The sequence below is a fragment of the Brachyhypopomus gauderio genome, chromosome 11 (assembly GCF_052324685.1).
Source record: "Brachyhypopomus gauderio isolate BG-103 chromosome 11, BGAUD_0.2, whole genome shotgun sequence".
Taxonomy (NCBI): domain Eukaryota; kingdom Metazoa; phylum Chordata; class Actinopteri; order Gymnotiformes; family Hypopomidae; genus Brachyhypopomus; species Brachyhypopomus gauderio.
Genome location: NC_135221.1, coordinates 2,685,029 through 2,755,435, shown reverse-complemented (window position 1 = coordinate 2,755,435; position 70,407 = coordinate 2,685,029). Strand labels below are relative to the sequence as shown.

Below are 70,407 nucleotides of genomic sequence, written 5' to 3'. Positions count from 1 at the left end.
TCCAATGTCACTAACGACGATGAAGGCATGTACTTCTGTGGAATTTATGTAGTGGATGTGATTACGTTTTCCACTGGAACTTTCTTAGCTGTGACAGGTAATATCTGCTCTTTCAACTGTTCAAATACAATACAGATGCTGTAAGTTCTAACATTATTAGGTTTATCCCGTACCAATTTAAAGTGTTGTTTCTATAATCATGCACTATTCACTGTAAAGACTGAATTTATCTGTTTGTGATTTGTTGCCCAAAATAATTTAGGGATACCAAGAATTTATGATCACTAAATTTTTCCAAGTAGGACATGCAGAATTAAACATATCAGTGGTCCAAAGTCCAGATGTGGGGAGGGTTCCTCCAGGAGAGTCCGTGTCTCTGCAGTGTAGCGTCCTCTCTGAGAGGAGAACAGCAGAACTCCAAGTGTTCTGGTTCAGATCTTCTGCAGGAGACTCCCATCCTGAAATCATCTCCACTCACCACAACAGCAGCCGTCAGTGTGAGATCAGCTCTTCTCCACACAGCTGTGTGTACAACCTCTCCAAGAGTGTCCTCAGCGTCTCTGATACTGGCACTTACTACTGCGCTGTGCTCACCTGTGGGAAGATCCTTCTTGGAAACGGAACAACAGTAGGTCTGAGTAAGTGTTTAAAAATATTACTAAGTGGTAGTGAGTCATATTTATAACTTACTTGTTAATGTGATCTATATCAGGATTTGGTAGCAGGATTTGCAATGTTTATGTTAAAAACAGCTACAGATGTACCCAGATATTATAAACACTATCCAGACATAAACACAATTCAGACATCATAAACACAATCAAAACATTATGAACTCAATCCAGACATCATAAACACAATCCAGACATTAAAAAACACAATTCAGACAATATTAACACAATCCAGACAATATTAACACAATCCAGACATCATACACACAATCACAACATTATCAACACAATCCTGACATTATAAACACAATCCAGACATAATAAAATGTGCGGGAAATTAAACAGGTAATCCCCGTTATTCTGTTGCATTACTGTATAATAAAGTGATGTTCACTAAGCCTTAAATTAAAATTGATGCTTATTTGTAAGTTAAAGTTTGTTTATTAAAGTTATTTATTCCATGTGCAAGTGCACTACATATGATATTAGTATTTTCAGAATTTTGCCCAGAATCCAGTAAGAATCCCTCTTATTTTTCTTAATATTTTGTGAATAATCTGTTAAAAGTTATTTATTACACACACAAAAATTGTTATCACATTATGACCAAATTGTGATGACTTATCACACACACAAATATTTGTAATATTAAGAGAGACTGCAGAGTTCAAAGATATTCCGACAAAATGACCAGACAGATTAAAACTGCATTTTTCGTAATATTTTTTATACATTTTTAATCTTATTACACATGCATGTGATGTATTTAAAAAAAAAAGCCTGGTTGTTGGTGACTGGTTTTGGTGGGTGATTGAGATGCTGAAGTTGTTCATTTGTAAACCACAGCCAGTCGTGTGGATGCTGTGCTGATGATGGTGGGAGCAGCTCTGGGAGTGTGTGTGCTCGTCATTTCTGCTCAGGCAGTTTTAATCTGTAGAAGGAGAAACTGTGAACACTGCAGTGGTGAGTATCTGTTAAAGCTGTTACAAAGCTGTACAAGACCTGAACGCAGAAATATTAATGGAGAAAGTGCATCTCCTGTGTGTCGTGTATTTACTAAAAGAGACTGGAAAGACGGATGTGGGAGTCACGTAATTGGTCTTTGTCCCACTACAGTGAGACTTCAACAGGGTGCTATGGAAACAAAGATTACCAGTCAGGTAATGTGCACACAGGTGCATATATGAATTGGTGCACCTGACATAATTTTGCATTTTAAGAGTAGGAATCTTGCAACAGCAGTCGGGTGGTACAAATGTTTCATGTCTTTTGTATGTGTTCCCTCAGGACCACGACCCTGTGGAGCTGAATTACGCTGCCTTCCAATTCAGTAAGAGAAAACCCAAAAGAGGACAGGAGAAGAGAGGACAGGAGAAGAGAGGACAGGAGAAGAGAGGACAGCTGGACTACAGCGTCTACTCTGAAGTGCTGTACTCTACTGCTACTGATTAATTCATGATGCCTAAGTCAGTCATTTCATTAGGTGTGTTTGGTTTGGGAAAAACTCTCTGTTCAGTACTCAGTACATTATTATCACAATGTTCAGCACTGCTGACTGCAGACTGAAACCTTTCTGACGGAGAACCATAATGATGACTCCCTGGGGGACTTCCTGGGGTTCATTTGCCTGTGGTTCTTCAGCAGCTGCTCAGCTTCCTGTTAGCATTGCTGACTGTGTTTTCCTCACTGTTACGCTCACTGTGTTCTGCTGTGTGTAGGGTTCTCCATTCTTTGTATTGGTTTCCCCTTTGTGTTTTTGAAGTTGAGTTTGTTCTTATAACAAATATCTCCTCTTGTATCTGGATTGTGTTCTCTTAATGAATGAATGAATGTTCGATTTATATAGCGCCTTTCCGAATTCCCAAGGCGCTTTACAATGTAACACAGGTACAAGTCACAGACAACCAATCACACACACCGACGAGAAGCCACAGCCCCCTGGGGGACTTAATGGGGTGCAGGAAGGGGAGAGAGGACAGACCCTAGTGGCAGAACACCATCCACCACTGGGCATACAAGCAAACACACAGACACTACTTTTTATTGAACATAGAGACACAGACACACACTCAGGGAGAATTTGTCAGGGACTGCCAATTTACCTAACCTCCATGTCTTTGGACTGTGGGAGGAAACCGGAGATCCCGGAGGAAACCCACGCAGACACAGGGAGAACATGGAAACTTCACTCAGATAAAGACTTGAACCCAAGACCCCAGTGCTGAGAGGCAAACGTGCTAACCACCAAGCCACCGTGTGGCCCAAGTGTATGTCCAGTATTATCATATAAACCTTTATTATTCTGTCTTCTGTGAAACACTTTGAATATTCAGTGTGTGTGAAACATTTTAAGCAAATAATCCTCCCTTTTATTATATTTCCAGTGGATCAAATGGTTATATATTCAAAAGATTCAGAAACAGACGTCATGAAGTTGTAATGAGAGCCAGACGCCAAGGTTCAGTTAGCATGTAGAGCACAACTTTTATTACAGAAGTGAAATAACGCAGTTAGTGCTTAAGCAAACACATATGCTATGCTGTCAACAACTGACAATATTCTGACAAGTCAGACATAAATACACAGACATTTAATACACAAACACTTAAATACACACACTTCTAAACACATAAACCTAAATACACAGACAACAACAAGCAAAAGGTGCAAACCATAATATCAATAGGACAAGAGACACGTGATACGAATAACACACACATACATACACCCACACACACACACACACTCACTAAAACAACAGTAGCAAAGCCCCAGCGCCACGCGCCCCGGAAAACCACCCCCCACCCGGCAGGGCCCCCCTCCCGCCAAGGAGCCCTGAGCCACCCCGGACCACAACCGCCCAGGGGAGCGGGCCAACCACCCCCATGCCGGAGCACCAGGCCGGGCCCTGGAACCCCAAGGCACCCCCCTCTGGAGCGGAGCAGTAATCACAGGGGAGCAGCCGGGAGAGGACCAGGCACGACCAGCCCCCAACACGGAACCAGCTGTCCTCATACATACACTCAACCTCTTACTTACATTCACCCCCATATATACAGTACCTGCATACTACCCCTTATATACATCCTTACCATGTATACACCTACACCCATCCTTAAACACATACGTATACACACATACACCCCCAAACTTACCCTCATATGTAGACCCTCACATATATACACCTACACACACATGTACATTCACCTCCACATACATTCCCACACACGTTCACCCACACCCATATACACTCTTGCGGACATATATACCCCCACACATGTACACTGCTAAAAAAAATTAAGGGAACAGTCAAATAACACATCCCTGAATGAATGAAATATTCTCATTGAATACTTTGTTCTGTACAAAGTTGAATGTGCTGACAACAAAATCACACAAAAATCATCAATGGAAATCAAATTTATTAACCAATGGAGGCTTGGATTTGGAGCCACACACAAAATTAAAGTGGAAAAACACACTACAGACTGATCCAACTTTGATGTAATGTTCTTAAAACAAGTCAAAATGAGGCTCAGTATTGTGTGTGGCCTCCACGTGCCTGTATGACCTCCCTACAACGCCTGGGCATGCTCCTGATGAGGTGGCGGATGGTCTCCTGAGGGATCTCCTCCCAGACCTGGACCAAAGCATCCGCCAACTCCTGGACAGTCTGTGGTGCAACGTGACGTTGGTGGATGGAGCGAGACATGATGTCCCAGATGTGCTCAATCGGATTCAGGTCTGGGGAACGGGCGGGCCAGTCCATAGCTTCAATGCCTTCATCTTGCAGGTAATGCTGACACACTCCAGCCACATGAGGTCTAGCATTGTCCTGCATTAGGAGGAACCCAGGGCCAACCGCACCAGCATATGATCTCACAAGGGGTCTGAGGATCTCATCTCGGTACCTAATGGCAGTCAGGCTACCTCTGGTGAGCACATGGAGGGCTGTGCGGCCCTCCAAAGAAAAGCCACCCCACACTATTACTGACCCACTGCCAAACCGGTCATGCTGAAGGATGTTGCAGGCAGCAGATCGCTCTCCATGGCGTCTCCAGACTCTGTCACGTCTGTCACATGTGCTCAGTGTGAACCTGCTTTCATCTGTGAAGAGCACAAGGTGCCAGTGGCGAATTTGCCAATCCTGGTGTTCTCTGGCAAATACCAAGCGTCCTGCACGGTGTTGGGCTGTGAGCACAACCCCCATGTGTGGACGTCGGGCCCTCATACCATCCTCATGGAGTCGGTTTCTAACCGTTTGTGCAGACACATGCACATTTGTGGCCTGCTGGACATCATTTTGCAGGGCTCTGGCAGTGCTCCTCCTGTTCCTTCTTGCACAAAGGCAGAGGTAGCGGTCCTGCTGCTGGGTTGTTGCCCTCCTACGGCCTCCTCCACGTCTCCTGGTATACTGGCCTGTCTCCTGGTAGCGCCTCCAGCCTCTGGACACTACGCTGACAGACACAGCAAACCTTCTCATATTGATGTGCCATCCTGGATGAGCTGCACTACCTGAGCCACTTGTGTGGGTTGTAGAGTCCGTCTCATGCTACCACGAGTGTGAAAGGACCACCAACATTCAAAAGTGACCAAAACATCAGCCAGAAAGCATAGGTACTGAGAAGTGGTCTGTGGTCCCCACCTGCAGAACCACTCCTTTATAGGGGGGGTCTTGATAATTGCCTCTCATTTCTACCTGTTGTCAATCCATTTGCATAACAGCAGGTGAAATTGATTCACAATCAGTGTTGCTTCCTAACTGAACAGGTTTCACAGACGTGTGGTTGACTTGGAGTTATATTGTGTTGTTTAAGTGTTCCCTTTATTTTTTTGAGCAGTGTACTTACATATTCACCCCAATATATACACACCAGAGATGGGGACTCGAGTTTGGGACTCGGACTCGAGTCGCACTTAAGTCGCATATACAGTGACTTCAGACTCGACTTAGACTTGCATTCAAAAGACTTGCGACTCGACTTGGACTCGTGATTTGAGACTCGTGAACAATCTTTTATTTGTAATGTTCTTTTGTGTTTCATTTGACAACTTTTTCTCCGCCTGTCTGTATGCTTTTTACTTCCCGCTGATGTAACATTCTCGGAGCGCGGACCCTCGCGCCGGTCGCGACGCGTCAAGTATTTCGCAAGCGACCGTTGCGCGCGACTCCGCACACGCGAACCTGGCGCTGTGCGCGCTGCAAAACATCGCGATCATGGCGGCGCTGGTGAGGACGCTTGCTTCTGTTCCACCATTCATAATAAGTTTTGGGTACAAAACAAGTACAAGTATCAAATAGAAGAGCAGCAAACTGCAGCGTGTGTGGCATAAAAATACAGGACGCTGGTTCCACCACATCTAATTTTATTCGCCACCTGAAAACCCACCCGGAAAGGTTAGTCACTGCCTGAAAGGTTATTAGCAATATTGCAATATTGGTATTGACTTGCCACCAGTGCACCAGTAGAGAGGGTGTTCAGTCATGGAGGCCTCATAATGCGCCCTCACCAAGCCAGGCTAAGTGCAAGTACCCTGTCAATCCTGATCTTTTAAAAATGTAATGCGTTAGTTGCATAAACATTTTCCTTGTATTGGAAACTGAAAGACACCTTGAAATTCAAATAGATTGAGTTTGATCCCGTTCATTAGGAGACAAATAGTTGTTTCTGCAGGGCTTTTTATGTCAGAATCATTATTATTGTAAAATTTGAATTCTGTTTTTAATTTTTATTTTATAATGACTAATTTGGTTGCTATTTTCCTTATATGCAGACCTTTCATATATATATATAGTTAAAAATGTGATTTTTTTTTTTCTTCACAGCCCTCCTTTATTTTTTAAAACAAAATATAGCAGATGTTCTACTGAAAGAAGAGATTATTGTATCCAGAAAAATGTTTTGTAAGAAAAATACTTTTTGGAGAAAAATACGGATACAAAATGTATCTGGAAAACATTTGTGTGTGCGTGCGCACTGTTAAAAATTGTATTTCTTTATTTACCAGTTTAAGCTATTATACATCAGAAGTGTCATAACAGACCATTACAACTATACAGTGATTTGCGACTACAGTGTCACTCAAATATTTGGGACTTGACTTGGACTTGAGGTCAAAGACTTGAGACTTGACTTGGACTTGAGGTCAAAGACTTGAGACTTGACTTGGACTTGAGGTCAAAGACTTGAGACTTGACTTGGACTTGCAAAAAATGACTTGTGAGCATCTCTGATACACACATACCCATATATCCGCCCCCCCAACACATACTCATTCATCTCCCTATACAAAAAGAGACAAGGACAAATACACACATTCATCTAAACTAACACACCCTCCGCGGCGGGGGCAAATGGCTGGACCAGCAAGGACCGGTAGCAGTTCCAGGACGCCCCCAGCCCAGCCCCGCGCTAGCGACCCACCCCCGCCCCGGCAGGGAGCAGAAAATGAGTGAAGGAAGGCCTTCCCACCCCTCCACCCCCAGTGCTGTGTTGTGTGTAGGTGTTGGTGTATATGCATATATGGTAGTGTGTGATACTATGGTGTAGTTAGGAGGGGACAGGTGCTGGGACAAACGTGGGCCACCGGCCAGTGTTTGTCCACACCGTCCCCTCAAAGGCCCTAAATGTCTAAAGTGCAGTAAAAACTGAGGAACAGACAGTGGTGAGGAGACGGGTGAGACAGGCCTCTGGGTAAAATGCCTGCCCCCAGGATCCTAAATGTAAAAGGACTGTGTGTGTGTGTATGTGTGAGGGGTGGTTGGGCAGGAAAGCGTAGGTCCAGAGGAAATGGTCCTCTGGATTGCTTATTTAAAAATTGCTTACTTTCATCATAAACTTCATTTTTGTGACCGCGGCAATGAAATTTATTGTAGGGGTGACCTGCAATAGTCGCTGATTCGACTATAGTCGACTAAACCCCCTAGTCGACTATGAACGTCATAGTTGAATGTACCATTCTAACTGCACAGGGGTGCCCAAAGATGCAGCTAAGCATTAGTTGTTACATGAAATGTCTTTGTTTTCGTTATATATAGCCTTTTGTCAAATAAAATCATCTTAATTTCTGTTAGTTATTTACATATTTAAAAATGATGTTTGCACATTAACAATAGGCATCTTCCTTACTACACATTAATAATTCACACCCTGTAACGCTGGGGTGCAGTGGGAAGGACGAGACACGGATCCTTGCATACGCAGCCAACGTCACTGCTTTATTTAAGTTGTGTTGCGCAATACGCGCACAGAAAACACAAACTCTCACACACACATGCAACGTGCAAACTAAAGACAACGACAAGCACACGACACTGCGTGAACGCACATTAAATAGACAAACTACATGAGCCCCGAGTGATTACGAGACGGGCCACAGGTGGGGCGAATGAACACACGCAGACACAACCACACCCACGAGGAGCCATAGACGCAGACGGCAAGACGCAGACGACGTAGACACACGCCCACAGGGAGGGGTCCGGAGCTGTTCCGTGACAGAACCCGCCACCAGGGGCTCGCTACTCCCGGAGCGTCCGGCGCAGCTGGAATGCCCCGAACCTACACCGACGGGCAGGTCCGGAGCCGCTGGTCTACGAGCCTCCGAGAGCCGTCACCCCCGACGGCAGGACCGCCACGAACCCCCTAAAACACCCTCCCTGGGAAGACGGGGGAAAACACGTTAGACACACTCAACGGGACGTTCACCAACACACAGACTGGCACACTAACACACAGAGGCACGAAAGGGAATAACGGATTGGGCACACATACGGGAAGACTTACGAACACAGGCACACACAAACATGAAACAGGCGCCCAGCTACGCGCCAAGACGAGAGCCCAGAGGAGCGAGAGATTGGGAGCTGCGGGCACCTTTCCACCTCCAGCCGTAGCTGCAGCCCCTCCACTGGGTGCTGCGCGGCCGGCTGACGTGCCGGGTGCTGCGCGGCCGGCTGACGTGCCGGGTGCTGCGCGGCCGGCTGACGTGCCGGGTGCTGCGCGGCCGGCTGACGTGCCGAACGGGCTGTGCGGACGGTCCCCCTCGGTCTCCATGTCCTCCTCCTCTTCTCCTTGGCTCCAGTCCATGGGTCGCTCCGGGCTGCCACCCCGGGCACAGTCCATGTCGCTGTCACTGGAGCGGTCGGAAGAGGGAGTCCACTTCCCCTTCGTGGTCTCGACCGAAAGTTCCGAGGGGGGGAGGCTCTCCTCGTCCTCTCCGCTACCGGAGCCCTCGGACGGAGGGTAGTCTCCACCGTAGCCCACGGTGGAGGCTTCGTCTAATGACGGGGGGTAGTCCTCTCCACCGTAGTCCACGGTGGAGACGTCGTCCAACGACGGAGGGTAGTCCTCTCCACCGTAGTCCACGGTGGAGACGTCGTCCAATGACGGAGGGTAGTCCCCTCCACCGTAGTCCACGGTGGAGACATCGTCCAACGACGGAGGGTAATCCTCTCCACCGTAGTCCGGCTCCGACTCCTCGCCTGGGGAATCCCCCTCCTCCAGCTCGCTCTCGGGGTCCCTCACCAACCCGCAGAGCTCAACGGCGTGTACCCGCAGGGGTGAGGGCTCCCTGGCGGACGAGGGGTGATACACCCTCCATATTCGCACCGCCTCCTGGCGGAGCCCCTCCGCCGCCTCGGGGTTCAGGTGCTTCCGAGCGTGACGCAGCAGGGACGCACATACCGGGTCTCCCTCCAGCTGCGCCAGCGTAGGCATGGTCTTGTCCTGCGAGGGCTGGTGTTCCTCCACTCCACGGCCACCCTCTGGTGGCGTACCCGTCTCGTGCCACTCGAGGACGCCGACCCGTATGGGCGAGCTTCCCCGTGAAGACGAGGGCGAAGTGCGGTGATGCCGCTTGCTGGGTTTCTTCTTCCCCTTCCTGGACTTGGGCTTATAGCCGGGCATTGTCCTGGTGTCTCAACGCGGCTTGTCGTTCTGTAACGCTGGGGTGCAGTGGGAAGGACGAGACACGGATCCTTGCATACGCAGCCAACGTCACTGCTTTATTGAAGTTGCGTTGCGCAATACGCGCACAGAAAACACAAACTCTCACACACACATGCAACGTGCAAACTAAAGACAACGACAAGCACACGACACTGCGCGAACGCACATTAAATAGACAAACTACATGAGCCCCGAGTGATTACGAGACGGGCCACAGGTGGGACGAATGAACACACGCAGACACAACCACACCCACGAGGAGCCATAGACGCAGACGGCAAGACGCAGACGACGTAGACACACGCCCACAGGGAGGGGTCCGGAGCTGTTCCGTGACACCCTGCTGTTGCACAATCCAAACGAGCGGAGCTGAACATGCTACAGAATACGCGCAGCATCTGCCGAGATTATAACGGCTACTAAAAAACTTCAAAAGTATTTTGAAAAACATAAAGATAAATCAAACAAAGTGCAAGTTATGTCATCAACGTCTTTCATTTCGCATGACATCAACCAACATGGCATACCATTTAAAACGCGTAAGGCGGAAGAAACGTTTGTCGTTTCAGTCGTGTCGTCTCGTCGCGGTGCGTCTCGGCAAGGAGGCCTATAAACATTTTGTGTTGTTGTTTGCTTTTAAACCCCGTTACTTGAACCTTTCCTTGTAGTTTTTTGCTGTTGTGTGGCAATTTTTTATATTTTCAGGCAGGCATATTTTATTTAAAATATTTTTGACATTTTGCACAGCGCCTGTCTGACAGTTCGATATGCGCAATGCGCACTGACGGTTAATGTTCTCTAACGTTTCATAAAAAAATTAATAAGTAAATAATTAAAATCTGAATAAAGCCAACCTACCGTGTTTATTCATTTAGCTGAGTGTTTTAGGTTTTTAATTTGAAGAGGAAAAAAGTCCTGAATGAGAACGGAATTCCGTTTAAGGTGCTTTAAATAAAAAAAATAAAAATAAACCCGATTCAACTATTAGTCGACTAAAGGGAAAAGCTGACGAATCAGATTCGACTATGAAAATCCTTAGTTGAATACACCCCTCATTTTTATTATAGAAACAGACAATATACAGTCAGACTAAGAACACTGTAGGCATTGCAAATTTACACAGATTACCAAAAACTGTTCAGAAGTGTGTGGTTTTCCGAGATTTATGACTATACTGCAAATCAATTTCACAAATCAATCCCCAAATATAGTCACCCATCATGTTCTCGTTATATTGCCCTTGGTAACGGCGTTCAAAGGATTTTGAGTGACATCCTGCAGCCCATTGCAGCATAGTTCTTTATCAGAGTCTGAACCAGTTGTATAGTTTTCATCTTTATGATTGCCTAGGAAGCCGTGAACCACTGCGACAAAACTGTTCCAAGCCGCTCTCTCCTTCCTATTCAGCTTCTTGGGAAATTCACTGCACTCTATGATCTTCTTGATTTGTGGTCTGACGAAGACACCAGCTTTGATCTTTGCTTCAGACAGCTTAGGGAAAAGATCTTGGAGGTAATTGAAAGCTCTCGACTCCTTATCTAGAGCCCTGACAAATTGTTTTATGAGCCCCAACTTGTTGTGTAGTGGTGGCATCAGTACCTTGCGTGGGTCCACCAGTGGCTCCCACTTTACATTGTTCTTCCCCACAGTGAACTCTGTCCACTGAGACCAGTCTCACCTGTGGTAGTGCGCTATAGTATCCCAGCTGTCCCAAAGGCAAATAAAGCAAGGATACTTAGTAAAACCACCTTGAAGGCCCATCAGGAATGACACCATTTGACACCAGCAGAGTACTTTTTCACTCTTGTCTTTATAAAATGGCCACATACATAGCAAAATGTGTCTGCTGGAAGTATTCCTGCTCCTCCTGTAATGGGTGTGGGGTGAAGTGTGAATACTGTCGTTATCACAATCTGAATAGATATTGAATTCACACCTGTCTGTCTAGGTCAATTCCCCTTTGTCTGTGATGGCTGTTGCCCACTTACTATCATGTCTCTCTGTCTCTCAGGAAGGGCTATATTGGCCCTATATAACTGTAGTTATACAGCTACCTACAATTCTGTACAGTCCCAGAAAGTTCTAGATAATTCTGGACCGTTCTAGAAACTTCTTGATAGTTCTCACAATTCCAGAAGCTTCTTAAGTATCTTGAAATATGGCGAATATCATTAAAAATAGATCAATTTCAAAATATCATTGTGCTGACCACAAAAGCAAAGTGTACAGGGAACAATAACTTTTTTTCTATTCATTTAGGGTATAAACAATCAGGAAAACACACTTAACTGGGAACAAAATTTTTTTAGAAAATTATTACATGTTGTCTTCATCAGTCTTTGTTTGATTTCGGTCCTGTTTTTCTCTGTTTGTTTACTGTAGTATCTAAAATGTTCAAAGTGGCTGTTCTGAGCTCGGCATACTGATTAATTCTCCGTTCATTACAGAAAGGTTCATCTGAACCTGAACACAACAAGAATGGAACAGGTGTGTTGGACGCCTCAAGTACTAAAGTATCTGTGTCAGACACTAAGAATTCTACATCTCAGTGTCCTGAAAGGTTGTCACCCAAGGGCGTATCTCCCACTACTAAAAAAACAGACATTTACAAACAACTGGATGTCAGCTCAAAATGTTAAATTTAATCAAAATTTATTCCAGTAGGACAGTAATCCTAAGAAATCCTACAACATTGTGAAAAAAAAAATCATTGCAGCAAAGACAACAAAGTAGAGAGGGAGTGCCCCGAATCCTACTGAAGATCTGTGTAATGAATTTAAAAAACATGTCAAATAAAGGAGGTGCACACACTGGAAATTTACACCATTGTTGTGACCAGGCTAGCTTAATACTGCTGATTATAGAAGGCCATTCAGTTTAAGCAATGTAAAGGCTATAGCACCAATTACCAATGAAGCGTATGAAACTTTACAGTTTGGTAGATACAACCTAAATATATCACTTTGCTATAATATAGACATCCTACTTGATGTAACAGAAGAAATGTGTGCTAAAATGAAATCTGTGGATTTGTGAAAAATTGAGATTAAATACTTTTAGCATAGGCATAAACTTGTGTTCTCAACATGTACTCTATGAAAGATGAAAAATACAAACAGCATTTTCAACATTAAACATGGTTACATTTTTTGTGAAATTGTACACAAATGTTTTTCCACTTCATAAGTTTTTCTCTGAAGTAACACTTCCTATAAGATTTCATTGGTTGTTGTAGCACCAATACTGTTGAACCAGTTTTGAAATGGGGTCAGAGAATGTCTTGTGGCCAGATCAAGTAATGTCAAACTGACTGAAAGGATCTCTTAACTTCTCTTCAAACATTTTGCTCCAAATCAAGATCATGCGTCATATGAGGATAACCCAAGTCTGGATTTTCATTATATCTTTGTACAAAACCAGTAAGTTTTTTTTTTTTTACAGAATACCAGTTAATCCAGTTTAACTGTGTATTATCATAAAATAGATTTAACTTCATCTTAATTCACAGGACTCAGCCAGACTGTGGGTCTTTATCAGAAGCCAGCTGTCGTCTCAGCTATGCTTGGTGAAGCCGTGACTCTTACTTGCACTTTTGAAAAGCACCTGAGTAGTGATCGAATGGTTTGGTATAAGCAAAAATCTGGACAGAGATTTCAAGATGTTGGATTAAAGTTAGCAAACAAGGATTACATAATTTCACCTGAGTTCACCAAAAGAGGAATCAAAATGGAGATTTCTGAGAGCAGCATTTCACTCAGTTTTTCCAACGTCAGTAACGATGATGAAGGCATGTATTTCTGTGGAGTTTACCTTGTGGATCTAATTAGGTTTTCCACTGGAACTTTCTTAGCTGTGACAGGTAATATCTGTTGCAACTGTCCTTTCAGATGCTGTAAGTTCTAACATTATTAGATTCTGCACGTGCTATTTTAAAGTGTTGTTTCTGTAGTCATGCACTATGCACTATAAAGTTTGAATTTGGTCTGTATCTTGCCCTAAATTCTTGGCATACAAACAATTTATGATTCCTAATTTTTCCAAGTAGGACATGCAAAATTAAACATATCAGTGGTCCAAAGTCCAGAAGTGGAGAGGGTTCCTCTAGGAGAGTCCGTGTCTCTGCAGTGTAGCGTCCTCTCTGAGAGGAGAACAGCAGAACTCCAAGTGTTCTGGTTCAGATCTTCTGCAGGAGACACCCATCCTGAAATCATCTCCACTCATCACAACAGCAGCCGTCAGTGTGAGATCAGCTCTTCTCCACACAGCTGTGTGTACAACCTCTCCAAGAGTGTCCTCAGCGTCTCTGATACTGGCACTTACTACTGCGCTGTGCTCACCTGTGGGAAGATCCTTCTTGGAAACGGAACAACAGTAGGTCTGAGTAAGCAATGCATTTATTTATTTTTTATTCTACGTTCATATTTGAATAGTTCATACGATTAAGTACAATCACAGTATTGTCAGCATAAGACTAACATTACTGCTGTGTCATGTAAACTAAACTCATTAAAATCAAGCATTCTGTTCATTAAGTTGAGTGTTACCAAAGACAATGTTTGAGATGTACACACAGGTGAAATCACATCTGTGTGTGTTTGTGTGTTTATGGTTTACTTGTGGTTAAATCATTTGAGCTATCTCAGCTTGTTTGCACTGACGTTTCACAGTAGTACAAGAGTAGAAACATTTCACATTGGTCTGAGGTTTCATGAATTCGCGTATTTTTTCCCTTGGAAACTAACATTCAAAATTTGCGGGGCCAGTAGACGTAATCCATAGATAAATGAATGTGCTTGCATGAACGCAGTCAACCAGAATACATCTTTAATCTTTTTTCACTGTGTACATTACTGTACTATATTCTTTATTACCTGAACATTTAATTTATTTGTAATATTTGTACAGTACATACTTGCCTGGGAGAGATACTGAACTGAAAACTGCTGTAAACAAAGACAATGGTAGCATAGGATTCACTGTCTCATAGAAAATGCACTCACGAGAGTTCAGCATCTCAGAGAAGACACACATCATGCAGGCACAAGATGACAGACAGTAGACATACATGTACATACAGTATGTATGGTGTCTTATTGTATGCACTTTATAGTACTGTTTAATTTTACCTGTAAAATCTTAAGTCGTATTGTAAATAATAACACATTTTTTAAATGAACTTTATGTGTTTTGGGTTTAACATGAAAATAGGTCTTCCTAGGTCTTTGATATTTGTCCATCCAAAATTTGCACATTTTCAAAATGTGGGGGTATTTCTGTATTCCTTTCTTACAGCAAGTCCTGTGAATGCTGCCATGATGTGTATGGGAGTGGTTTTGGGTGTTTGTGTAGTGGTCATCTTGGTTCAAGCCATTTTAATTTGTAGATGGAAAAACGTTCGACACCACAGTGGTAAGTGTTCATTAAAATAACTGATTGTTCAAGTTTGAAAAGAAGAAATGTGAAATTTAGAATTATGATATGCATTTCATTTTAGAATTATATGTATTTCAGGATCTGTGTGTTTTAACAGTGAACAATTGTGTTTAAAGTAGGTCAGACATATATTCAGACATACAGTATATTCACACATATATTCATTAAACATTATTCTGTTGATTCTTCATTTCCTCCAGAGAAACAAGACGTTGTTCCACTGAGAAAAACCAAACAGGTACATCTCGCACATTTTAACTTCCTCTTTGAGAAGCTGCGTGCAGATATGCACAGGAGTTCTGATCACTGAACAAATGTATTTGACTGAATTTGATTCCCTGCAGAGACATATTTAGGGTCGTAGATGAGGTCAGAATCTCACAGTCCTCATGTTCTACAGCATTCCTAGAGCTGCAAGAAATTTTTGACGTTTAAGACGTTTTTGAGTCTTTTTGAGTTTAATGAGCTGATAAAATCACCACAGTCTGATCTTTCACTCTGCCCTTTTGGCTGGAGTGCACATGCATGAGTCTGCTTGGATGTGAACCTTCAGAAAGCCTCGCAGATACAGACTCGTGACCATGTGCAAAGGCCCAGATTGGTGACGGCGGAACCTCAGTATCTTGTGTTCATTGCCACAGGACCATGATGGAGCAGAGCTGAGTTACGCTGGCTTACATTTCACTGATAGGAAAACTACAAGAAAACACCAGGAGAAAGGACGGCCCCAAGAAAGTGTGTATTCTGATGTCAGATGTCCCACTGTTACTGACCAAAGCTTACTTGATTAAATGTCTTGTTGACTTGCATAATTTGTTGTATTTTTGTAAATACAGCCTTTACTAGCATATTACGGGCTGCAACACAGTATCAGTTCTGTTTCACAATGAATAAAATGTTTTCATTTCTATTTGGTCAAATATTGACTGCTAATGTCTAAACCCCATGAACCATCCCCATCAATGTCTGTGATCTGGGGCCTCATGTACAAAGACTTGCATGGATTTCTTACTGAAATCCGGTGTACGGACAAATCCAGAAAATGGCGTAAGCAAAAAAAAAAAAAAATCCAGATATATCAAACTGTGCTTACGCCGGAATCCACGCACATTTCTCTTGTACATCCCAATCAACGTGGAATAGAATGCACATGAGAGAGTGGCTGACTCCTCCTGTCACACGCTCCCCCCTATAAATATGCAAATTCATTTAAATTTGCCCTGCACCAGAGGAGTTTCCTCTCTGATCTATAACAAACAATGTCTAAACGGAGAAAGAAGAGGAACATCACCAAATGTGAAGTGGAGACACTTCTGAATAATAATAATAATAATAATAATAATCTTTATTTGTATAGCACCTTTCATACATACATGTAACTCAAAGTGCTTTACAGTATAAATAAAAGAAACATTAAAAGGAGATAAGACAAAGACAAAAAGACAAAAAGAAAATGTTAAAAGAAATTAAAGATAAAAATATTAAAATAACATAAAAAGTAAAAAGTGAAGTAAGATAATAAAAAGTAAAGTAAGTAAGATAAAACTATTAAGATAGAGTTTCTTAACTAAAAGCGGATCTAAACAGGAATGTTTTGAGACTGCTCTTAAAACTATGCAAGGATGAAATGCCTCTGAGCTCTTCAGGAAGAGAATTCCAGAGCTTTGGGCCATAGTGGCTAAAAGCACCCTCGCCAATCTTTAATCGGCTTTTAGGAATCACCAGTAGATTACTGTTTGAAGACCTGAGAGACCTGACTGGAACATATCTAACCATCATTTCACTTAGGTAAAGAGGGGCAAGACCATGAAGACATTTAAAAACCATGACTAGAACCTTAAAATCTATTCTAAAGCTGACAGGTAACCAGTGCAGTGAGTGGAGTGCAGGTGTAATATGATCTCTCTTTCTCCTGCGGGTCAGAACCCTTGCAGCCGCGTTCTGAACTCGCTGAAGGTGCGAAATAGAGCTCTTTGGAAGAGCAGATAGAACAGCGTTACAATAATCTAGCCTTGATGTGATAAATGCATGGACAAGTTTTTCACTGTCAGCAGGAGAGAGCATATCTCGGACCTTAGCGATGTTTCGAAGATGAAAGTAAGCTGTCTTGCATGTAGTCATGATGTGTGATTTGAAGCTGAGCTCATTATCAAAGGTGACGCCCAGGTTCCTAACACATTGTCTAGCTTTCAGATTGATTTGATTTAAATAAGTCTGGACATCATTCCTTTGTGAATCACTGCCAAGAACAAGAACCTCTGTCTTCTGTTTATTTAACTGCAGAAAATTGTCAGACATCCATGTCTGTATATCATCTATGCAGTCAAACAGTGAGCAAATTGATTTTAGGGCTTTAGGTTCTAGCGAAATATAAAGTTGAGTGTCATCAGCATATTGATGATAACTAATACCATGTTTATTAATGATGTGTGGTAACGGAAGCATATATAGGTTGAATAGTAACGGCCCAAGAATTGATCCTTGGGGGACGCCACAAGTTATTTTTTGATGTGTGGAGGAAGAGGTACCTAATGCTACATAGTAATCACGCCCAGTTAGGTACGATCTAAACCAGTCTAAGACTAAGCCACTAAGGCCTACCCAGCTCTGTAGTCGATCAAGAAGTATTTCATGATCAACGGTGTCAAAAGCGGCACTTAAATCTAGCAGAAAAAGGACTGAGAGTTTGCCTGCATCCTTATTCAATCTCAAGTCATTTACTACCTTAACTAGGGCTGTTTCAGTGCTGTGGAGAGCTCTGAAACCAGATTGAAAAGTGTCATTTATTTGATTTACTTTGACATAGTCATTCAACTGGATTGACACTACTTTTTCAATGATTTTGCTAAGAAAGGAAAGGTTAGATATAGGTCGATAATTATTAAGAATTGTGGGATCAAGATTTCTGTTCTTTAATAGTGGTTTAACCATTGCAGTTTTAAAAATTTTAGGGAATTCTCCCAATTGCAGAGACTGATTAACAATCGTTAGAACTTCATTTGCTAATGAGCTCAGAACCTGCTTGAAAAAGCTTGTTGGTAAAGGGTCCAGTTCACAAGTAGAGGATTTTAGTGATGAAATCACATCAAGTAGTGTTACCATGTCAACTTCTTGGAAATAAGACATATTAAAGTTAGGCTGAGTAACTGATATAAGGGTGGATGGTCTATTAGTGCTTGTTGCTATGTTCTGCCTTATACTAGTAATCTTGTCCCTAAAAAATATAGCAAACTCCTCACATTTTTCAACTGAAACAGTCTCAGGGAAGACACAGGAGGTGGGGTTTACTAGCTGATCTATGCTTCTGAACAAGACAGCTGAGTTATTATTGGATGAATTGATTAAGGTAGAGAAATAGTTTTTCCTTGCTGATTTCACTTCACTGTTGTAATTCTGCAATGTTGTTTTATAAATATCAAAATGTACTTGCAATTTTGACTTTTGCCAACGTCTCTCAGCCTGCCTACAATCTTGCCTAAATTTTACAATAGATGGAGTGTTTCTCCAGGGCATCTTAATTTTACCAGAGATTATTTTAGTTACCTTTGGTGCCACAGCATCAATACAGTTCCTAACTCTGTGTGTGAATGTTTCAACTAGCTCATTCCCATTTTCTGAGAGGGGAGGGAGGGACTGTATTATGTCTGTGAAGGCCACGGCACTGCCATCACTGAGATAACGCTTGGTTATTGTGCGCTTTTCACTGAGTGTTCTAGTAGATAATGACATGTTGAAAAATACACCAAAATGGTCAGAGATTGCAACATCAGTAATTTCAGTATTATTAACCTCTATACGTTTAGAAATGACCAAATCTAAGATGTGGCCATGCTTATGAGTCGGGCCTGATACATGCTGTATGAGATCAAAAGAGTTAAGCATCCTCATGAATTCTGAAGTGATTGGATTTGTGGATATATCCATGTGAATATTAAAATCCCCAGCAATTAAAACATAATCAAAATCAATTAAAATCCTTGAAAGCATTTCTTCAAAATCTTCAAGAAAATCTGCATGTAGTCTGGGAGGATGATAGATAACAATCAAAAGAACTGAATAAGTACTGTTGAGTTGTACTGCCAGATATTCAAACGTAGGATGTTCCCCTAATGAGATCTGCTTACAGCGGAATGCTTTATGGTAAAAACATGCAACACCACCACCTCTCTTATTTACCCTGGAGACATTAAAATAGTTAAAGTCGGGAGGTGAAGCTTCATTTAGCACTATTGCTCCATTGCTATCAAGCCAAGTCTCTGTTAGAAAAAGAAAGTCCAGACAGTAATCTTCAATTAATTTAGCTATTACAAAAGACTTGTTTGTGAGTGAGCGGACGTTTAGTAAGGAGACTTTGAAGACTTGATGTGTTTGATCAGCATCGCTTACATCACTTGTGCATTTCACTGGGATCAAATTTTGTTTGTTACAATGTTTTGTACCCTTATGTTTTCTTCTGATTACATTTTTATTTCGATTCTGAGAGCCATGCCACCGGCTATTTAAAATAACTGGAATGTAGCACTGACTAGGAGCATGGGTTCCAGTGTGTCAGACCTGAGAAATCACTGAGTGTGCAGGAGAAGTAGGTGAGTTCCTACAAGACTGCAGACTGTAGTGTTGTGGAACCTCTTCAATCTCCTGGAGTTTACCTCTGAGACTGTGGACAGATTCTCTGACAGGAGATGGGCTCCTTTGACTGACATTACTGACGTTACTGCTGGCGGTTGGGTGCAGATTCCGCATGTGAGTGATTCCATACATTAGATTATCCACAAGCATTTGAGTCCCAGCCCTGTTAGGGTGAAGCTGATCAGGTTTAAAAAGCTCAGGACGCCTCCAAAAGATGTTGAAATTGTCAATGAAGTTTACCTTCCGATGTGCACAGGCTGTAGTGAGCCAGCTGTTTAGAGCCAGCAGTCTGGTAAAGTGACCACTGCCTCGACGTGCAGTTGGTATTGGTCCAGAAATGAACACTTCACACCGGGAAAACTCCAGAATGTCGAGCAGATGGTTAAAATCCTGTTTCAGTATCTCAGACTGTTGTTTGTAAACATCGCTAGAGCCGACATGTACAATCAGTCTTTCCGTGGCTGAGGTAGAGGCGCGGAAAAAATGTTTGTTTGGCACGTTGTGGCATTACGGCAAAGCTCAAAAGGTCTGAGTGGGACAGCATGTGTGAAGCTTTAACTGCTGTGGGGTCAGAACAATGCACACCTTCTCTGGCCGATACAGGAGCATCCCCCGGTCCTGTCCAGCCAGCGCCACCGGCTTTTCAGCTGCCCAATCGCCCTCTCCACGACTGACCGGGTGTGAGAATGGAGAGAATTGTATCTCCGCTCCCGGTCAGTCTGTTGATTGCAAAGGGTCATCAGCCACATCTTGAGCACGTAGCCGCTGTTTCCTAAATAATTTAACAATTAGCCATGTTTTAAATTAATTATTCTAAGATGGAAATGTCAAATGCTTTCATTTAAATGCTTTAAATGTGTTGCTTACCAAGAAGCCACCCGTCACGCACTCTGCTAGCTTGTAATCTTATCCCAACCATGCTGTTTGTAAGGATGTACGAATCATGGCTTGATCCAGGCCAACGTGCCACTACATTAGTAAGGCACGTTGCTCCGATCACATTAGGGAAACCGGCTATCGCTGCAAATAATTAATGTTTGCCTGATCAACCGAGTCATATGGGAACTTTATATACCTAGCTGACATGCAGCTGATCCCATCCAAAACAGCTGGCATGGCCCGGCTCAAAGATGACTGGGATATCCCCGACCGGTCTGCCAGTTCTCTTTGAAACGAGCCAGTCGCTAGGAAGCCGAGCGTTGTCAGACCTGTAAAGGAACTGGCAATGCGCGACTCCTCGCGTTTCTCTCTCCAAAACTGGACCCAACTCAACACAAGAGGGCAGCTCTTGGAAATCTGAAACGGTTTCAGGAAATGGCGTACGCCCAAAAAAATTCAGATTTAAAAAACCGTGTGTACGCACACCTGAACGCTGTTTCCTCTAAATAAATCAACCTGCTTGTAAGTGTGCGCAGGTGACCCAGCCTCGCGTTCCGCCTCCGCACCGCCCACATTTACCCATAAAAGGTCCATGCAAATCACACAGTGAATATTTAAATGTGGGATTCCCCATTCATTCTGAGTGGAATAATTGAGGAACGCAAGCCAAAGAAGCGGAATTTCGGAGCATGTGAAGTAGAGGCCCTTGTTTCAGAGGTAGAGGCAAGGAAGGATGTGTTGTTTGATGGCCTTAGTAGTGGCATTACCAACAAACGCAAGTTTGTTGAGTGGCAACATGAGGCTGCAGCAGTAAATAATGTTAGTTCCACAAGCCGAACTGTTGCAGAGGTAAAGAAAAAGTGGTCAGATTTAAAAGTCAACGCAAAAAAGAGAATCGTAATTATATGCAACTATTACCAGCCCTTAACATCTTTCCTCTCTCTTTATTATATTATAAAGTATAATTTGTTGCAATAATAATAATAATAATAATAATAATGATGAATAACACCTTTACATTTTAAAACTGTGAGACAAAACAGATAATACAAATACATTTTAAATAAACTACAGAGTGAAATACCCAATTTAGTAGAAAGATAATGCTACATATACATATAATGCAGAATAAGATCAATCAATCAATCAAATTTTATTTATATAGCGCTTTTTACAACAGTTGTTGTCACAAAGCAGCTTTACAAGTGCTGAGTCCAAACCCCCAGAGAGCAAGCCAAGGGCGACAGTGGCAAGGAAAAACTCCCTAAGGGCACGAGGAAGAAACCTTGAGAGGAACCAAGACTCAGGGGGGGAACCCATCCTCCTCTGGCTGACAACGGTCACCATGACAACAACAACAATTTAAACAGAAAGAAATAAAGAAAAGGAAAAGATGTAGTAATGTCCATCATGGTGTAGGCTTATCCGGTCAGGCAGTAGGTGGCTGGCACTGGATGAATCGCTTGTCTCTCCTCATCTCATTTTTCCTCGAGCAGGCGGGCAGCCATGTAGAGAAAATGAAACAGGGAAAATTAGCTCTGTATGAGGACATATACAGGACAGATGAAATTAAACACATTTCTGGAGTGTGGCAGCAACTCCGGCAATAAGTTAAACTATTACAGCCTAGCTAAAAAGGCAGAACCAGAAGGTAACATAGGCTTGGGGGCATTCTGAGACAATGGCATCCATCCACTGCACTGTCAACAAACTTGAGTGACCACGAGCAGTGACAGGACGACAGCACCAGCGCCCCAGTCTACCATAAAACCCTTCGTCTATAAACCCCTGGGTCTGTACCTTTATCTAAGGGGGGATGTTAATTATCAAACCCTAAACCAAATAGGTGGGTTTTCAACCTAGACTTAAAGATTGTGACTGTGTCAGAGTCCCGTACGCATTTTGGAAGGTTGTTCCAAAGCTGGGGGGCCTTATAAGAAAAGGCTCTTCCCCCTGCTGTTACCTTATTAATTTGTGGAACTAATAACAGACCAGCACCCTGTGATCTTAGTGGACGTGGGGGTTCATAGTAGGAAATAAGTTCCTGGAGGTATTCAGGAGCAAGCCCGTGCAGTGCTTTATATGTTAATAATAGAATTTTAAAATCAATATGGAATTTAACTGGGAGCCAATGCAGAGCTGATAGGACTGGTCTAATATGCTGAAATTTTCAAGTTCTGGTCAAAACTCTAGCTGTGGCATTTTGAACTATTTGAAGTTTATTTAGATTCCTATTTGAACAACATAGTCTAATCTAGAGCTAACAAAGGCATGCACCAATTTTTCTGCATCATCCTGTGATAATGCATTTCTTAATTTGGCAATGTTGCGGAGATGTAGAAAAGCTATCCTAGTAGTATTATCTATGTATTTATCAAATGATAGGTCGGAGTTGTGTGTGACGCCTAGGTTTTTGGCTACTGTGCCAGGTGTAATGGGATAGTCTGCAAGATTAAGCATTAGATCTGGAATTTTTTGTCTTGCGTCCTTAGGGCCCACAAGGAGAACTTCTGTTTTGTCCTCATTTAGTTGGAGGAAGTTTAGAGACATCCAGCATTTAATATCTCTTACACAGGCCTCAATTTTTCCTAAACTGAGTTTGTCATCAGGTTTGGCTGATATGTAAAGTTGAGTGTCATCTGCATAGCAGTGAAAATTAACACCATGTTTGTTTATAACTGTGCTCAGTGGTAGCATATATAATGTATATAATAGTGGTTCTAAGATGGAGCCTTGCGGGACCCCGTATTTAACTATTGTACGTTTGGATGGAATATTATTGAGCTCTTCAAACTGATAGCGATTTGTCAAGTAAGAGTAAAACCATGAAAGGGCTGTGCCTGAGACTCCAACCAAGCATTCTAACCGCTTTAGTAAGATCCTATGATCAATTGTGTCGAAAGCTGCACTAAGATCGAGAAGCACTAACAGTGATACATAGCCTTGATCTGATGCAAGGAGGAGATCATTTGTTACTTTAACTAATGCTGTTTCAGTACTGTGATGGGGCCTAAAGCTGGATTGGAACTTTTCAAATATGTAATTCCTATGCAGATATAGGCATAATTGCTGGGCAACAGCTTTTTCTATGATCTTAGATATAAATGATGTGTTTGAAATGGGTCTATAATTAGATAGCACAGTCGGATCAAGATTTGGTTTCTTGATCAGAGGTTTACCAACTGCTAATTTACATGATTTGGGCATGTGACCTATTGTAATGGATTAGTTAACTATAGTTAGAAGAGGTTCAGTTACAGCTGGTAATACCTCTTTTAATAACTTTGAGGGAACTGAGTCTAGTGTGCAGGTAGTACAATTTAAGGAAGAAATTATTTTCTCTAATTCTGATTGTGGGAGTGGATGAAAAGCATCAAGTTTTTTCTCCCGGTATGTAATTTAAATCAATATCAACCAAACCAGATGACATACCAGTTGTATTGCTAATAAAAGGTTTTATATTTTGTCTAATATTCTCAATTTTATTATCAAAGAAATCTATAAATACATTACTAGTGAGGTCAACTGGAATCTGAGGTTCTGCGCCTGCTTGGTTTTTTGTAAGTTTAGAAATAGTATTATTTCTAATAGTATCAGTGAGGCTAAGTATGCTGAGCGTGCTTTAGTGAGTGCCCGTTTATATTCAATAATGCTATCCTTCCAGGCACAGTGGAATACTTCCAATTTAGTAGATCGCCATTTCCGCTCTAAATTACATGCTATTTGTTTTAAGTTTCTAGTTTGGTCAGTGTACCACGGGGCGAGCTTTTTGGATCTAGCCTTTTTATATTTTAGTGAAGCTACTATATCTAGAGCTGATCTGCAGGTATTCTCTAAGCAGTCGGTTAGACTATCTAACTTTCCTGGATCGGATGGCGAGTGGGCTAAACCAGTTAAGTCTGGGAGGGTTTCAATAAACTGTGTTGCTGTTGATGAATTTATCGAGCGCTTTATACACTGCCAAGGAGACGGGCGGGTATTTATATTAAGGTGAAGATCGAATTGGACTAAATAGTGATCAGAGATTGCTACGGTTTGCAGAAGTATATTTATATTATCTACGTCGATACCCAGCGTTAAGATACATACATAAACTATACATGCAGACAAAAAACATAATTGAACAAGTGATGCTTAATTTTCCTTAATCTTCTGTCCTTCTCTTGATTTATGCACTATGAACAAATAAGCGGAAAAAATGAAGGCTTGTGCATTTACTTGCAATTCCCTACCTTACCACATGGATATCACTAATTCCCGCTCTCTCCGCAATCTTTTGAAGGGATACGGATGCCTCAAACTTTGCTTAAATATACGCTCATTTTCACGCCAAGTATTTTTTTATAAATCACAGATCTTACGTGAGATGATGCGTACGCACATTTCAGGCCCCTTTTTGTGCATACGCACCCTTTATAAATGAGGCCCTTGGTGATTAAAAATGTGGGCGTTAGCAACATGCTTGTGCGTTCCCTTCCTGTCCCGCAAGTCCTCACTCTCTCCTTTTGTAATCACAACGTTCAACACAATGGTGTGATTAGAGGTTTTTAACTTATGAATTTTTTTTTGCCTTGTTTGATTATTATTCTTGCTTTCCGAATGCCTTCCTTCTTGAGGACATAAGAGAAAGGTTTTAGAGAAAATAACTAGACAATCCAGACTGATATTAAACAGCTAAACTAACTAGCCAGTACCTGCTCAACAAAGTTCTCCCCTTATCCAGTGGTAGATGAAGTAAACAAACCACATACTTAAGTTAAAGTAAAACATCCAGTCCAAGTTCTCTTTTAGTTCTCTACTTGAGTAAAAGTACAAAAATACTGGCCTTCAAATGTACTAAAAGTATTGAAAGTAATGTTAAGGCCCTAATATTTAGCACCAGTTTTTAAATGTTCCTTAAATGATAAAAACATTTACATAACTAAAACATTTACATAACTAAAACATAACTAAAGTTATACAATGGGTGTCAAACGACAAAGAACTATCAAAAACAACACCCAAATTTCTGAGACTATTTTTTGCTGAAGGGGTTAAAAAAGCAAGATGCTGCCTGATTGCAGGGATTTTATCATCAGGAGCAACAATAAGAGTTTCAGTCTTGTTTGCATTTAACTGCAGGTAGTTTTTGTTCAACCATACTTTAACTTGTGACAGGCAATTACAGAGATCAGCCAATTTGTGGAATTCAGAGGCTCTAAAGCAGGGGTCACCAACCTTTTTGAAACTGGGAGCTACTTCTTGGATACCAATTATTTCGGAGGGCTACCAGATTGATACACATCAATCAAACGAAAGTTGTTGAGCGGGTGGGGGTGCTAAGCAATTGTCGATTGCTAAGCGGGAAGACCGCTAGCAACCGCGGACAATCCCTAATAGTAGCAAAAAAAAAATAAATGCAGCTCATTGGTGCTTGGCACTATAGTGAGCTATTTTTAGAACAGGCCCGCGGGCGACATGGTGCCCGCAGGCACCACGTTGGTGACTTCTGCTCTAAAGGAACAGTACAGCTGAATGTCATCAGCATACAGATGATATGACACATTACTGTAACATTTTAAAATGTCTACTAAAGGGTAAAGGTACAATAAAAAGAAGATTGGGCCCAAAACTGAACCATGGGATACCCCACAGGACAGTGGTGCAACATCAGAATAAACATGATTCATAAGAACAGTAAAAGACCTTTCAGATAAGTAAGAGATGAACCAGTTTAGCACAAAATTATTTTCCCCCAAAAAACGGTTGAGTTGTTCAGCTACAACCTTCTTAAGGATCTTTGATAAAAATGGAAGTTTGGAGATGGGTCTATAGTTTTCATGCAGAGAAGAGTCCAAATTTTGCTTTTTTAACAGAGGACAGACAACAGCTTTTTTGAAGCAGTGAGGTACAGAACCGGAGCCAAAAGAGTAGTGTGTAAGTGTGTGAATTTATTCAGTAGATCTCCATCTCCTACTGTAAGTGAGAGAAATAGACACAAATAATTAAAGTGAATTTGATCCTCATTATATATATATATATATATATATATATATATATATACACACTTAAACTTAGACAGTTTTTTTTTCTTCTGTGTGTCAATGTGGGTTTCATCATGAACATGGAAATTGTACAGGAACTTGTGTCAGCCAATGAGATTAATACCTGAAGAGCTCCAGCAAGAGAAACCCTTGATACTCTTTTCAGCTGCCTTAATTCTGAATGTTTCGCTTCGAGAAGAAATTGGTTGTCCTACAGTTATGACCCAAGTCTGGATTTTCATTGTGGTTGTCCACAACATATGTAAGTTTTACAGACCTTTCACCAAACAGATCACGTTTCTGTTCTGTTGGCTTTTAGACACTGACAGATAAGAGTTACTAAAAAACTGTTTGAGAGTTGTGATGTCTGCGTCGCTAAGCCAGGTCTAACCTCACTTTTAGACTTCACAGAAGCTCTGACACTCCATCAGCCTTCGTTTGTGGCAGCGAAGCTGGGGGAATCTGTTACACTGAACTGCACATTTGCAGAAGAAACCAGTGGAGAAAATATGATCTGGTACCAGCAAAAGCCAGGACGAGAACCTCAGGAAATTGGAACACAAGGAGCACGGATGGACGCCATAATTTATCCTGCGTTTAAGAAATTTGGCTTCAGAGTGGAAAGGACAAAGACCAGCATTTCTTTGCAAGTTCCAAATATTACTACAGATGACCAAGGGACATACTACTGTGGAGTGCTTTTGTCCTATGCAATACAATTTTCTACTGGAACATTTTTAGCTGTATCAGGTAATAAACCAAATAACGTCTCCAAATCCTAAAACAATGTTAGACATATGAGAGTACTTTTATGTGTTTGTGTTAATAATCTGTACAATATAAGATTATTTAAGTAACCTGAGCTAATTATATACTGTTTTGTGCAAATACAGAACAGAAACCGCATGTTTTATATTTCCATGTTCATTAGGACAATAAATGTCTGATGATAAACATTAAATATATTGCCCAGGACATGCAGAATTAAACATATCAGTGGTCCAAAGTCCAGAAGTGGAGAGGGTTCCTCCAGGAGAGTCTGTGTCTCTGCAGTGTAGCGTCCTCTCTGAGAGGAGAACAGCAGAACTCCAAGTGTTCTGGTTCAGATCTTCTGCAGGAGACTCCCATCCTGAAATCATCTCCACTCACCACAACAGCAGCCGTCAGTGTGAGATCAGCTCTTCTCCACACAGCTGTGTGTACAACCTCTCCAAGAGTGTCCTCAGCGTCTCTGATACTGGCACTTACTACTGCGCTGTGCTCACCTGTGGGAAGATCCTTCTTGGAAATGGAACAACAGTAGGTCTGAGTAAGCAATGCAATTTTTTTTTTTTAATTCTACGTTCATATTTGAATAGTTCATACGATTAAGTACAATCACAGTATTGTCAGTATAAGACTAACATTACTGCTGTGTCATGTAAACTAAACTCATTAAAATCAAGCATTCTGTTCATTGAGTGTTACCAAAGACAATGTTTGAGATGTACACACAGGTGAAATCACATCTGTGTGTGTTTGTGTGTTTATGGTTTACTTGTGGTTAAATCATTTGAGCTATCTCAGCTTTTTTGCACTGACGTTTCACAGTAGTACAAGAGTAGAAACATTTCACATTGGTCTGCGGCTTCACAAATTCGCATATTTTTTTCCTTGGAAACTAACATTCAAAATTTGCGGGGCCAGTAGACGTAATCTATAGATGAATGAATGTGCTTGCATGAATGCAGACAACCAGAATACATATTTAATCTTTTTTCACTGTGTACATTACTGTACTATATTCTTTATTACCTGAACATTTAATTTATTTGTAATATTTGTACAGTACATACTTGCCTGGGAGAGATACTGTACTGAAAACTGCTGTAAACAAAGAAAATGGTAGCATAGGATTCACTGTCTCATAGAAAATGCACTCACGAGAGTTCAGCATATCAGAGAAGACACACAGCATGCAGGCACAAGATGGCAGACAGTAGACGTACATGTACATACAGTATGTATGGTGTCTTATTGTATGCACTTTATAGTACTGTTTAATTTTACCTGTAAAATCTTAAATCGTATTGTAAATAATAACACATTTTTTAAATGAACTTTATGTGTTTTGGGTTTAACATGAAAATAGGTCTTCCTAGGTCTTTGATATTTGTCCATCCAAAATTTGCACATTTTCAAAATGTGGGGGTATTTCTGTATTCCTTTCTTACAGCAAGTCCTGTGAATGCTGCCATGACGTGGATGGGAGTGGTTTTGGGTGTTTGTGTAGTGGTGATCTTGGCTCAAGCCATTTTAATTTGTAGATGGAAAAACGTTCGACACCACAGTGGTAAGTGTTGATTAAAATAACTGATTGTTCATGTTTGAAAAGAAGAAATGTGAAATTTAGAATTATGATATGCATTTTATTTTAGAATTATATGTATTTCAAGATCTGTGTGTTTTATCGGTGAACAATTGTGTAATGCAGTAGCGAACCGTGCATTAAACCTGGGCCCTCTCCCATGAAATTTGTTTCCTCTCCTAACTAACTGCAAAAAGAAAAAAAGAAAAAATGAGACGACAGTACAGCTTTAAAAATGCAATAAACAGTAACATCTGTACTAGATAACCTCTTAAGCAAAATAAGGTTCCAACAAAATAAGGTCCACAGCTCCGTGTTCCTCGGGAGCAGAATAAGTAAACAACGCACACGAGGACATCAAAGGACTGAATCGAAACTAGCTAGCAGTGGTACGCTAACGACAGCTAGCATCGCCACAGCGGGCGGAAATTATCATACAGTTAAGCCCGCCCACTAAGAGGGAAGATATGATTGGTCAATTTTACTGTCATTTGAAACTGGTATTGTGCTGAATTATAACTGCCAGGCCCTCTAGTCTGTAAACGAACAGCGGGCATCACAGTCCTGATAGGGGGAGACACAGGCTCACAGGCTTCCACTTAACCCCTCACCTTCCAACACAGATTGAATAGACACGGGTGAATAATTTATTTGCTTATATTTTTGTAATTGTTTAGATGTCGATTTTCAAACTGTAAGTAGATTAAAAAATTGGATAAATTATATGATATATTTATGTTTTAAAAATATTTTAGGCCCTCTGAGAGGGCGTAGAGGGCCCTGACGGTTCCACACAGGTGTAATGTTATGTTAAAGTAGGTCAGATATATATTCAGACATACAGTATATTCACACATATATTCATTAAACATTATCCTGTTGATTCTTCATTTCCTCCAGAGAAACAAGACGTTGTTCCACTGAGAAAAACCAAACAGGTACATCTCGCACATTTTAACTTCCTATTTGAGAAGCTGCGTGCAGATATGCACAGGAGTTCTGATCACTGAACAAATGTATTTGACTGAATTTGATTCCCTGCAGAGACATATTTAGGGTCGTAGATGAGGTCAGAATCTCACAGTCCTCATGTTCTACAGCATTCCTAGAGCTGCAAGAAATTTTTGACGTTTTAGACGTTTTTGAGTCTTTTTGAGTTTAATGAGCTGATAAAAGCACCACAGTCTGATCTTTCACTCTGCCCTTTTGGCTGGAGAGCACATGCAGGAGTCTGCTTGGATGTGAACCTTCAGAAAGCCTCGCAGATACAGACTCATGACCATGTGCAAAGGCCCAGATTGGTGAAGACAGAACCTCAGTATCTTGTGTTCATTGCCACAGGACCATGATGGAGCAGAGCTGAGTTACGCTGCCTTACATTTCACTGATAGGAAAACGACAAGAAAACATCAGGAGAAAGGACGGCCCCAAGAAAGTGTGTATTCTGATGTCAGATGTCCCACTTTTACTGACGAAAGCTTACTTGATTAAATGTCTCTGTCTTGTTGACTTGCATAATTTGTTGTATTTTTTGTAAATACAGCCTTTACTAGCATATTACGGGCTGCAACACAGTATCAGTTCTGTTTCACAATGAATTAAATGTTTTCATTTCTGTTTGGTCAACTATTGACTACTAATGTCTAAACCCCATGAACCATCCCCATCAATGTCTGTGATCTGATGATTTGGTGATTCGGCGTTAGCATCATGCTAGGGTGGGACCACTGTTCTCACATTACATTTTTAATTTTTTTTTTACTTCATAAATATTTTTTTTACTTGTCTGATTGTTATTATACTTGCTTTCTGAATCCCTTCCTCCTTGAGGACATAAGAGAAAGGTTTTGGATCAAAGAAAAGAACTAGACAATCCAGACTGATATTAAAGAGCTACCCTAACTAGCCCGTACCAGCTCAACAAAGTCCTTCCCTTACTCACTGGAGGATGTAGTAAACAAACCACGTACTGTTTAACGTGAGGTAAAGTAAAACATCCTGGCCAAGTTCTCTTTTGGTTCTCTACTTGAGTAAAAGCACAAAGGTACTGGCCTTCAAATGTACTGAAAGTATTGAAAGGAATGTTAAAGGCCCTAATACTTAGCACCATTGTTTGCATGTAAAACCTGTTTAAAATAGCAATTTACATTTGAAAACGTTATATGTTCAAATGTTTGTTATTTCACAATATCAATGCATTTAGGTAGCTGGATGGTAAAGCACATAACTAGCTAGCTAGCTAACTTTGTTAGCAACATGCCATGCAGTGCTAAGGACAGGGCTCTCAAGTTTAGAATTCTTTTCAGAGTGTGAGAGTCGGTGGCGAATGTAAGTTGTTGAGCGGGGAGGGTGTGTATACGTTGTATACCGCGATCGATCGCCAGTGGAGGGCGACATAGATATGGATCAGAGGTAAATAAACTAGATTTTTTTTTTTTCGCCGTGTGAAATCGGAAGTGTGGCGTGTGAAGACGGTCAAATGCGTGTGTCACACGCTCAATCCGTGATACTTGAGAACACTGGCTAAGGAACTTATCGTGGTACTAGCAATAGCCTACTTAGCTAGCTAGCTAACCAACCATGTATACAATGCAAATGCCAGACTTATTTCAACATACACAAAAAAACAGTTGTCTGAAAGCTATTGTTAGATTTCTCATTACAGAGAAAGCCCAATAGGCCTATGAAAATAGTCAAGCTCTATGATTTTCTTTAGATTTTATGGGGAATGATAATCAGGTGTGAGTGTGCACCATGTTGTATTTAAAGAACAGGGATGTATCAAAGTCTGCTCTTCAAAAAACATGTTTGTGGAAGTGCATCATGGCACGAACAAATGAGATTTGTGAGGACCTCAGAAAAGGAGTTGATGATGTTCATCAGGTTGGGAAAGGTTACAAAACAATCTCTAAAGAGTTTGGACACCACCAATCCATAGACAGACAGAGTCTACAAATGGAAGATATTCAAGATACCCTCCTCTGGAGTGGTTGACCAACAGAGATCACTCCAAGAGAAAGGCATGAAGTTGTCAGCGAGGTCACAAAGGCTAAGCAACTGAAGGCCTCTGTCACATTTGCTAATGTTAATGTTCATGAGTCCATCATCATGAGAACACTGAACAACAATGGTGTGCATCAAAGGGTTGCAATGAGAAAGCCACTGGTCTCCAAAGAGAACATTGCTGCTCTTCTGCAGGTTGATAAAGATCAAGCCAGGGGGCTATTGGAAGAATCCTTTGTGAGACCAAAATATAACTTTTTGGTTTAAATGAAACACATGTTTAGAGAAAGGAAAACACTGCATAAGAACTGTGATGTTTGAAGGAGGCAGGCGCGACGAAGAAACATACTTTAATGACACAATAAACGTGAAGTTCAGGCTTCTCACACAGGCATGAACTTTAGACAAAGACGAGCACGAGACATCGCGCGAATGCACATTAAATAAGTGAAGAAAACATTTCCCAGTGATCACGAGACAAGGCACAGGTGAGACCACCGAACACGCTCAGAAATGACCCTCACCCACGGAACTACAAACATGGACATAACTGGACGCAGACGACGTAATAACACGCCCACAAGGAGAGGTCCGGAGCTGAACCGTGACAAGAACCATATCCCATCTTTGAAAAATGGTGGTGGTAGTATCATGGTTTGGGCCTGTTTTGCTGCATCTTTGCCAGGACAGCTTGCCATAATTGATGGAATAATGAATTCTGAATTATATCAGAGAATATTAATGAATGGTTAAAGAAGAAAGGTCCTGGGTTTAATCCAATCAAAATTTTGTGGAAGGACCTGAAGCAAGCAATTATTGTGAGGAAACCCACCAACATCCCAGAGTTTCAGCTTGTCTGTACGGAGGAATGAGCTAAAATTCCTCCAAGCCCATGTTCAGTACTGATCAACAGTTACCGGAAACATTTTGTTGCAGAAAGCAAAGCATCACATACTTCTGGCACTCACAAATATGTAATATTTTCCTCAATAAATAAATGATCAAGTATAATATTTTTGTCTTGTTTAGCTGGGTTCTCTTTCATTACTTTTAGGAGTTGTGTGAAAATCTGATGATGTTTTTGGTCATATTTGTGCAGAAATACATAAAATTCGAAAGGGTTCACAAACGTTCAAGCACCACTATACTGTATGCTTTTAACATTAACTCTTATGATAACTCTTATGATCATTAACCAGAATATCTTCTGGTCCAACCCACTCAAGGGTCTGCCAAACCCCGTGGCCATCAGAGTGAGGTTCCTGACGGACGTGATGATAGCAGATGCGTCTCAGTAAACACATATCAGGTCCACTGATCCATCCGTGCATCTTCAGGCTTCCCCTGCTTCGTCTGTTTTTAATCTTTATAATAACAGTGTGTAACCTTGGAATAAGACACGATGATCTTACTGAGGTGTCAAATCATCAGGAGTATTGGTGCAGATCCACCCACCTGCTGCTCAGCACACTGAAGACCATAAGTTGTAAAGTAAGATGGGTGTGGACATTACCCATGGGGTACCCATGGGGTAATTGAGGTAAGATCCTGTCAGGAGAGGAGGGCAGAGCAGGGCAGGTCAGAGCAGATCATGCTCCTTTCTAAAGCTGCTGAAATAAAATCCAAACTACAGAGTGGAAGTGTAGGATGAATTATTCAGACGGCAGAGTCCTAAAATATGTTGGCAGAACTCACACTGGACTCCTCTGTCAGGAGAAAACCTGCAGCACAACGAGATGGCAGACCGTTTTTTCCCCCAGTGGTTCTAAAGTGCAGTTTCTCACAGAGATTGAGGACACCGGTGTTCTCGAACACAATATTCTGCAATTCAAAGTACATGTACTTATTGAAATAACATTGAACTAAGTGTGTAAATTTATTCAGTAGATCTCCAACACCTACTGTAAGTGAGAGAAATAGACACAAGTAATTAAAGTGAATGTGATCATCATTAGATTTCACTATATACACACACTTAAACTTAGACAGTTTTTTTTTTCTTCTGTGTGTCAATGTGGGTTTCATCACAAACATGGAAATTGTACAGGAACTTGTGTCAGCCAATGAGATTAATACCTGAAGAGCTCCAGCAAGAGAAACCCTTGATACTCTTGTCTGCTGCCTTAATTCTGAATGTTTCGCTTCGAGAAGAAATTGGTTGTCCTACAGTTATGACCCAAGTCTGGATTTTCATTGTGGTTGTCCACAACATATGTAAGTTTTACAGACCTTTCACAAAACAGATCACGTTTCTGTTCTGTTGGCTTTTAGACACTGACAGATAAGAGTTACTAAAAAACTGTTTGAGAGTTGTGATGTCTGCGTCGCTAAGCTAGGTCTAACCTCACTTTTAGACTTCACAGAAGCTCTGACACTCCATCAGCCTTCGTTTGTGTCAGTGAAGCCGGGGGAATCTGTCACACTGAACTGCACATTTGCTGAAGAAACCAGTGGAGAAGATATGATCTGGTACCAGCAAAAGCCAGGACGAGAACCTCAGGAAATTGGAACACAAGGAGCACGGATGGATGCCATCATTTATCCTGCGTTTAAGGAATTTGGCTTCAGAGTGAAAAGGACAATGACCAGCATTTCTTTGCATGTTCCAAATATTACTACAGATGACCAAGGGACATACTACTGTGGAGTGCTTTTGTCCAATGTAATAAAATTTTCTACTGGAACATTTTTATCTGTATCAGGTAATAAACCAAATAACGTCTCCAAAATCCTATAACAATGTTAGACTCTTAGAAGGAGAGTAATTTATGCGTTTGTGATAATAATCTGTACAACATAAGATTCTTTAAGTAATCTGAGCTAATTATATACTGTTTTGTGCAAATAGAACAGAACAGAAACCGCATGTTTTATATTTCAATGTTCATTAGGACAATGAATGTCTGATGATAAATGTTAAACATATTGCCCAGAACATGCAGAATTAAACATATCAGTGGTCCAAAGTCCAGATGTGGGGAGGGTTCCTCCAGGAGAGTCCGTGTCTCTGCAGTGTAGCGTCCTCTCTGAGAGGAGAACAGCAGAACTCCAAGTGTTCTGGTTCAGATCTTCTGCAGGAGACTCCCATCCTGAAATCATCTCCACTCATCACAACAGCAGCCGTCAGTGTGAGATCAGCTCTTCTCCACACAGCTGTGTGTACAACCTCTCCAAGAGTGTCCTCAGCGTCTCTGATACTGGCACTTACTACTGCGCTGTGCTCACCTGTGGGAAGATCCTTCTTGGAAATGGAACAACAGTATGTCTGAGTAAGTGTTTAAGTGTTTAAATATGTGAGTGTTAGTAAGCCATGAATGTGATCTCCTATCAGGATTTGGTAGCAGGACAAACTGAGTGTTTAGAATAGAACATCAGTGAATGGGACATTACTTAACACAATCCAGACATTCCAGACACAATCCAGGCATTAACACAATTCAGGCATTATTAACACATGTGGACAGTCATAGTTATTCCGATGTGTCACTGTGGTCAGTCATGTGTTATATGTGTATGGGTATATCTCTCCAGAATCCCCTCTGCTTTGATTAAAGCACTGTGTGCTCATCTACAATGGTATTAAAACATAGTGATCTACCATTGTATTAAATCATAGTGATCTACCATGGCATTAAATCATAGTGATCTACCATGGCATTAAATCAGAGTGATCTACCATGGCATTTTTGTGTTACATTTTTGTGACTTTAATTAACTAAATACAGAAATAAAATGTGCTTTCCTGTCCATTTCGATATATTTTATAATTATTGTCTTAGTTTTTTGTATTGGAACGACAACATTAACCCATTTGTTGGACTGCAGAGAAGACCAGAAATTTGAACATTTTCAGCAATGAAACCCCAGTAGATTTGAATACTGATTTGAATCCATTGTATACTTTCAGATAGTGTGTTTTATCATTTAATTATATTAATGAAATGTAAATCTTTACTTAATTAATACATTCTAAAATGTATTCTATGATTCATTTGACTACATAGGACCCAAATGAAGCTAAATGTGACTTCCCACCTCTGTTTCTAGTTTATTCTAATTTATTCCTAGTTACTTGCATTAGTATGATCACATGGGTAATCGGATGTCTCTGAATGGTTTAGAGACCATTTAGTATATTTTATTGTAACTTCTTTGATTTTAATTTTGGTATCACATTTAGTACTATTGTAATGATCCCTGTTCTACAGCCAGACCTGTGGATGCTCTAGTGTTCTGCCTGGGAGCAGCTCTGGGAGTCAGTGTGGCTGTCGTCTGTGCTCTGGTCTTTTTTAGCTGTAAGAAGGGACAGAGGAAAGATGGCTGTGGTAAGACATTGTTCAATAACCAAATATCGAATTAATGTTAACTATTCTGCAACATGATTCATTCAAATTGAAAGCAAGGAGTCTTTTCGGTTTGTGGTAAATCACACAGTGAATAATACATACAAATATATATTTTCTCAATTGCAGTAAGAAGCAAAGAAGATACTTCGACAAGAAAACCAACCTATCAGGTACCACTATTTCTCTCAAACATTTTGGTTCATTAATGGAAAATGTTTATCATCAGGATTATGGCTACAGAATGACAGTAAAGTACGATAATCCTACAGCGGAGACAACGTCTAAAATACGTTTTCACTGTCATTCACAGGACAGTGATGTTACGGAGCTGAACTACATTGCTGTACAGTTTAGTGGGAGGCAGACCAATGGCAAAAGAAAGCGCAGTGAGAAAGAACAGCTTCAGAACAGCGTGTACTCTGAAGTAGTGACAAGGCCTACTGTTATGGACCAGCACCGGTTCCACTAACTCACTGTTATGGACCATCAACTGTTCTACTGACTCACTGTTATGGACCATCAACTGTTCCACTGCCTCACTGTTATAGACCAGTGCCTGTTCCATTGACTCCCTGCTATAGACCAGTGGATGTTCTATTGACTTGCTGTTATAGACCAGTGGCTGTTCCATTGACTCACTGCTATAGATCAGTGGATGTTCCATTGACTCGCTGTTATAGACCAGTGGCTGTTCCATTGACTTGCTGTTATAGACCAGTGGCTGTTCCATTGACTCACTGCTATAGACCAGTGGATGTTCCATTGACTCACTGTTATAGACCAGTGGCTGTTCCATTGACTCACTGCTATAGACCAGTGGATGTTCCATTGACTCACTGCTATAGATCAGTGGCTGTTCCATTGACTCACTGCTATAGATCAGTGGATGTTCCATTGACTCGCTGTTATAGACCAGTGGCTGTTCCATTGACTCACTGCTATAGACCAGTGGCTGTTCCATTGACTCACTGCTATAGACCAGTGGCCTGTCCATTGACTCACTGTTATAGACCAGTGGCTGTTTCATTGACTCACTGTTATAGACCAGTGGCTGTTCCATTGACTCACTGCTATAGACCAGTGGCTGTTCCATTGTCTCACTGCTATAGACCAGTGGCTGTTCCATTGACTTACTGCTATAGATCAGTAGATGTTCCATTGACTCGCTGTTATAGACCAGTGGCTGTTCCATTGACTCACTGCTATAGACCAGTGGCTGTTCCATTGACTCACTGCTATAGACCAGTGGCCTGTCCATTGACTCACTGTTATAGACCAGTGGCTGTTTCATTGACTCACTGTTATAGACCAGTGGCTGTTCCATTGACTCACTGCTATAGACCAGTGGCTGTTCCATTGTCTCACTGCTATAGACCAGTGGCTGTTCCATTGACTTACTGCTATAGATCAGTAGATGTTCCATTGACTCACTGCTATAGACCAGTGGATGTTCCATTGACTCACTGCTATAGACCAGTGGCTGTTCCATTGACTCACTGCTATAGATCAGTGGATGTTCCATTGACTCACTGCTATAGACCAGTGGCTGTTCCATTGACTCACTGCTATAGATCAGTGGATGTTCCATTGACTCACTGCTATAGATCAGTGGATGTTCCATTGACTCACTGCTATAGACCAGTGGCTGTTCCATTGACTTACTGCTATAGATCAGTGGATGTTCCATTGACTCACTGCTATAGATTAGTGGCTGTTCCATTGACTCACTGTTATAGACCAGTGGCTGTTCCATTGACTCACTGCTATAGATCAGTGGATGTTCCATTGACTTGCTGTTATAGACCAGTGGCTGTTCCATTGACTCACTGCTATAGACCAGTGGCCTGTCCATTGACTCACTGCTATAGACCAGTGGATGTTCCATTGACTCACTGTTATAGACCAGTGGCCTGTCCATTGACTCACTGTTATAGACCAGTGGCTGTTTCATTGACTCACTGCTATAGACCAGTGGCCTGTCCATTGACTCACTGTTATAGACCAGTGGCTGTTCCATTGACTCACTTTTATAGACCAGTGGCCTGTCTATTGACTCACTGTTATAGACCAGTGGCTGTTCCATTGACTCACTGCTATAGACCAGTAGCTGTTCCATTGACTCACTGTTATAGACCAGTGGCTGTTCCATTGACTCACTGCTATAGATCAGTGGATGTTCCATTGACTCACTGCTATAGATCAGTGGATGTTTCATTGACTCACTGTTATAGACCAGTGGCTGTTCCATTGACTCACTGCTATAGATCAGTGGATGTTCCATTGACTCACTGCTATAGATCAGTGGATGTTCCATTGACTCACTGCTATAGACCAGTGGCTGTTCCATTGACTCACTGCTATAGACCAGTGGCTGTTCCATTGACTCACTGCTATAGACCAGTGGCTGTTCCATTGACTCACTGTTATAGATCAGTGGCTGTTCCATTGACTCACTGCTATAGACCAGTGGCTGTTCCATTGACTCACTGCTATAGACCAGTGGCCTGTCCATTGACTCACTGTTATAGACCAGTGGCTGTTTCATTGACTCACTGTTATAGACCAGTGGCTGTTCCATTGACTTACTGCTATAGATCAGTAGATGTTCCATTGACTCACTGCTATAGACCAGTGGATGTTCCATTGACTCACTGCTATAGACCAGTGGCTGTTCCATTGACTCACTGCTATAGATCAGTGGATGTTCCATTGACTCACTGCTATAGACCAGTGGCTGTTCCATTGACTCACTGCTATAGATCAGTGGATGTTCCATTGACTCACTGCTATAGATCAGTGGATGTTCCATTGACTCACTGCTATAGACCAGTGGCTGTTCCATTGACTTACTGCTATAGATCAGTGGATGTTCCATTGACTCACTGCTATAGATTAGTGGCTGTTCCATTGACTCACTGTTATAGACCAGTGGCTGTTCCATTGACTCACTGCTATAGATCAGTGGATGTTCCATTGACTTGCTGTTATAGACCAGTGGCTGTTCCATTGACTCACTGCTATAGACCAGTGGCCTGTCCATTGACTCACTGCTATAGACCAGTGGATGTTCCATTGACTCACTGTTATAGACCAGTGGCCTGTCCATTGACTCACTGTTATAGACCAGTGGCTGTTCCATTGACTCACTGCTATAGACCAGTGGCCTGTCCATTGACTCACTGTTATAGACCAGTGGCTGTTCCATTGACTCACTGCTATAGACCAGTAGCTGTTCCATTGACTCACTGCTATAGACCAGTGGATGTTTCATTGACTCACTGTTATAGACCAGTGGCTGTTCCATTGACTCACTGCTATAGATCAGTGGATGTTCCATTGACTCACTGCTATAGATCAGTGGATGTTCCATTGACTCACTGCTATAGACCAGTGGCTGTTCCATTGACTCACTGCTATAGACCAGTGGCTGTTCCATTGACTCACTGTTATAGATCAGTGGATGTTCCATTGACTCACTGCTATAGATCAGTGGCTGTTCCATTGACTTACTGCTATAGATCAGTGGATGTTCCATTGACTCACTGCTATAGATCAGTGGCTGTTCCATTGACTTACTGCTATAGATCAGTGGATGTTCCATTGACTCACTGCTATAGATCAGTGGATGTTCCATTGACTTACTGCTATAGACCAGTGGCTGTTCCATTGACTCGCTGCTATAGACCAGTGGCTGTTCCATTGACTCGCTGTTATAGACCAGTGGCCTGTCCATTGACTCACTGCTATAGACCAGTGGCTGTTCCATTGTCTCACTGCTATAGACCAGTGGCTGTTCCATTGTCTCACTGCTATAGACCAGTGGCTGTTCCATTGACTCACTGCTATAGACCAGTGGCTGTTCCATTGACTCACTGCTATAGATCAGTGGCTGTTCCATTGACTCACTGCTATAGACCAGTGGCTGTTCCATTGACTCACTGCTATAGATCAGTGGCTGTTTCATTGACTCACTGCTATAGACCAGTGGATGTTCCATAGACTCACTGCTATAGATCAGTGGATGTTCCATTGTCTCACAGCTATAGACCAGTGGCTGTTCCATTGACTCATTGTTATAGACCAGTGTCTCTTCATTTGACTCACAGGATGTTTTTGTTGTAATTAATAGATTTTTATATAAATAGTATTGTACTCCACTTCCTTGACTGTCACAGTGTGTTTTTCCAATCTCTAGCAGACTGATATGCCCCAGAGAGTTAACTACACCACCCATGAAGCCTTTTTAGAAAACATCAACAGAGAAATATATGTGAATAGATATAGAAGATATACTGAAAGCCTGTGTTAGAATGACATATACTGCCTAAATGGGAAAGTCCTATCTAGATTAAACAGATGCTCATTCACTTCAAAGATTATAATTTGGAAATAAACTCAATAAATTAGTCATGATCTACCAGCCCGTGTTGAGTATGCTGTGTTCATTTTATTGGGCAAATTATGTACAATATTAAAAATAAGGTATTTTAACTGAACATTAGATCTTAGTCCACATTTTTTATATAAAATAAAATTCAACGTTTAATTAAAAAAAAAAAAAAAAACGTATTAAACTTAAAAGTATCTTTGTACTTTTCTTAAATGGATTCAAATGAGGATATTTTACCCAGAGCCGCATGTAAGAGTATTTCTACTCTGCTGATTTCTCTCTAACCTCCTTGCATCACTGGTCTCTGGTGCCCAAGGTGCATGGAAATTTGATCAGTCATGTGACTAGTGTCAGCCAATTGAACATGTTTTTTTGAAAGCAGCAACCTTAAAATATTTGGAGATATACTTACAGCAAGACAAAAGGACAAAGAAACAAAAGCTCTATGGCTAAAGTCTGGATTCTTATTTTATGTCTCTTCAAATTAAGTAAGTTATATTTCACATTTAAAGCTTTTACAAGTTTTTTTGTTTTCTAGACTTAACTGTTTTAAAAAAGTCACACAAACATTTTTTATGGTTAGTCAGTTCTAACCTTAACTCTTTTTCTAGATGCTGCACAAGATATGGATGTTTACCAGAAACCATCGTTTATTGTAGCTAAACCAGGTGAAAATGTTACTTTTAACTGCACCTTTGCAGAGAAGCACAGTGCAGAAGCCCTTGTGTGGTACAAACAGACCAGGGAGCAGACGCTTCAGAACATCGCAGTACATAGAGCACTTATGGATGCTATCATTTCACCTGAGTTCAGTCAGTCCAAGCTGAAACTGGAGAGGACTAAGACTTCCATTACTTTATCTGTTCTACATGCTACTAAAGATGATGAAGGACTTTACTTCTGTGGAGTAGTTGTCATGAAAACCACTGAGTTTTCCACTGGAACATTTTTAGCTGTGACAGGTAATCATTTCTTTTCATCTAAAGTCGGTTGACAGTTACTATTTTAAATTTTCTATTTTAAGGATTTTTGCACAATGCATTGATGACAAGGGTTAAAGTTTTTCCCTTTCAGGTTCTTTAGAATATGTTAAGATTACCTCCGAATTGTAAATCCTATTTATTGGTTACACTAATTTGAAATTGAGTTGGCTTCCCGGTTGTTGCACTGTGAACAGGAGTGACTGGATAGCTACTGGTCTGTCTGAACAGCAGTACCAGCTGAACGAGGTGTAAAACCAATATGTAAATGAAGGCCTCCAATGAGCTCTGTTAAATTGTTTTTGTTTACAGGTTCTGACTCTTTATTAACTGTTATTTGCCAATAAGTTGAATATAGGTCAAAGGGAGCTTATAGAGTATATGTTATTTCAAAAAGGTGATCCAAAGTCAGCCATATCAGTGGTCCAAAGTCCAGATGTGGAGAGGGTTCCTCCAGGAGAGTCCGTGTCTCTGCAGTGTAGCGTCCTCTCTGAGAGGAGAACAGCAGAACTCCAAGTGTTCTGGTTCAGATCTTCTGCAGGAGACTCCCATCCTGAAATCATCTCCACTCATCACAACAGCAGTCGTCAGTGTGAGATCAGCTCTTCTCCACACAGCTGTGTGTACAACCTCTCCAAGAGTGTCCTCAGCGTCTCTGATACTGGCACTTACTACTGCGCTGTGCTCACATGTGGGAAGATCCTTCTTGGAAATGGAACAACAGTGTGTTTGAGTAAGTGTTTAAATATACGACATTACAATATACGACATAAGCATTATTCACAAGGAATCAAAATGAGAATTAGATGCTGTGACTGTGGGTGTTATTATTTTCTGTAGAGAGGCTACTCAGCAATAGCAGGTAAATACACTGTTGCTCAGGAAACTATTGAACAATATTTTCAGAATTCATTTGTTACAGGAACGCCTGTGGATGCTGTGCTGATGATTGTGGGAGCAGCTCTGGGAGTGTGTGTGCTTGTCATTTCTGCTCAGGCAGTTTTAATCTGTAGAAGGAGAAACTGTGAACACTGCAGTGGTGAGTGTCTGTTAAAACTGAATCTAAACCTTCAACAACACCTGATAGTGAAATAACGTGCTAGCCAACATTACTCTTTATTGCGTTGTTATTCAACATTACTCTTTATTGAGTCGTTGGTCAACATTACTCTTTATTGTGTTGTTGGTCAACACTATTCTTTATTGAGTTGTTCAACATTACTCTTTATTGAGTCGTTGGTCAACACTATTCTTTGTTGAGTCATTGGTCAACATTACTCTTTATTGAGTTGTTGGTCAACATTACTCTTTATTGAGTCGTTGGTCAACATTACTCTTTATTGTGTTGTTGGTCAACACTATTCTTTATTGAGTTGTTCAACATTACTCTTTATTATTGAGTTGTTGTTCAACATTACGCTTTATTGCGTTGCTGTTCAACATTACTCTTTATTGAGTTGTTGGTCAACATTACTCTTTATTGAGAGGTTTTAATGGAAAAAAAGAAAAGATGTGTGGAGTCATGTAATTTTACTTTGCACCACTACAGTGAGACTTCAACAAGAGACTTTGATAAAGACGTCCACCACTGAGGTAATGTGAAGGCAGCTGGGACTGTGTGTTACATGTCGATACAGAAAGAGCTGACATCACATTCACACTGACAGTCCTGTGGTTCAAACAGCTCTTTCATAACTTTTCAATCCTTCTCCATACAGGAGCGTGATGCTTTAGAGCTGGACTACGCTGGTATACAGTTCAATGAGAGGAATACCAGACGAGGGCAGGAGAAGAGAGGAGAGACTGAGCACAGTGTGTATTCTGAAGTGCTGAATTCTGCTGTCAGTAACCAGTAATTGCTGTCAGTACTCTAACACCAGTTCCCCATATAATGGCAGTTTGGGGACATTCTGCTGTCCATGTACAGTACATCATTAACAGCATGTGAAGTCTCTCCGAATCAGTGATGTTAGAGGAGGAGCAGATGAAGAGGAAGTGAAGGACTGACTTTTATAAGGGCAGCCAATCAGCAGGTGGCACTACAAAGAGAGGTGGCCAATCAGAATGAAACGAAAGTTCTGGAATTCTGATGTTTTTAAGATAAATAAAGATCTGATGTAGAAGTGTATTCATATTTTCATAATATATATATACACACGTTCTCTTATTTTTTCCGTATTAAGTAGTTCTCTAGTGTTCATGCTAATTTAAGCATACTAACTCCAATGACAAATGTTTTGACCTGAGAGAGTACAAACTAAGCACTAGTACACTCTCAGCTCAAAACAGTATGTTAAGTGTACTTACGTGATCTTGTGCATAAGTCTCCAAATAAATGTAAAAATGATATTGCTTACTGAGAACTGAGAACACAGCAAAAATTCATATATTCATGTATGGTAAACTTCCACAAATCAATATGCATGAATAATTAACTACCAGAAAACAGTGACCAGTACTGAAAACAAAGCTTTTGCCTTATGACAGTTTTATGTTTGACCTGCTTACAACATAGCTGCAACTCATGACAACACATCGCATCTTTTCAGCACTGACTTCTTGTCAAACAGGTAGGTGGTGTAATGTGGAATTATTTTGAGATAGACAAAAATGTTGAGAAGAGAATGTTCTCTGTTTTTCTCTCTAAATATACTTATAGCATTATTGTGACAGGCAAGGTGAGCAACTAAAATGGAAGCGATCACGCCAAGTCTCAGGGAAAGAGGATGGTTTAATAAAAAGTGCGCAAACCAAAAATCCGTGACATAGTTCCAAATGAAGGAAATAATAACCAGCAGTCAACTGGTACAAAGACAAGACATATATAGACGAACAAACGACCCTCAGGTGAGACGGATCACGGGTCCCGCCCACCTGAGGGACAAACATCATATGACCAAAACAGGACAGCTGCCGCTGTAAACGAGGGCGACCGGCAGGGGGCCCCCCACAACGTGACAGACCCCCCCACCAAAGCCGCACTTCTCTCCGGATGTGCGGCTTACAGCGGCAGCACACAACACACAACAAAGGGGCGGGAGGGCAGGGACAAGACAGGGACCCGTTCCCTGCCGTCCTGGAGCTGAAACACAAAACACACATATGCTCCTCGTCACTGGACGCAGACAAGGCAGGGACCCGTTCCCTGCAGTCCTGGAGCTGAAACATAAAAAGATAGACAGGTTAGCTCGCCTCCTGTGCGGGACCCTGGACCGACTGGGCCGTCAACAAGATGGAAACCACGCCCCGGTCGGTCACAGGGCCCTCACGCCATAACCGGCCTTAGGCCGCTTGAGCCCCACCGCTGTGTGCGGACTGGGAGCACATAGCTCCTCACACGCCACTGGTGTGGATGTGTGCAGCGACCACCTCCCGAACCTACCTCTCCGGTCAGAGCTGACCCCTGCCTTCCGCTAGGGGTCACCCCAGCCTCCTGGGGAGTGAATCCCTCCCGGGGCCCCTCATCGCAAGGTGGACTCCTCCACCCAACCCAGGAGTGCCAGAGACCAGGGCCCTGGCAATCCGCAACAGGGACACGCTGGTCACCCCGAGCTCGAAGGGGAGGGTCTCCTCCTGGAGACCCCATAAGGTCCGGGAGTGCCGCAGTCCACCACCAGGAGCAGCCTGCAACACATAACACACACACGCACACATACGACACATAACATAAAAGCGCAATTACCCTGCGTGTCAAAACCCCCTTTACCCAGGGGGGGAGGAGACCCCTTCTTGGCATGAGGAGACACCCTGTTGCTAACACCCCAGGCATCCTCTGCCTACACAAAGGGGTACAGGGGCTCCTACCTGCTCAGGGGTCCCTCCCAACAGGACAGGTCTCCTAACGGAGCTACGCCTTCTGAGCCACGTTCCTGGCTCAGGAACCCCATAGCTCCCCCCCAAAAAACATATTTAGGGGGGGGCCCTCCGGGGAATAACAAAATAAATACACAAACACAACATATAACATATACGCACCTCAGACGCCCTCCGTGCCACACCCAGTGGCACGGGACCTCAAATGGACCCCTCCCAACACACAGTAAAGAGGGGTGCAGGCGAGGAATTACATAAAACAAATCACACTACACGCTAGGACAAAACGAACGCGCAAAGACAGAAAACACAAACAAACGGACAGGACCCACCGATGCGTGACGCGCCTACTCCAGTTCTCCCTCTCTCACCATGTTCGCCATGGGATCATTACATACATGGAGAGAGAGAGCTATACACGAGCGGCATTAGCGTCACGCCCACAGTGACGCGTCTCTCCGGCTCGCGGTCGCTCACCCCCGTCACCACGGGATGTTCGGTGAGCGAGGCGAAAGAGCCGAGAGACGTCTCACGCAGTCGAGCGTGCAGCACGCATCGGTGGACCCATCCACACACACACACACACACAAACACCACCAGCGAAAAACACACACAACGGCACCCTCACACACTTGCTCACGTCCGCGTCGTTATGTGGACAATACAACATACGAGAGTTTTGCTGGGCGAGAGAGGAGTCTACAGGTCCCCAGCTCTAGTCACCGCCGTGTTACCTACGGGTCTCAACACAAACACAACATTTAAACACGGCGGGACGAGTGGGGACAGACTCAACACACTCTCGTACGACAAACACACACCACGTAGACAAACACTCACCACGAGACATGACCACGAACAAAGGAGAAAGTAAAGGAGACTGGCGGCTTCCGAAGGGTGGCTGGTTATTCTGTGACGGGCAGGGTGAGCAACTAAAAAGGAAAAAAAGTCTCAGGGAAAGAGGATGGTTTAATAGAAAGTGCGCAAACCAAAAACCCGTGACATAGTTCCAAATGAAGGAAATAATAACCAGCAGTCAACTGGTACAAAGACAAGACATATATAGACGAACAAACGACCCTCAGGTGAGACGGATCACGGGTCCCGCACACCTGAGGGACGAACATCACATGACCAAAACAGGACAGCTGCCGCTGTAAATCTGCAAGACTGCTCCGTAGGACTGTCCTGTGATGCCATCAAGCTTTTGTAATACCTTAACCTCAATAATTATTTGAAGTATACTAGTTGTGTCTTCAAAATCACTACGAATGAAGGTTGTATTTCGCGGCTGTATATGAGCAATCCTTCACTTTGGAGCAGACTTGTATGATGTAGACAGAAGAAATGCAGCCTGCCTCACCCGCCGCCTAGAACACCAGCTAAACACAAGCAAACAAGGTACATCTAAACAGGTGATAACAGCCTGGGAAAACCAAACAATGGGGCAGAACAGAAAAACCAAAATGAAGATGCACATGGGACAAAAACTAGAAAGTAAAGCAGAAGACCAGGAACTGAACAAAACCAGAAACCATGACTTGATGTAGAAAATGTAGGACCAGAAGCTGAAGACACAGGAGACAGAACAGTAAGAGTGGTAATGCGCAGACACTGAAGACAGGAGCAACAGACACCGGAAACACAGGAACAGACCAAGGAGCAAAAGCAACAGCAGAAGACCCTGGACACAGAAAAGCTACCCATATGGAAAGGTTTTAAAAAAATTATATATGAGTCTTATGAGTTAATAAGACATATTTAAGACACATTAAATATGTGGCATTGTAAGTATGTATTAAATGTATGTACTGTGTGGGATATGAGGGGTGGTGGTGTGTGTGTCAAACGTTGACGGGGGGTGGGGGGATTGTTCAGCTTGTGAACTCGGAGCGGTCATTTTCTGCATGGTCCTAGCGCTTGATTCGTCGCTATTTAAATATTTGTTTTTAACCGTAAAAACTGCAGGGCACCAAAACCTGCTCTTGAAAAAAAAATGGGGGAACATGGATTTGTCGCTATTTAAATATTTGTTTTTAACTGTAAAAACTGCAGGGGACATGTGAGGGGGACATGTCTAATCTACAGTATGTTTTTATGTTTAATAATAAATATTGAGGAGATATTTTACATAGCGTCCAGGTGTGCCGATGTTGACCACAACTGTAAGCCTTGTTCTTAATTTAATCTCAAAGGGAAACATGTTGTTGCTTCATCCATTAGTTCTACAATCATGGCCAAACTGACAGAACTAAGAGGGAAGAAAACGGAGCAGCCTCAAGAAACATTAATGATTTAAGAAGAATATTATAATGTCTAAATATTGCAATTGGCTTTTATTGAGGAACCTATTGTTTTATGAGTATTAGGAGAACGTGAAACGGGCATAAATGGAAAGTATTAGAAGTTGTCTCTTTCCAATAAAAATAAATGTTCATATGTTTCATATAGAAACAGTGCAGCAATTTGTTCTATTCTGTAAGACATTTAAATATATGCAAGATAAAACACTCAAGCTTCATGTTAAATCAGCTGTAAAAATATATATTAGTAGTATGAAGGGATCATATATGTACTTCTGTACAATCATATAAAATTAATGTACAACTTTTTAATGTAACAATGAGTAACACACATGCTATGTGTTTTTTGTAGTGGTGGGCCATTAACGGCGTTAACGGCGGTCGTTAATTTGATACTCTTATCGGGCGATATAAAAATTATCGCCGTTAATCTATTCTTTAAGTTGGGTTGGGAACTGGGTCAAAATAGGTAAACAAACTATGATGACTTTCAACTTGATAGTTTAGCTCGGCTGTATTCCTAACCAAATTGCACAGTAGGGGCGAGAACGAGTTTTCAAACCTGTGAATTACATATCGTACGTGTGTTTACATGGATGCAGCCACGAAGTCGCCAGGTTTGCTTCATGGAAAATTAATTTTTAGGAACGTAAAGTGTTACCGGAGCGGAGCTCGGAGCGGTCATTTTCTGCATGGTCCTAGCGCTAGATTCGTCGCTATTTAAATATTTATTTTTAACCGTTAAAACTGCAGAGGACCAAAACCGGCTTTTTAAAAAGTGCCCCCCCCCCCCCCCCCCCCAAATTACGTCCTTGAGGTAAAATGTAATAAATGTTGGCTTACATTTCAAATATCATGTTTAGCTGAATAAACGTTATCAACCCCCTTTAATGTACAGTATGTAGGCTTACAAATCCATGTTTAACTGAATAAACCATTGAACACGAGTAGCCTACATTTTATTGAGCATATTTTTTCAAGTATCAAAGTAGAACAGCTTCCTCAAGCAGTCATTGATGCATTTTAAAAACAGGAGATGAGCCCCTTGTCTAATGCACCCTCTGTATTAAGAAACCATATCTCAAAAACTGACTTTTAGTCATTACTTGGGTAGCACGCATATGAGCCATTTTAATAGATTAATCTAGATTAATTTCAAGATTTCAGTGAGATTATTCTAGATTAAAAAATTAATCTATGCCCACCCCTAGTTTTTTGTATGAATGTGACCATAATCATACACAAAAAACAATGATTTATGATGAATATATAAAAACATAGTATGTAGACATTAGAGGCGTGCCAAAAAATCGATTCACATATCAAAAATTGATTCTCATTTACTACGATTCAGAATCGATTTTAAATGTCCTAAAATCGATTCTAAATCGTGGTGAAATCTCGTGTTATGTAATTACAAAATTACACGAGACTTTACGCAGCAGGTTCTGGGACACACTCATGGACAGAAAAGTTTCGGAACAAATGTAGGAAAGAGATATTCAACACGTCCCATCTTCGTTTAAGGCAAAAATATGGATTCATTTTGGTTTTTACCGAATGCCAGGGAAGACCGACACAATATAGCTTGTGTGCAAGGCTTGTGTAACACGGTGAGCACGGGAACGTACACACTGCGTAAAATAATATAGAGAAGGGTGGACTCAAATGCCGGCTCGCAAGAGCAAGATATTTGACACTTGTCAAATTTATTAGCTAGAGGGAAATGTGCACAGCAACCCAGAACGAACAAACAAAACAACGCAAAAGACTCAATGCGCAAAAGAATAGAAACCAAAACCGTGAGGGCACAGAGTAAATAGAAACAAGCGACGCAGGAGATAGATACTCGAATAAGTAAAGAGGAAGCATAAGAGAGAGGTGGCGAGACACCATTCAGCAGTGATCCATCTTCACAAGCTTCCTTAGGAAGCCTAACAAACAGCTGAGACGAATCACTGCTGATTACGCCGGTTTAGTCTGGGACTGACACTGGTGCCCCTAGCAACGGCTGGGGGAACAGCATCTTAGCCAGCCCTGACAGCTTGCAAAATGAAGCTCAGGAATTTTGGTATCACAACAAAAAGCATTTTATTTTACCAAAGCACTTTATTTTTGTTAATTAAATGTGAAAGACACTTTATTTTCTGTATTTTTCATTCTGTTTTGCAAAACAGACTGTAGTAGATCATGCAGATTTTATAGACTGAAGCAGAAATTTTTATAAATCAAATAATTTTGAATCAAAAATTGTTTTGAATCAAAAATTGTTTTGAATCGAAAATCGATTTTGAATCGTATCGTGGTCCCCAAAATCGGAATCAAATTGAATCGTGAGATAGTAAACGATTCCGACCTCTAGTAGACATATGTGATGAGCAGAGGCAAAAGAGGACTAAGAGAACAAAAGCGTAACATAGATGTGGCAAAGGTCACAAGAGCAGGAACCGGAACAGAAACAGAAACAGACATATTCATAGACACGGGGACAGAGACCACAACTAGGGGGGCAAGAACAACACTAGGCACAGGTAAAGGGAAAACCATGGACACAGGCAATACAGAGATGCCGGGGGCAATTAGTGGCAGTGTTCAACGGCAGCGGAGGGTCCGGAGGCATCGTCATAGGAACAGGCCTGACGCATAGGACAGGGACAGGAACTCATTTGGTGGCCTGCAGTACAACCACAGCGACAGAAACTCAGATGACGTTATCTGCCCAGAACAGAAACCTGGACAGTGTCTTCCATGCCAGGAACAGAATCAGTCTAGATCTGCCTGGCTGGTGTCCACAATGGCTCAGACTGGGTGGCCAACAAGATGGAGACTCAGACAGGCGACTGGGTGACCTGGATGGACACAAAGATACAAAACCCACTTAGAAGCTCCCAATGAGCACTTGAGAAACAATCAAGTCCCGTAACGGGTTTTCTTTCTCACCACTTGCACTACTGGTCACTCCTCCCCGTAGTGTTCACCAAGATGTGAAGAACCATTTCACTTATCTGGGGTCTCATAACACAAAACAGCTGAAACAGAAACTTTACACAAGGCTTCATGATCAGGGGGGTTTTAAAAATAGTTAAGTCACTGAAACAAACATATCTACAATACATTACAAACAGAAAGAAAGAAAGAAAAAAACACAAACAAATTGAAACACAACAGAAAACAGGTATGTACAAACTTCATACACGTGGAACAAAAAACTAGGAAGTAAAAAGAGCAGCACATGACGGGGTATTTAAGGCAACTGATACACCAGGGAGGGACCAACCATGACAGGTGGAAAGAACACTTTAAGAGATCATGTGACTGCTGGAGCCCAGTGAGGGTAAAACCTTCCAGCAAACATCACTTCAGTTCTTTTCTCAACATCTGAGGAGCAGTTTCCCCACTAACAGTCATTCCCTTCATGAGGATGACAGCAGTCTGGATTCTTATTTTATCTCTTTGCAAAACATGTAAGTTTGAATGTAACTGATATTTACTAGAAGAGGGATAACGATGCACAGCTGTTCTTAGCCATCGTAACTGAACACATTTCATGAGTCTATGAGTTGTCTAAACTTTGTTTTTTGCCTTGTGGGACAAGATCTGACTTTTGATGTGTTTTTCAAGCTCTGGTTCAGGTTGTGGAGCTTTATCAACCGTCGCTTGTCTCAGTGAAGAATGGAGAAGCAGCTTCACTTAACTGCACATTTCCACAAGACTCTCGTCTTGATTTTGTAATTTGGTACAAACAAAGACCAGGAGAGCTACCTCAGGAGATCGGCACAATTCTAAAAAGCCAAGATGCTGAAATTTCACCTGAATTTCTCAGTTCAGGATTAAACTTGAAGCGGATCCCAAATGGCCTTTCTCTGACAGTTCCACGCATAAAAGCTGATGATGAAGGAATGCACTTCTGTGGAGAGTCTAACTGGAACAAAATATCATTCTCTAATAGAACATTCTTAGCTGTGACAGGTAATGAACAATTTCTTATTAGTCATTTAATCAAAGAATTTCCTGAACCCACTGGTAATTCAGCATTTTAATTACCTATGAAATTGGGTTTGTTTTATTACAAATATATTTATAGATTGAGCTTTTTTTATATACTTCAAATTGAGTGTTTTCTATCACAATTCAGCCATACGCCCACCAATATCCATCCACACCAATACCCTGATTGCTAGTAATTCTGTTCACTTGTCTATCGTTTCTCACTCACATACTTTAGTGCCAGTTCCTACCTCTCACTCCAGTGCTTCTTGTTCGAGGTGTTGAATGTGCTACGTCTCGTCTTACTAAAGAACCCCTTTATCTTCTCCATACTCATCTCTTATTTCTATGGTTTATTTATTTTTCATTACTTTAATAAAACTGAGTACTATTTTCACAGTTGTTTCTCTGCAATTTCAGAGCTATTATATGCATTATATAACAGCATGTACTTTATTAACCACATTTTCTGATGTAGTTTGCCACTTTTCAAACATATTAAGATGGCCAAGATCTTAAAAATATTATATTATTCTAACTAGGCCATGGAGAATTAAACATATCAGTGGTCCAAAGTCCAGATGTGGAGAGGGTTCCTCCAGGAGAGTCCGTGTCTCTGCAGTGTAGCGTCCTCTCTGAGAAGAGAACAGCAGAACTCCAAGTGTTCTGGTTCAGATCTTCTGCAGGAGACTCCCATCCTGAAATCATCTCCACTCATCATAACGGCAGCCATCAGTGTGAGATCAGCTCTTCTCCACACAGCTGTGTGTACAACCTCTCCAAGAGTGTCCTCAGCGTCTCGGATACTGGCACTTACTACTGCGCTGTGTTCACCTGTGGGAAGATCCTTCTTGGAAACGGAACAACAGTAGGTCTGAGTAAGTTTTAATCTTCTTCTTGTATTAGCTTTCTGTTACCATGTAATTTATGTAACATATTGTTGTCAATTGTGATTTTTTTACACCCCAATTGAAATTTCTCCTCCGCTTTTAACCCATCTGTGCAGGCAGAACACACACACACACACACTAGTGATTACTAGGGAGCTGTGGATCACATATGCCCAGAGCGGTGGGCAGCTCTAGCCCAGCGCCTGGGGAGCAGTTGGGGTTAGGTGCCTTGCTCAAGGGCACCTCAGTTATGGCCTTAGGTCTGGGAATCAAACCCACGACCCTCCGGTCACAAGACCAGTTCCCTACCACCAGGCCATGACTGCCCCTGCCTTACTATCTCTTAGGTTAATGGGTCGGTTTTAACCTGTGACCTAAATCAGCCATTAGACACCCTAAAAACAAATAATTTATTGTCCATTTGTTTCTTATCTTCTGTTCATGTTGTTAGGCTTCCGTATCCATGACAGTATTGGTTTTAATATGTTTGTTGTAGCCACCTGGGCCTTTCTGTTGACAGCATACACAACAGTATACTCAACTCAAAACTGATTTGGCCTTACAGGTCTGTAAATGTCTGCCTTTCCTTGTGTTGTGAAAAAGGCAAAGACAGAAGCTCCTACCTGTAGATCAAATGGTTGTAGGAAGAGATTGAATCAATTAAAAAGAGGCACCAGTACAGAGAGTCCCAGTCATTTGATTATGTGTGTTGTATGCCAGTGGTTGTGCTGGTTCAACACAAACAGCTATAAACATGCACTACTGTTGCTTTTACCCTATATGTCTTGTGCTTGATACCGATCTATAGTCTTCATACGGACCATCTAACCCCTTCTTAGTTACTGGTGATGGTCTTCACTTAAAATCATTGGTCTAGACACTCATTTTGTACCATTGCATAAAATGTAAAAAAATAATAGTTTTTATTATTAGACACTGACAATTTCCTGTCACAACAGCTAAAATGAAACATTATTATTGTTATCATTATTATTTTTGTTGCTGTGTTGTTGCTGTTATGATCATTCGTACCTCCAAAGGAACCAGCTCAGATAAAGGGGTTAATGCAGCGTTTCTCAAAGTGTGGGGCACAAGCAATTGGAAGAAATGAACCTTTTTAAGCATGTCGTTTTAATGCCTGACCGGTTTTCATAAGCACTGGATGTTTAAAATGTCTGCGGAACAGTGTGAACCAGGGCTAGATTCGGCCCTTTAATGAATTGTACCAGCCCCCCGGTCAACAAATTACGTTTGCCGTCAGTCCCCCCCCCATCAACAAATTACGTTCACCCCCCCCCCCCCCCCCCAAAATTTTAAACTATCATTTGTATTTGGGGCGTGGAATTTCCCCTCCTTCTGAGGTGGGGAATGATAGAAAAAGTTTGAGAACCACTGGATTAAAGAAACTTTTGCGCAGCGTTTTCAGAATTCATTTGTTACAGGAACGCCTGTGGATGCTGTGCTGATGATGGTGGGAGCAGCTCTGGGAGTGTGTGTGCTCGTCATTTCTGCACAGGCAGTTTTAATCTGTAGAAGGAGAAACTGTGAACATTGCAGTGGTGAGTGTCTGTTAAAGCTTTGCATGTAAACCTTCAACAACATCTGATAGTGAAATAACGTGTTGGCCAACAATATTGTTTATTGAGTTGTTGGTCATCATTACTGTTTATTGAGTTGTTAACCAACGTTACTTTTAATTGAGCTGTTGGTCAACGTTACTGTTTATTGAGTTGTTGGTGAACATTACTCTATATTGAGTCATTGGTCAACATCACTCTTTATTAGGTTGTTGGTCAACATTACTCTTTATTGAGTGGTCTTAATACAAAGAAAGAAAAGATGTGTGGAGTCATGTAATTTTACTTTGTCCCACTACAGTGAGACTTCAACAAGAGACTTTGATAAAGACGTCCACCACTGAGGTAATGTGAAGGCAGCTGGGACTGTGTGTTACATGTCGATACAGAAAGAGCTGACATCACATTCACACTGACAGTCCTGTGGTTCAAACAGCTCTTTCATAATCTTTCAAACCTTCTCCATACAGGAGCGTGATGCTTTAGAGCTGCACTATGCTGGTATACAGTTCAATGAGAGGAAAACCAGACGAGGCCAGGAGAAGAGAGGAGAGACTGAGCACAGTGTGTATTCTGAAGTGCTGAATTCTGCTGTCAGTAACCAGTAACTGCTGTCAGTACTCTAACACCAGTTCCCCATATAATGGCAGTTTGGGGACATTCTGCTGTCCATGTACAGTACATCATTACCAGCATGTGAAGTCTCTCTGAATCAGTGATGTTAGAGGAGGAGCAGATGAAGAGGACGTGAAGGACAGACTTTTATAAGGGCAGCCAATCAGCAGGTGGCACTACAAAGAGAGGTGACCAATCAGAATGAAGCGAAAGTAGACACTGAAGACAGGAGCAACAGACACCGGAAACACAGGAACAGACCAAGGAGCAAAAGCAACAGCAGAAGACCCTGGACACAGAAAAGCTACCCATATGGAAAGGTTTTTTTTTTATCATATATGAGTCTTATGAGTTTTACCTTAAATTAAGTATGTGGCATTTGTTGGGATTTTTTCTCCTGACCCAGATGGGCCCCAACACTGCCCCGATGAACCGATTGGTTTTGACTGAGTCACCCAAGCAAAGTTTGACACCAAAAGTTATTTTCAGATCAATTTATATAGAATGAAAGCGAGTACAAAATACTTCATCTTGCACTGAGGGAGCTCATCCTGTTCTTCTCAAGGCCACTGTGGCCTCCTCACTCCTGCTCTTCCACAGTCTTTCAGGAAAACATTAAGTTTCGCTTCACCTTTAAGTTTCTTTTTTCCTAAACATTGTAAATATGTATTAAATGTATGTACTGTGTGACATATATGTAACATATACAAATGAAATTCATATAAAATGTACGGCCTGTTAGACATATATTAGAAACATATATGGGGCAGACATGGCGTGGTGATAGGGAGCTGGTTTTGTGACCGGAGGGTCGTGGGTTCGATTCCCAGGCCTGAGGCCATGACTGAGGTGCCCTTGAGCAAGGCACCTAACCCCAACTGCTCCCCGGGCGCCGGGCTAGGGCTGCCCACCGCTCTGGGCACGTGTGATCCACAGCCCCCTAGTAATCAGTAGTGTGTGTGTGTGTGTGTGTGTTCTAACTGCACAGATGGGTTAAAAGCGGAGGACAAATTTCGATTGCGGTGAAAATGAATCACAATTGACAAAAATATGGCACATATATATGGCCTGCATACATGTGAGAATGTAGAGAGCTTCATAATAGATAACCATAGGAAAACTCTATGTGTTTATATTTGAATGTCATCGGTATCTGGAAATTTCAGATAATACAAATATGCAAAGGGAGCCAATCCATGTATGACTCCCCACCTATTCACCTGACTGAGCTAGGAAGTTGGTAGAGGAAGAGGTAAACGTGTAGGCTAGTGCGCACCTGTGGACCAGAACGTAAATGGTTACCGGGGGGGTGTAAAATGGACACAAATTAAGTATTATATCGCAGTGGTTGGCGCCAGAGCGAACTAGTAACTCATTGAATCATAGATATGGATCAGAGGTAAATAAACTAGATTATTTTTTCGGCGTGAGAAATCGGATGTGTGGCGTGTGAACGTGTGAAGACGGTCAAATGCGTGTGTCTCACGCTCAATGCGTGAAAGTTGGCAACCCTGCAAGTAAGTATGAATAAACTTTATATTTACGTTAGTTAGTTGACTCTAATAGGCCTACGTCTCGCAGCTTTAGTTTGTTTCGATTACAGCAGTTATATTCATTAATGTTACTGTATGGGGTTAAATGATATACTTAAGTAGACAAACAAATGTGCTGTGCGCTATCGTGTGACCAGCTTGCTACTCCTTTAATTCTCTGTAGTGGACATTCCAGGTTCAGAAAGTAAAACTCCCTCCCAGGATTTTACTCAAGCTTGCTGGATTTTCTAATTAGTGCACGTCAGGTAAAATTTGTGGAATCAACACAATCCAGGAAGCCTGAGCAAAAATGTTGGTGAGGACTTTTACTTTCTGAACATGGAATCCGCCAGAGGTCCACCTCTGTTCATGTAGCTAGCATTACCCTAGCTAGCTAAAACAGTTAGCATAGCATAGCTCTTGTAACGTTTTAAAATGGACATCTAAAAGTCAAGCACTGGACAGGATCAAAGTGGATGTAATCTACAGTATGTTTTTATGTTTAATAATAAATATTGAGGAGATATTTTACATAGTGTCCAGGTGTGCCGATGTTGACCACAACTGTAAGCCTTGTTCTTAATTTAATCTCAAAGGGAAACATGTTGTTGCTTCATCCATTAGTTCTACAATCATGGCCAAACTGACAGAACTAAAGGCTAAGATATACTTGCTGTTAACTACGCGTTCGCGTACGCATCATGGCTGCTTCGCGTATCCTGCGTCGGTTTGGCGCGTAGGTCTTGCACGTCCTCCAATAGTTAACGCAACGCGTACGCGAACGTTGTCTACGCGAACGCATGGGCAAACAGCAAGTATGTTTCCAGCCTAAGAGGGAAGAAAACAGAGCAGCTTCAAGAAACATTAATGATTGAAGAAGAATATTATAAAGTCTAAATATTGCAGTTGGCTTTCATTGAGGAACCTATTGTTTTAGGAGTAGGCCTATTGGGAGAACGTGAAACATTATTGGCATTAATGTAAGTAGCTGTTAAATTGGTTATCAAGCAAAGTATTAGAAGTTGTCTTTTTCCAATAAAAATAAATGTTCATATGTTTCATATAGAAACAGTGCAGCAATTTGTTCTGTTGTGTAAATATAAATATATGCAAGATAAAACACTCAGGTTTCCTGTTAAATTAGTAGTAGGCCTATGAAGGGATCATAGGCCTATATGTACTTCTGTACAATCGTATAAAATTAATGTACAACTTTTTAATGAAACAATTCATAACACAGATGCTATGACACTGTTAAAATATAAACTTTATATAGAAAATTACCTTGAGTCACATGTTTTTTTTGTATGAATGTGACCATAATCATACACAAAAAAATGATTTATGATGAATATATAAAAACATAGTATGTAGACATATGTGATGAGCAGAGGCAAAAGAGGACTAAGAGAACAAAAACGTAACATAGATGTGGCAAAGGTCACAAGAGCAGGAACCGGAACAGAAACAGAAACAGACATATTCATAGACACGGGGACAGAGACCACAAACAGGGTGGCAAGAACAACACTAGGCACAGGTAAAGGGAAAAACATGGATGCTTGCACCACGGACACAGGCAATACAGCAGTGCTGGAGGCCCACTGGGAGCAGCAGATGCTGCCTTGGGCAGGACAGGAGGGAACCAGGAATTCCCAATTCCCAGACAGGCCATGACTGAGGTGCCCTTGAGCAAGGCGCCTAACCCCAACTGCTCCCCGGGCGCCGGGCTAGGGCTGCCCACCGCTCTGGGCACGTGTGATCCACAGCCCCCTAGTAACCACTAGTGTGTGTGTGTGTGTGTTCTGACTGCACAGATGGGTTAAAAGCGGAGGACAAATTTCGATTGGGGTGTAAAAAAAAATCACAATTGACAAAATATGGCACGTTTCAAAGGAACCTCAGGTGATAGGAGGGAACGACGTAACTCGAGTGACAAGAGATGGCAGCAGCAGTAAATGGCAGTGTTCAGCGGCAGCGTAGGGTCCGGAGGCATCGTCATAAGAACAGGCCTGACACATATGACAGGAACTCATTTGGTGGCCTGCAGTACAACCACAGCGACAGAAACTCAGATGACGTTATCTGCCCAGAACAGAAACCTGGACAGTGTCTTCCATGCCAGGAACAGAATCGGTCTAGATCTGCCTGGCTGGTGTCCACAATGGCTCAGACTGGGTGGCCAACAAGACGGAGACTCAGACAGGCGACTGGGTGACCTGGATGGACACAAAGATACCAAACCTACTTAGAAGCTCCCAATGGGAGGTAACATGGGGAAGCTCACAGAGCACTTGAGAAACAATCAAGTCCCATAACGGGTTTTCTTTCTCACCACTTGCACTACTGGTCACTCCTCCCCGTAGTGTTCACCAAGATGTGAAGAACCATTTCACTTATCTGGGGTCTCATAACACAAAACAGCTGAAACAGAAACTTTACACAAGGCTTCATTATCAGGATTGTTTAAATAGAGTTAAGGCACTGAGACAAACATATCTACAATATCTACAATACATTACAAACAAAGAAAAAAAACACAAACAAATTGAAACACAACAGAAAACAGGTATGTACAAACATCGTACACATAGAAGAAAAAACTAGGAAGTAAAAACAGCAGCACATGACGGGGTATTTAAGGCAACTGATACGCCAGGGAGGGAGCAACCATGACAGGTGGAAAGAACACTTTAAGAGATCATGTGACTGCTGGAGCCCAGTGAGGGTAAAACCTTCCAGCAAACATCACTTCAGTTTTCTTCTCAACACCTGAGGAGCAGTTTCCCCATTAACAGTCATTCCCTTCATGAGGATGACAGCAGTCTGGATTCTTATTTTATCTCTTTGCAAAACATGTAAGTTTGAATGTAACTGATATTTACTAGAAGAGGGATAAAGATGCACAGCCATCGTAACTGAACACATTTCATGAGTATGAGTTGTCTAAACTTTGTTTTTTGCCTTGTGGGACAAGATCTGACTTTTGATGTGTTTTTGAAGCTCTTTCTCAGGTTGTGGGGCTTTACCAACCGTCACTTGTCTCAGTGAAGAATGGAGAAGCAGCTTCACTTAACTGCACATTTCCACAAGACTCTCGTCTTGAGTTTGTAGTTTGGTACAAACAAAGACCAGGAGAGCTACCTCAGGAGATCGGCACAATTATAGGAAGCCAAGATGCTGAAATTTCACCTGAATTTCTCAGTTCAGGATTAAACTTGAAGCGGATCCCAAATGGCCTTTCTCTGACAATTCCACTCATAAAAGCTGATGATGAAGGAATGCACTTCTGTGGGATGTCTGTCTGGAACAAAAAATCATTTTCTAATGGAACATTCTTAGCTGTGACAGGTAATGAACAATTTCTTATTGGTCATTTAATCAAATAATTTCCTGAACCCACTGGTAATTCAGCATTTAAATTACCTATGACATTAGGTCTGTTTTATTACAAATATATCTATAGATTGAGCTCTTTTAATTAATAAAGGATTATCTTATCTTTTATATACACATTGAGTGTTTTCTATCACAAATTAGCCATAGACCCACCAATATCCATTCACACTCATTCTCTCCCAATACCCTGATTGCTAGTAATTCTGTTCACTTGTCTATCGTTTCTCACTCACATACTTGAGTGCCGGTTCCTAACTCTCACTCCAGTGCTTCTCGTTCGAGGTGTTGAATGTGCTACGTCTCGTCTTACTAAAGAACTCCTTTATCTTCTCCATACTCCTCTCTCATTTGTATGGTTTATTTATTTTTAATTACTTTATTAAAACTGAGTACTATTTTCACAGTTGTGTTTCTCTCTGCAATTTCAGAGCTATTATATGCATTAAATAACAGCATGTACTTTATTAACCACATTTTCTGATGTAGTTTGCCACTTTTCAAACATATTAAGATGGCCAAGATTTTTAAAATGTTATATTATTCTAACTAGGCCATGGAGAATTTAGCATATCAGTGGTCCAAAGTCCAGAAGTGGAGAGGGTTCCTCCAGGAGAGTCCGTGTCTCTGCAGTGTAGCGTCCTCTCTGAGAGGAGAACAGCAGAACTCCAAGTGTTCTGGTTCAGATCTTCTGCAGGAGACTCCTATCCTGAAATCATCTCCACTCATCACAACAGCAGCCGTCAGTGTGAGATCAGCTCTTCTCCACACAGCTGTGTGTACAACCTCTCCAAGAGTGTCCTCAGCGTCTCTGATACTGGCACTTACTACTGCGCTGTGCTCACCTGTGGGAAGATCCTTCTTGGAAATGGAACAACAGTGAGTCTCAGTAAGTTTTAACCTTCGCCTTGTGTTAGCTTTCTGTTACGATCTCTTAGGTTAACGTGGGTCAGTATCAGCACTCATTACAGCTGCAGTCACATCATACACACCACGGAAAACATCACACTCCACAATACACACAGGTGCAACACTTTTCCTTCTACAATTTTGGGTTGGTTTTGACCCGTGACTCAAATGAGCCATTAGATACCCTAAAAACAAATTATTTATCACCCATTTTGTTTCTTATCTACTGTTCATGTTGTTAGGCTTAAGTATCCATGACAGTATTGGTTTTAATATGTTTGTTGTGAACCCCTGCGCCTCTCTGTTGACAGCATACACAACAGTATACTCAACTCAAAACTTGATTTGGCCTTACAGGTCTGTAAATGTCTGCCTTTCCTTGTGTTGTGAAAAAGGCAAAGACAGAAGCTCCTACCTGTAGATCAAATGGTTGCAGGAAGAGATTGAATCAATTAAAAAGAGGCACCAGTACAGAGAGTCCCAGTCATTTGATTATGTGTGTTGTATGCCAGTGGTTGTGCTGGTTCATCACAAACAGCTGTAAACATGTACTACTGTTGCTTCTACCCTATATGTCTTGTGCTTGATACCGATCTATAGTCTTCATACAGACCATCTAACCCCTTCTTAGTTACTGGTGATGGTCTTCACTTAAAATCATTGGTCCACAGACTAGACACTCATCTTGTACCATTGCCTAAAATGTTAAAAAATAATCATTTTTATTATTAGACACTGACAATTCCCTGTCACAACAGCTAAAAGAAAACATTATTATTATTGTTATCATTATTCTTGTTGTTGTTGTGTTGTTGCTATTATGATCATTCGTACCTCTAGAGGGGCCAGCTCAGCTAAAGTGGTTAAAGAAACTTTTGCGCAACGTTTTCAGAATTCATTTGTTACAGAAACACCTGTGGATGCTGTGCTGATGATCGTGGGAGCAGCTCTGGGAGTGTGTGTGCTCGTCATTTCTGCACAGGCAGTTTTAATCTGTAGAAGGAGAAACTGTGAACACTGCAGTGGTGAGTGTCTGTTAAAGCTTTGCATGTAAACCTTCAACAACACCTCATAGTGAAATAACGTGTTGGCCAACATTACTGTTTATTGAGTTGTTGGTTAACATTACTCTTTATTGAGTAATTGGTCAACATTCCTCTTTATTGAATTGTTGACCAATGTTACTTTTTATTGAGTTGTTGGTCAACATTACTCTTTATTAAGCTGTTGGTCAATATTACTCTTTACTGAGTTGTTGACCAACGTTACTTTTTATTGAGTTTTTGGTCAACATTACTCCTTATTGAGTTGTTGGTGAATGTTACTCTTTTTTGAGTTGTTGTTCAACATTACTTTTTATTGAGTGGTCTTAATGGAAAGAAAAATGTGTGGAGTAATGTAATTTTACTTTGTCCCACTACAGTGAGACTTCAACAAGAGACTTTGATAAAGACGTCCACCACTGAGGTAATGTGAAGGCAGCTGGGACTGTGTGTTTCATGTCGATACAGAAAGAGCTGACATCACATTCACACTGACAGTCCTGTGGTTCAAACAGCTCTTTCATAATCTTTCAAACATTCTCCATACAGGAGCGTGATGCTTTAGAGCTGGACTACGCTGGTATACAGTTTAATGAGAGGAAAACCAGACGAGGCCAGGAGAAGAGAGGAGAGACTGAGCACAGTGTGTATTCTGAAGTGCTGTACTCTGCTGTCAGTAACCAGTAACTGCTGTCAGTACTCTAACACCAGTTCCCCATATAATGGCACTTTGGGGACATTCTGCTGTCCATGTACAGTACATCATTAACAGCATGTGAAGTCTCTCTGAAGCAGTGATGTTAGAGGAGGAGCAGATGAAGAGGACGTGAAGGACCGACTTTTATAAGGGCAGCCAATCAGCAGGTAGCACTACAAAGAAAGGTGTCCAATCAGAACGAAGCGAGAGTTCTGGAATTCTTCATGCTCTCACTAATGTTTGTAAGATGATAAAGGGTTGATGTGAACGTGGATGATGGTGGATTTCAGTAGTACTACTTATCAGACTTTTGTAGGTCGTCATTTGTCGCTCTGAGTGCAGTAACTGGGCTTCTGAGGTTTGTGGTGAGGAGAAGTAGGAGAAAGAAACCGAGAAGCTCAGATCAGTGTCAGTAACAGCACTCATCACAGCTGCAGTCACACCATACACACCACGGCGAACATCACACTCCACAATACACACCACGGCGAACATCACACTCCACAATACACACCACGGCGAACATCACACTCCACAATACACACCGCCACAACACTGTTTCTGCTACCATTTCTTATTTCACTTTAAAGTCTGCAGTAATTAAAAATAATACAAGTCTTACCAGTAAACAACTTACATTTGAACAGTTTCTGTAATCAATGCGATAGAAACTAAACTGATGGAAATTCATTTTCCTCTGAAGACATGCTGTTGGAGCAAATTGTTGTTTTTCAGTTGTAGTCACAACATGTCGAATAAAAGAGAATACATGAATATGAGATAAATGACTGAATCACTCCTTTAATGTGAGGACATTCTTGGCCACGTGGGCTTTTTCCAATTCAAAATTATGCAATTATTGTCTATGCATCTGTTTTTATACAGTGTAAACATTTCAGCTAAAGTGCTCATTATTTATCTATTGTACACTAAATGTTTTGTTGGTTTGGCCAAAGCTGTTAATCTATATTGTTTCTTTAACTTTATTCTTTAACTTTTAGTGTTTGCCATATTAAGCAATTCTGTAGTGTCCATACTGATTTAAACATTTTAACTCCAGTGCCAGATCAAAATAGCATGTTAAGTGAAATAGGACATATGTAATGTACAATAGTCTAACTAAATGTTATAATTATTTTGCTTACACACAGCCAGGGACACAGCAAAAATATGTATGTATTCATGAATGGTAAAAATCCTTAAATTAATATGCATGAATACGTAAGCACCAGAAACCTCTACGTCTTCCTCTGATGTTTACATATTTAACCTGTTTATATATCTGTGATATAACAGGAGGACACATCCAGTTTATGTTCTTCTAACCCATACACACATATGTAATATGTACGCAGTTATCGTGATTCAATTGCATTTTCTTGATCATCCTCTTCTCACGAACATGCATCTCCTGGAGTGTTCTGTTTTTTTTTTCCATCTTTTCATCACTGACGTATTGTGGCGAAACTGGGTTAAAAGAAGGTAGGTTGAAAAACACTTTGAGACCCTGTGAGTGCTGGAGCCCACTGAGGGGAAAACCTTCCAGCAAACATCACTTCAGTTCTTTTCTTAGCACCTGAGGAGCAGTTTCCCCATTAACAGTCATTCCCTTCATGAGGATGACACCAGTCTGGATTCTTATTTTATCTCTTTGCAAAACATGTAAGTTTGAATGTAACTGATATTTACTAGAAGAGGGATAAAGATGCACAGCTGTTCTTAGCCTTCGTAACTGAACACATTTCATGAGTATGAGTTGTCTAAACTTTAGTTTCTTGCCTTGTGGGACAAGATTTGACTTTTGATGTGTTTTTCAAGCTCTGGTTCAGGTTGTGGAGCTTTATCAACTGTCGCTTGTCTCAGTGAAGAATGGAGAAGCAGCTTCACTTAACTGCACATTTCCACACGACTTTCGTCTTGATTTTGTGGTTTGGTACAAACAAAGGCCAGGAGAACTACCTCAAGATGTGGGGACAGCGATGGCAAACAGTGATCATGAAATTTCACCTAGATTTCTCAGTTCGGAATTACAATTGAAGCGGATCCCGAATGGCCTTTCTCTGACAATTCCACATGTAAAAGCTGAAGATGAAGGAATGCACTTCTGTGGGATGTCTCTCTGGAATAAATTCACATTTTCCACTGGAACATTCTTAGCTGTGAAAGGTAATGAACAAATTCTACTTTTCTACTTTAAAATGGTAGAATTTGCTGAATCCCCTAGTCATTTTGATTCATAATAAATACTTAATCAGGTTTTATTAGGTGTTAGGTCTAGTTTATTACCCAAGTACACATAGATTATGCTTTTTTTTAGCTTGCTACTAAATCTTTTATATAACAGCATGTACTATACTAACCACTAATTCTGATGTAGGGTACTATTTTGAAATACTATAAGACTTGATTTTGTATTATTCCAACTAGGTCATGGAGTCGTAAACATATCAGTGGTCCAAAGTCCAGATGTAGGGAGGGTTTCTCCAGGAGAGTCCATGTCTCTGCAGTGTAGCGTCCTCTCTGAGAGGAGAACAGCAGAACTCCAAGTGTTCTGGTTCAGAGCTTCTGCAGGAGACTCCCATCCTGAAATCATCTCCACTCATCATAGCAGCCGTCAGTGTGAGATCAGCTCTTCTCCACACAGCTGTGTGTACAACCTCTCCAAGAGTGTCCTCAGCGTCTCGGATACTGGCACTTACTACTGCGCTGTGCACACCTGTGGGAAGATCCTTCTTGGAAACGGAACAACAGTTGGTAATTGTGTATACTTTCACAATTAGTCATAATTAGTCAGTTTTCTAATCATAGTTCAAGTCAGGGCTTAATTTGAGCCAGATCCTGCCGGAACAGGATCCGGGAACTCTTTAATTTTGAAGCGTACGTTCCGGTAACTGTCTGCCTCGATCCGGTAACATTTTATGTTGTCCGCTGTTTGCGTTCCGGCATCGTTTGATTTACAAATTAAGCACTGGTTCAAGTGATTTATTGTCCTATCCAGTAGGGCCTCTGGATCCCATAGTAATCTGTCTAGGAACAGCACTGGGAGTGTGTGTGGTTGTGATCGGCGTTCAAGCTAGATTAATCCAGAGAAAGAGACTCTGGGAACAGCCCTCTGGTAAGTGTTCATTAAAGTGAGTGTAAGTAAGTGTTTCATCAGATTTGCTTTAAGAAACAATACAGTAACAAACATGCGCCATCTGTGTGCCTCATTTCTCTGAGTATTGTGAATGTTTCAGTACTGGGACTCACTTAGTCAATCAGGTGAAACACCTGAGCTAGACTGATAGGTGATGTCCTCTTTGCTATAGACCTAACTGATGAAAACTGAAGATGACTAAAATGCTACAGAAGCAGAAGCATCAATTTCCATCAAGATGTAATAAAAGTTCATTTTTCCCTTTCATTTTTATTATTTATTTTTTCATTGTGCAGTGACACAGGAAGGTGTTGAGACAGAAAACACAATCGATCAGGTAAACAATTACAAAGAGTGTGTGAGCGTGATTTTGAGGGTGCATCTGTAGTCCTGTGTGTCTGATAATTGTCCACTTCCACAGGACGATGGTGCTGAGGAAATTGGTTATGCTGCCATACACGTCAATAAAGGACAAACCACAACAGTGAAGAGAGGAAGACATTACGACAGTCTGTACTCTGAAGTGCAATGTCCTGCTGTTGATGAGGACAGTTTAACCCAGTAAATCTTGTGGAGTTGTTCTGGACGTGCATGATGGTTAAGGACAGTTAACTCCAGGCAGAGGGATGCTATTGTATTCTTTTGAGAAGGAAACCTTGCAAATCTCTGGTGGATCAACAGCATAAGACGGACGCTATGTTCCACACTGCATCCTTCACACTATCCAGAGCTTCATAAACTGTTGCAGAAGTATCAGAATAATAAGTGTTGTGGGCTAGAGCACAAGTAACTTGGCTCGGCTGTGTTCTGTGTTCAGGGGTTTAATCCTCCTTGAGTGTTGATATTAGGTCTTGTCACTCCTACACCACCCCATGCCTTTGTTTGTGAATGGCAGGTCTGCCAGGTTTGTGAAGATCAGTTATGTTTCTTGCGGAGACCACAGAGTGTATATTTAAATAAATATCATGACTCCACTGACTCCCACAGCACCGTTATGAAGCCTGAAACTGAAATGCCCACCTAGGTTGTGACTGTGAAGTCGACAGTGTCTAGAATCAGCAGCTGTACAGTCTGAACCTCGGCAACCAGAGCGTTCAGTAGAGACAGAAGGAGAAACAGGGTGTGTAGATGGTTCTGGCCTCAGTCTGGGTAGAACACTGCAGGACATCCGTGTGTGTGTGTGTGTGTGTGTGTGTGTGTGGTGGGGGGGGGGGGGGGGGTGTTATAAACATTGCAAAATAGTGTGTTTATTTTTTGTCAATAAAATTGCTATCTTTAACAATTTTAAAGATGAAAGCAAATTGTAAAATGGAAGCTCATTGTTTTCTTGTGAGAAAAGCCAAGACTCCTTTTTCCACTGTCATACATGTAGAGATGAACATACAGAGAGAGGAAGAGAGAGACAGAGAGAGAGAGATAGAGAGAGCAACAGGATGGGGTCCTTTAGCTGTGTAAGCAAATTCGAGGCATTTCCTGTTTCTGTGGAAATACTGTGCACTTCACCCAGTGTTTCTCACTATGGTACAGGCAGTTACCCCAAAATGCTGTGAAGTAAGAATGCTTTCAAAAACAGAAGTGTTAATAGTTAATTTTTGTCAATGAACAAAAAAGCTAAGTGAATGATGAATTTGTCCTGGTCCACTCGCACAAAGTAAAGGGATTTGTAGGATTATGGCCAGGTGTATGATTATATCAAACATCATAATAATCATTTATAGGTTGAAACATATTCATTAAGTGAAACAGACATATCAGTAAATAAGGTTTTAATCTAGGTATGGAACAGCAAACCTGGTACGAAGGTGAAGATGGACATTTCATATCACAGGTCACCATGACACAGCCACAAGACACAAAATAGACGTAGCAAAGGTTATTTATATAATTATACAGTGTAGTTTTTGTGCACTGCAGTCACTCAAAATGCTTTAGTTATGAAGCGTAGTTATACTATGTTATAGGTGCTGCATCAGTGAGGTCTCTCCCATGCAAAGACATCAAAGCAGTCTGGGGTTTCTAGATGAGCTCTGTAAGTTTTTTTGAAGAAGCACAAAATAAAGAGACAATCTGGAGGACCATAGCGTGGTCACCAAGGAAATGTAGAGTGGTAGATGAAAGACACATGCTTCCTTTCTTTTGAAATCGTCAGATCAGAAGTGGCAGAGTCTGCTGTTCTGAGCAGACAGGTCAGGTGTTCATGGACTAATCCAGGCCTAAAAGCCATAGCTTCACCATGAAAACAAGGCCAAGCAACTGAACTATGCATGAAAAAAGTACAGCTTGTGGTCTGGAGTGATGAGTCAAAATTTGTAATATTGGTCTGTAGCTGAAGGCAGGTTGTTCTCCAGAGAGTGGTACAATAATGAATGTCTGTAGGAAACAGTGTGACATGTGATACATGTATGAAGTATTAAGAGTGAGCACTACCGTAGAGAGATGGAGAGAGGATCATTAATGAATTACTGAAGGTGAAATATATATTTTGTCAGTCTCATGACCTGAAAGTACAATTCCTGGTATGTGCAGTGACCTAATACTTTTGGAAGTTCATTGATTAATTAATGTCAACAGATGAAAGGCTATAATGTACAGAACACGTGATGGTGACCACTCCACAGTACATACTGTTGTTACCCACACAAGCCCGTGTGTGTTGGCACGTTGTCACTGTGTGTGTTCCCATGTTGCCACGCCCACATGATTTTGTCACATCTGTCCATTGTTTTGGCATATTAGATTGTTTATTTAAACTCCCTGTTTGTACTGTGGATTTGTTGGTCATTGTGTGTGTATGTGTGATTGAGTGTGAGTGAGTGTGTGTGTGTGTGTTCATTTTTTGTGTCAGATTGTGTCTGTGTCATTTGTTTGGTTCACACGCTGTGTTAAAAACATACTTTGTGTGCTGGTGGCCTGTCGGTCCACTTTCATGGTTTATAAACGTCCTGCGTCTCCTCAAGCTTGCTGGATGTCCCAGCCCTTACCCACAATGCTCTCTGAGCATCTGAGCATGGCTGTTGTCACTATATAAATACATTTGACTTGACTATGGGTAAGTAAATAAAAACTGAGGGAAATGCCAGAATCATGAACTGAGGGGTGAAATATATTATTCTGTATACCAGTTATCTAGGGGGAGTGACGGATTATGAATGGCACCCAGAGCTGCATGAGAATGAAGGAGAGAAGGTCGACTCTGAGCTTGACCCAGGGCCTTTGGCTAGGCCAAAACCACTACTCAACAACAGTGATACGTAATTCATCCTCATAATCAAGCACAATCCCAAAGTTGTCATGTATCACAATCTACCCTGATGGTGTCATACGCATCTGTGTTATAGTCACAGCTGAGGTGGGTTTGTGGAAGAGCTGGTCACCCAGGAGGAGTGTTGTTAGGGTCACCGAGGGGTAGGGGTGGGCGATAAAATTTTAGCACAATTTTTTTGCATAAAATCACGATTTCGATTTTTTATCATGATATTCCATCCAAAAAAATGGGGGCTACAATCTTTTCTTTCTAAGCAGATTTTAATGAGTGACACTGATAAAATGCACTATTGCACTAAATATACAATATTTCCCAGCATGTTAAACTTAATTAAGTTAAATATTTATACATATAGTCAAAATGATTCAAAATAATTCCCTTTTTTATCACATTATTTAATGGTTGTTTATTTTCAAAACGCCCAATCTTAATGTCTTCACGTTCTCTCATGTTTCGTCCTGGAATTACAAGAGGCTCGTATTTGTTAACGTAATACAAGAGAACTGTTCAGTCAGATAGCTATTTGTTGTGAAACAAAGTAGTTACAATTTCAAGCATTTTCAAGTACTTTAGCCTAAATTCCAGCACTTTTCAAACCTGAAACACAAAGCAACATTAAAATTCGTCAGGTAAATGTTCCTTCCTGTTTTTGAGGGGTGTTTCTTTATACTACCACATATCGATATGGACAACACTGCAAAGAATGCGGAGTGACGTGGAAAGTTTAAGTACCCGTATAAACGTTTCCACCATTCGTGGGGGTTCGTGCGAGTTGTGTGGAGTCACGCGCTACGGTCACTCGTGAAAGTATAAACCACCGAGGCCGCAGCTTGTGAGACGACTGCCCCCGCTGCCCACATTGTTTCACTTTCGACATATTCCTTGGGATGCCTACGTCTCAAGTGTTTGAATAAATTTGTTGTACTGGCATCGGACATTTTTACATGTTCTTTGCACACGTTACACCTTCGGTGAAGTTTGGTCTTGGTCAGTGGAAGAAAATCTGAACCAATTCCAGATTACAGAGGTAAATTTCCTCTTTGTTACCAGCTCCTCTGTTTGGCTTTCAGCCATGGTTGTCCACTTTTAGTTTTTACAAACACAACATGGAGGCATGGAAGCCGCACAGTTCGATGTGATTGGTCAGTCCTACGCCGGCCGCATCGGCGGGAACCAACATTTAAAAAAGTCATTGCGCTGATTGGCAAAGGCGATATATACGATTTCTCTAATTTGGTAAATCGCCTGCGATTCTCCACTCATCATCGCTATTCACGATTTTATATCGTCATATCGTGCACCCCTACCGCGGGGTGAATCTGCAGGAAGGTGAATGGTTATCTTCCATTACAGATGAAGCATGGGGCAGCTTCCTGGAAACTTTGGGGCTGAAGGGAGGAGTCAAAGTCTCCTGAAGGGAGGAGTCAGAGGCTCCTGATGGGAGGAGTCAGGTGCTCCTGAAGGGAGGAGTCAGATGCTCCTGAAGGGAGGAGTCAGATGCTCCTGATGGGAGGAGTCAGGGGCTCCTGAAGGGAGGAGTCAGGGGCTCCTGAAGGGAGAAGTCAGTGGCTCCTGAAAGGAGGAGTCAGATG

The 70,407-nt window shown here is 41.5% G+C and overlaps 7 protein-coding genes across 8 annotated transcripts; all 7 read left to right on the top strand.

The window, feature by feature from the left end:
• The first annotated feature begins 277 nt into the window (after positions 1-277).
• On the top strand, positions 278-2,372 carry LOC143527591 (uncharacterized). Its single transcript, XM_077022903.1, has 4 exons — positions 278-638; positions 1,518-1,634; positions 1,788-1,831; positions 1,959-2,372. The coding sequence occupies exons 1-4, from the start codon at positions 278-280 to the stop codon at positions 2,121-2,123; spliced, it is 687 nt and encodes a 228-aa protein (XP_076879018.1). The 3' UTR covers positions 2,124-2,372.
• Positions 2,373-12,922: 10,550 nt separating this feature from the next.
• Positions 12,923-15,851, top strand: LOC143526585 (uncharacterized). Its single transcript, XM_077021062.1, has 6 exons — positions 12,923-13,041; positions 13,131-13,481; positions 13,668-14,003; positions 14,915-15,031; positions 15,256-15,293; positions 15,697-15,851. Exons 1-6 carry the CDS (start codon positions 12,984-12,986, stop codon positions 15,844-15,846), a joined length of 1,050 nt encoding a protein of 349 aa, XP_076877177.1. The 5' UTR covers positions 12,923-12,983; the 3' UTR covers positions 15,847-15,851.
• A 10,897-nt stretch (positions 15,852-26,748) lies between these two features.
• Positions 26,749-30,424, top strand: LOC143527590 (uncharacterized). Its single transcript, XM_077022902.1, has 6 exons — positions 26,749-26,848; positions 26,989-27,336; positions 27,560-27,895; positions 28,802-28,918; positions 29,834-29,871; positions 30,275-30,424. Exons 1-6 carry the CDS (start codon positions 26,806-26,808, stop codon positions 30,422-30,424), a joined length of 1,032 nt encoding a protein of 343 aa, XP_076879017.1. The 5' UTR covers positions 26,749-26,805.
• Positions 30,425-32,083: 1,659 nt separating this feature from the next.
• On the top strand, positions 32,084-36,949 carry LOC143527589 (uncharacterized). Its single transcript, XM_077022901.1, has 7 exons — positions 32,084-32,173; positions 33,136-33,230; positions 33,334-33,467; positions 34,870-35,205; positions 36,145-36,261; positions 36,409-36,452; positions 36,593-36,949. The coding sequence occupies exons 1-7, from the start codon at positions 32,084-32,086 to the stop codon at positions 36,749-36,751; spliced, it is 975 nt and encodes a 324-aa protein (XP_076879016.1). The 3' UTR covers positions 36,752-36,949.
• Positions 36,950-41,109: 4,160 nt separating this feature from the next.
• Positions 41,110-43,702, top strand: LOC143527582 (uncharacterized). The gene is made up of 6 exons (XM_077022897.1): positions 41,110-41,160; positions 41,284-41,634; positions 42,050-42,385; positions 42,575-42,691; positions 43,202-43,245; positions 43,371-43,702. Exons 1-6 carry the CDS (start codon positions 41,118-41,120, stop codon positions 43,506-43,508), a joined length of 1,029 nt encoding a protein of 342 aa, XP_076879012.1. The 5' UTR covers positions 41,110-41,117; the 3' UTR covers positions 43,509-43,702.
• Positions 43,703-51,082: 7,380 nt separating this feature from the next.
• Positions 51,083-63,783, top strand: LOC143526581 (uncharacterized). Of its 2 annotated transcripts, XM_077021056.1 has the most exons (8): positions 51,083-51,232; positions 51,390-51,737; positions 52,298-52,633; positions 59,373-59,720; positions 60,319-60,654; positions 61,583-61,699; positions 62,098-62,141; positions 62,267-63,783. In XM_077021056.1, the coding sequence occupies exons 1-8, from the start codon at positions 51,184-51,186 to the stop codon at positions 62,402-62,404; spliced, it is 1,716 nt and encodes a 571-aa protein (XP_076877171.1). In that variant the 5' UTR covers positions 51,083-51,183; the 3' UTR covers positions 62,405-63,783. The 2 variants fall into 2 exon arrangements, 1 of the variants encoding a protein (XP_076877171.1); XR_013133894.1 differs by lacking the exon at positions 62,267-63,783 and having other exon boundaries at positions 60,319-60,644.
• Positions 63,784-63,808: 25 nt separating this feature from the next.
• Positions 63,809-66,727, top strand: LOC143526582 (uncharacterized). The gene is made up of 6 exons (XM_077021057.1): positions 63,809-64,076; positions 64,233-64,580; positions 64,842-65,168; positions 65,413-65,529; positions 65,847-65,887; positions 65,972-66,727. Exons 1-6 carry the CDS (start codon positions 64,028-64,030, stop codon positions 66,113-66,115), a joined length of 1,026 nt encoding a protein of 341 aa, XP_076877172.1. The 5' UTR covers positions 63,809-64,027; the 3' UTR covers positions 66,116-66,727.
• Positions 66,728-70,407: the final 3,680 nt, after the last annotated feature.

Bases quoted from the DNA above. Each gene is read 5' to 3' on its own strand.
- LOC143526582 (XM_077021057.1), top strand. From the start codon at position 64,028: ATGAGGATGACACCAGTCTGGATTCTTATTTTATCTCTTTGCAAAACA. The intron at 64,077-64,232 runs GTAAGTTTGAAT...GTGTTTTTCAAG, and splicing joins TTTATCTCTTTGCAAAACAT to CTCTGGTTCAGGTTGTGGAG. The intron at 65,169-65,412 runs GTAATTGTGTAT...TGTCCTATCCAG, and splicing joins TGGAAACGGAACAACAGTTG to TAGGGCCTCTGGATCCCATA.
- LOC143527589 (XM_077022901.1), top strand. From the start codon at position 32,084: ATGAGAAAGCCACTGGTCTCCAAAGAGAACATTGCTGCTCTTCTGCAG. The intron at 32,174-33,135 runs GTGAGACCAAAA...ATCATTAACCAG, and splicing joins GGCTATTGGAAGAATCCTTT to AATATCTTCTGGTCCAACCC. The intron at 36,453-36,592 runs GTACCACTATTT...TGTCATTCACAG, and splicing joins CAAGAAAACCAACCTATCAG to GACAGTGATGTTACGGAGCT.
- LOC143527591 (XM_077022903.1), top strand. From the start codon at position 278: ATGATCACTAAATTTTTCCAAGTAGGACATGCAGAATTAAACATATCA. The intron at 639-1,517 runs GTAAGTGTTTAA...TGTAAACCACAG, and splicing joins CGGAACAACAGTAGGTCTGA to CCAGTCGTGTGGATGCTGTG. The intron at 1,832-1,958 runs GTAATGTGCACA...GTGTTCCCTCAG, and splicing joins AAACAAAGATTACCAGTCAG to GACCACGACCCTGTGGAGCT.
- LOC143526581 (XM_077021056.1), top strand. From the start codon at position 51,184: ATGAGGATGACAGCAGTCTGGATTCTTATTTTATCTCTTTGCAAAACA. The intron at 51,738-52,297 runs GTAATGAACAAT...TATTCTAACTAG, and splicing joins AACATTCTTAGCTGTGACAG to GCCATGGAGAATTAAACATA. The intron at 52,634-59,372 runs GTAAGTTTTAAT...GTGTTTTTGAAG, and splicing joins CGGAACAACAGTAGGTCTGA to CTCTTTCTCAGGTTGTGGGG.
- LOC143526585 (XM_077021062.1), top strand. From the start codon at position 12,984: ATGCGTCATATGAGGATAACCCAAGTCTGGATTTTCATTATATCTTTG. The intron at 13,042-13,130 runs GTAAGTTTTTTT...CTTAATTCACAG, and splicing joins TATATCTTTGTACAAAACCA to GACTCAGCCAGACTGTGGGT. The intron at 15,032-15,255 runs GTAAGTGTTCAT...CATTTCCTCCAG, and splicing joins AAACGTTCGACACCACAGTG to AGAAACAAGACGTTGTTCCA.
- LOC143527590 (XM_077022902.1), top strand. From the start codon at position 26,806: ATGACCCAAGTCTGGATTTTCATTGTGGTTGTCCACAACATAT. The intron at 27,337-27,559 runs GTAATAAACCAA...TATATTGCCCAG, and splicing joins AACATTTTTAGCTGTATCAG to GACATGCAGAATTAAACATA. The intron at 27,896-28,801 runs GTAAGCAATGCA...CCTTTCTTACAG, and splicing joins TGGAACAACAGTAGGTCTGA to CAAGTCCTGTGAATGCTGCC.
- LOC143527582 (XM_077022897.1), top strand. From the start codon at position 41,118: ATGGCTAAAGTCTGGATTCTTATTTTATGTCTCTTCAAATTAA. The intron at 41,635-42,049 runs GTAATCATTTCT...TATTTCAAAAAG, and splicing joins AACATTTTTAGCTGTGACAG to GTGATCCAAAGTCAGCCATA. The intron at 42,692-43,201 runs GTGAGTGTCTGT...GCACCACTACAG, and splicing joins AAACTGTGAACACTGCAGTG to TGAGACTTCAACAAGAGACT.